Source organism: Tamandua tetradactyla, chromosome 2 (genome assembly GCF_023851605.1).
Source record: "Tamandua tetradactyla isolate mTamTet1 chromosome 2, mTamTet1.pri, whole genome shotgun sequence".
NCBI classification, from domain to species: domain Eukaryota; kingdom Metazoa; phylum Chordata; class Mammalia; order Pilosa; family Myrmecophagidae; genus Tamandua; species Tamandua tetradactyla.
In genome coordinates, this window is record NC_135328.1 from 195,102,319 (window position 1) to 195,172,098 (window position 69,780).

General features: G+C 51.3%; 1 protein-coding gene and 1 long non-coding RNA gene across 2 annotated transcripts; one reads left to right on the forward strand and one right to left on the reverse strand.

The window, feature by feature from the left end:
* Nucleotides 1-33,002: 33,002 nt before the first annotated feature.
* On the forward strand, nucleotides 33,003-57,826 carry LAPTM5 (lysosomal protein transmembrane 5). Its single transcript, XM_077150539.1, has 8 exons — nucleotides 33,003-33,212; nucleotides 48,365-48,458; nucleotides 49,263-49,339; nucleotides 51,104-51,232; nucleotides 51,698-51,820; nucleotides 52,948-53,043; nucleotides 54,889-54,981; nucleotides 56,375-57,826. The coding sequence occupies exons 1-8, from the start codon at nucleotides 33,126-33,128 to the stop codon at nucleotides 56,462-56,464; spliced, it is 789 nt and encodes a 262-aa protein (XP_077006654.1). The 5' UTR covers nucleotides 33,003-33,125; the 3' UTR covers nucleotides 56,465-57,826.
* On the reverse strand, nucleotides 53,888-58,116 carry LOC143674606 (uncharacterized). The gene is made up of 4 exons (XR_013171126.1): nucleotides 58,036-58,116; nucleotides 55,356-55,481; nucleotides 54,699-54,776; nucleotides 53,888-54,588 (listed from the first exon to the last, which is right to left on the reverse strand). It is a non-coding gene; the product is annotated as an uncharacterized LOC143674606 (long non-coding RNA).
* Nucleotides 58,117-69,780: the final 11,664 nt, after the last annotated feature.

The following is a 69,780-nucleotide window of genomic DNA, read 5'->3' on the forward strand; positions in this document are numbered from 1 at the left end:
TTTAACCCTCAAAATAACCCCATGCAGTGGGTAGTCCTGTCATGCCCATTTTACAGATAAAGAAATGGAGGCTTTGAGAACACAAAGCCATTTGCTCAAGATCACACATCTACTAATCCATAGGCTAAGATTTTTAACTTGAAGACGGTAGTCTTAATTTCTACTCAGTGCTGCTTCTGTATCAGATGAAAATGCATTTGGCTGCAGTTAATCAGGAACTTGGTTCAAGGCGTTTTAAAGAATTAGGGTTTTATCATTATTACATAATGAGAAATCTAGGGCTGATGCAGCAGTTCAGTCACATGGTTAGAGACCACGCACTCTCTGTCTGCTGTCCCTAATGTATGTGGCTTCTGTCCTCATAGTTCCAAAATTACTGCTGTACCTCCAGCAGTTACATCTTCATTCCAGGAAGAAAGGCAGTGGAAGATCTCCACCTTGGGAGGTTTTGTCTTTTTATTTGGGAAGTGAAGCCCTTCCTAGTGGACTCCCACTTAGATCTCCTTGGCCAAAATGTGTACCAGACTACCCCTTGCTGGAAGGAGATTAGGAAAATGAGACATGAGTGTTGAGGGAGGCAATGGCAGGGTGGCTGAGAAAGGAGCCAATCCATGTTTCTGCCTAGACATCTGACATGATCTCTCTGTGGTCTCTTCCAAGGCACTTGACCTTAACAGTGGCCTCCATGGCTCCCACAGAGGCTTGACTTTAATCTGCAGAGCTGAGGGACTTCTTTTAGGTATCTTCACCTTCTGAGGTCTGGGCAGTGGTAAGGAGCTCAGAGAACTTGAACATCAGGACGTTCTGCTTTCTGGGCCTCATTTTCCTCATCTGTAAAATGGGGCCTTAAACCTACCTGTCTGGAAAAGTTGCCACGAGGATGCAGTGAGATGTCACGTACAAAGTGCCATAGTGGCTGTATGGTAGGAAGGTGGCACATGGCATTTTCCTTGGAGTCCTGTCACTGAGCAACTCACCATTCTCCTCCAGGCATCAGTTTCCCTAGCTGTAAAACGAGGGTAGACTAATTCTATCTATGCAACAGGACAGGATTGTTTTGGGGATTAAATGAGTCGATGCGTCATTGGGCTTCGATAATCATCTCCATCTGTTCTGATGATTTCCTTTTCCTAGAAGAGCAGAGCCCCTCTGAAGCCTCTTACTCTATAGGGAGGTCGCACTGTTCACAGCGGCAGTTGGAGGAGGCAGAGAGGGCCTGCAGAGGCCCATGGCATCCCCGGACTCCTCCTCCCCAGGTCCCAGCAACCTGATAGATAACCTGGAGAGAAAGCTCCAGAGACCATCAGATGGCCAGCCCTCCAAGGGGCCGGAACGACTTGACCCCAGCACCCTCCTGTTGCAGCCTTTATCGATGGCTCCCTGCTGGGCTTTGAGCCAGAGACAGTGGCCTGGCCTGCCTGGCCAGCCATAGCCCTTGACCCCAGTACATCTCCTGGAGAAGCAGAGGAGCCTCACTGGGGGTGGGGGGCGGGGGGCAGGCAGCCTCAGAAACCCGAGCTGCTCAGCAGGGTTGCACATGATTTCCAACTCTTCCCTCTGTGCCTCATTATCCTGGGGGAACAGCCTGTCTGTGAAGGGGAGGCTGGGAATACTGTAGCCTCCTCTGCACAATTCCCTGTCGCCTCGACCCCTGACCTCTATCTGGGCCAAGCTCTCCAGGCATCTGGACAGAAGGCGCAGGTGTGGGTGTGCTGGGGGGTGGGCCAGCCGGACTCCATGCCCTGTTCTGCCCTCTGGGGAACACTGGGGTCACCTAACACTGCTGGGTGACCTGGGCCCGTGCTCTGGGCCTCGCTTCTATTACACAGTCCCCATTCTGAGCCCCTTCTAACTCGGAATTTCTCTGTGGCTGTGATTCTGTGACTTAGGATGTCCCCCACCCAGGGGCAGCTTTCAACACTACCTTGGAGACCCTTGTCCATAAGGTGCCTCCTGGGGGAGTTGTCACCTCCTTCCAGAATGAGAGGCACGAGGCACGGTGGGTTCATGGGCTTAGCCTGCCCCCTGGTGGCAGCCTGGGAACACTGCTCCATCCAAGGCCTGGTCACTAAGTCCTCAGCTGCAGGGGAAGCTGCTTTCTTTCCTTTTTGAGGGATGGGTGTAGGTGAGGTTGCTATAGTTCCCTGGAAGCTTTTTGGCTCCCAAATATAAATCTGCTGCCAACATCCCTACCTCAGAAAAGCTGAGGCCGTGCCTGGGATTTATTTTCTTGCTTTGCTTGTCTCCATGAGGTGAGTGGCATGCTCTCCTATGGTAGATGAGGAGAACGTGTGTCAGTGGACCTCAGCGGTCAGGCCGCTGCTGACCCCTCGGGACTCGGCCCCCAGCCCTCTGGGGACATCTCGGGTTTCTGGCCTCCACTGGCTGTGCTCACGCTGTGTCCTTTGCCCTCCCCCAGCCCAAGTCTCAGCTCAAGTGCTGTTCTATTTTTTTAAACTTTTTTTTTGGTGAAACATAACATATATACAAAAAAAGCAATAAATTTCCAAGTACATTTTAACAAGTAGTTATACAACAGAGTTTAAAGTTTGGTATGGGTTACTGACCCATGGTTTTTCATTTTTTCTTCTAGCTGCTCCAAGGTACTGGAGACCAAAAGAAATATCAATATATTTCATCAGTCATATTTGTCAAATCCTATCTTCTGTATTATACTCCTTCTCTTTTTTTCCTTTTTTTGTGAAAAACAACACACATACAAAAGAGGAATAAATTTCAAAGTACACTGCAACAATTAGTTGTAGAACAGATTTCAGAGTTTGCTATGGTTACAATTCCACAATTTTAGGTTTTTTGCTTCTAACTGCTCTAAGGTACTGGAGACTAAAAGAAATATCAATGTACTGATTCAACACTCATACTCATTTGTTAAACTCTTCCTTCTCTGTGTAACTCCACCATCACCCTTGATCTTTCTCTCATTCTTTTGGGATATCTGGCTATGCCCATTCTAACTTTTTCATGTTGGAAGGGGTGTCAATAGGGAATAGGGGGATGGAACTAGCTGATGTTCTGGAGAGGCTGGCCCCTCGGCATTTCAAGACTTATCAGGCCCAGGGACCCATCTGGAGGTTGTAGGTTTCTGAAAATTTACCTTAGTGCACGGAACCTTTGTAAAATCTTATATATATTGCTCTAGGTGTCCTTTAGAATTGGCAGGAATGGTTTTGGTTGGCGTTCAGTAAGCTATGTGAGGTAGCAAGGTCTAACTGAAGCTTCCATTAAGAGTGATCTCCAGAGTAGCCTCTTGACTTTATTTAAACTCTCTCAGCCACTGACACATTATTTGTTACATTTCTTTCCCCGCTTTTGGCCAGGATGGAATTGTTGATCTCCTGGTGCCAGGGCCAGACTCATCCCTGGGAGTCATCTCCCATGCTGACAGGGAGACTTTCATTCCTGGATGTCATGTCACGTGTAGCAGAGCGGGTAATGGTTTCACTTGCAGAGTTGGGCTTAGAGAGAGTAAGGTCACATCTGAGCAACCAAAGAGGTCCTCTGGAGGTGACTCTTAGGCATAACTACAGGTAGGCTAAGCTTCTCTGCTACATACAGAAGCTTCCCAAGAGCAAGCCTCAAGATCCAGGACTTGGCTTGGCCTATTGATTTGGGTGTCCCTAATATCTAACACAGTATCCGGGGTCTCCTGGTGGTAAAATTTGATAGTTTCATATTGTTTTTCCCATCTCTCAAGGAACTTTGCCAATACGTTTTGATTATCTGCTTAATATACGTTCTATTTTTTTAAACTAACATTTATTGAACACTTTCTAAATTCCGGGTCAGTGATTCTTAAAGTGTGGTCCCCGGATCCGCTGCTTCAGCAGCATCTGGGAACTTGTTAGAAATGCCAGTTCTAAGGCTCTGCTCAGGACCTGTTGAGATGAAAGCTCCCGGCTCCTATCTTGCCTCTGCAGTACCTTCCCTGGGTTTACCAGGGACCTGGAGATGGAGTTCCCTGTGTGGCCAGCAGGGGGAGGCCTTGGCCCACAGCCCAGAGTCCAGGCTGGGGTTGGACGGAGTGGGGAGGGCACACCTGGAGAGCCCCTGGAACCTGGGGCTCACCTCCCGCCACAAACTTCCCCACCGGACCCACCCACGCCCCTCACCCTCATCTTCCTCCCAGGACGCCCAGCCCCTGACTGTGAAGAGCTCGGGCAGGGACTCGAGACAACATGGTAGAAGTTTGAAAGGTCCCATTAACAATCTGTGTGATCTTGGGCGCGTTGCAGAACCACTCTGAGCTCCATCTCCCATCTCTAAGGGCGGTTATCATCCCTGCCTTGAGGATCCACTGAGAACATTCTCTAGAAAGGCTCTTTTGGGTCAAAAAATAGGATACTTTCCATTGGGGAATGGAAAAGTGAATATTTACTGGGTGCTAAATATGTGCTAGGTGCTTTCCATATGTCATTTTATTTTGTGCCAACACAGTGAAGTAAGGAATAGTCTTCCCATTTTACAGATGAGAAAACCTGGCTCAGAGAAGACAAGTGAGTTGCTCAAGTTTGCACAGCTGGGAAATAGTGGAGCCGGGCTTCAAACCCACGTGTCTTCTTCTTCCAGACAGCTGTACAAATAAGTGGCCAAAGTGTGGTCCAGGAGGGGTCCCTTCCTCACTCCTCTGAACTCTGGGGCCAGGCTGCTGAGTTCAGCTCGTGCTCTACCACCAGTTAGCTTTGCCACCTTGGGCTGGTCACGTCACCTCTCTGGGCCTCCATTTCCTCATGTGTACAAGAGAGATACTAAACTTGGCTTAGTCAGGAATTTAGCAATGGAAGGGGTGCTCTGGCCCACAATTTGAGCCCTGCAGGGATGACCACTGGTCTCAGGGGTGGAAATGAAGAGGGCAGCCTCCTCTGCTACTCTCTGCATCTCATGGATTCTCAGTCTGCCTTTCACTGTCTTTTGGCTCTGCTTGTCTCTAGGTGGTCTCACTCTCTCCTGCTGCAGTCGGGCCTCTCAGGGTGATGCCCAGGGACAGGGGGCTGGGGCACAAGCAGCTCTGGGTTACGGCTTTCCAGTTCAGCCTCCCCAGGGAAATACATATATATACACATATATATATTATCCTGGGGGAGAGTCTAATTGGTCAGGTTTGTGTGTTGCTGGATCAACCACTGAGGCTAAGCAGGTGGGACCTTCCAGGTGGCTGGGTCTGGATCACACACCTACACTTGGCAGGGGATTGGGGGCCTGTGATTCGTGGCCTCACCTGAACCACAGGGAGGGGGCTCAAGGCATCAGCACAGCAAACCCATCACACACATGCCATGTGCCAGCGCTGTTCTAAGTGCCTTAAATGCACTAATATTTAATTCTTAAATGCACTAACATTTAGTTCTCACAATAAGCCAAAGAGGCAGGTGCCACCATTTTCCGATTTTACAGGTAAAGGGACTGAAGCCGAGAAGCACACACCTGGCGCGTGGTGGGGCTGGGATTTGACCTTAGGCAGTCTGGGTCCAGAGTTCATACTTTTACTTGACCTGGAGGAAGGATGCAGAGTCAGCAGTAGCAGGAGGGAAGGACCCCTGGATGCAGCGTGTGGGTGTGTGAGCGCACGCAGAAGGCACCAGGGCCTGGGCCTAGCCCACGCGGGAGGAATTCTGGAGTGGAGGTTCCTCCTCACTTTTCTTGGGCTATCAGGGCAGACCAAGGAGCTGGGTGGTGCTGCCCAGCTGAAAGGTCTCTGTGGCCGCAGCTCCAGCCTGAGAAGCTCTGAAGCACCACTGCTCCCTGGTTGGGGAAACTGGAAGAGACCATTTCTTCCATCCCCCTGCATCCCCCACCACCTTGGAGACAGGTCTCTCTCGGTGCAAGGGAGTCCTGGTGAGGGGTAGGGGGTGGGATGAGGGCCAGGAGCTTGGGGCACCGTGCTCCGCTGGGCCCTGGCCCCTCCTGAGGCCCAAACTCCTCTCCTCTCTGTTATCCTTGGAACCGGGCTGGGGAGCTGGGGGTGGGTGGGCTCACCGGAGGCTGGAGGGGGCTCTGCTGGGTACACAAGCGCCAATCCGCCGTCCACCACCTGGTGAACAAGGCGAGCCCTCAGCAGAGCTCGCTAAGGTTTCCAAAAAAAAGACTGGGCCCTCAGAATGCTGCATTCCTCCTTCCTGCTGGCAGTTGCTAATTTATGCTAATCAGATGCATGAAACCGCCAAGTCCCCCATGGGTCCCCAGGGACAGGGAGGGTCCAGCTGGCTAAGCAGAAGGATGAAGGAACCTGTGTTTCTGTGGCTTCCCCGTCCCTGCCCTTAGCTGGGTCCCCGGAGTGGCCTCTGTTCTCCGGATCCCTGCAGTTCTCGGCCAGAGGGGCTAGGGGCCTTGTCCACAGTGCCAGGGACCCTGGGCAAGGTTAAGGGGTGGGGGCTTAGGTGCCAGTCTGCTGCCTGGCTGGGAAGTAGCAGGGTGGCAGACTCTGTGCCATCAGCTGGGCAGGTCCTTGATAGGCATTTTTCGTTAACTCCTTCCTCAAGCTCCCCAGGTAGGAGTCTCTGTGGCTGGGCCAAACTGAGGCTTGACATGGTTCAGTGTCTTGCTCAAGGTCAGCCTGTGGCCTTAGGTGGCCTGGGGCTGGGCTCCTGGCTTGAGATCTTAATTGCTGTGTGAGCTTGGGCAGGGTGCTGTCGTCTCTGCCTCCCAGTCCCCCCACGTGGACAATGGGGTGATGCTGGAACTTTCTTCTTCAGATGGTTGGGATGAAAGGAGATGATGGAAAGGTCCCACCATGACCCTTAGCCAACTCAGCAGAGTCCACTGTGACCCTTAGCCAAAGGTGGAGCTGGGAGTCTGGCTCCCTCTGTCTGACCCTGAAGCCTGAGTTTTGTCAAAGACCCCTGGTTTTTTCCTTCAGGAGGAGTTCTGGGAACAAGACAACTACCAAGGCCCAAACCCCTTGCCTTATCCCACTGATCCGGTACTGATAGGGTCTGGTGGGAGTCCTGGCCCTCTCATGGGGCAGCCTCAGGTCATGGAAAGGGATTAGGTACCTGGGCTCAAGCCCGGGCTCTGCCCCTTCCCCACTGCGTGGCCCGGGGGTGGCTGTCTGTTTGCTGGGACACGAGCGGCCCTGCGTCGAGCCCTCTGGGTCTACCGAGCAGGGCTAAGGCAGGATCACTGGCACATCTTGACCCTCACCTATGCTGTTTCCTCCACCGGAAGTGCTGTTCTCACGCTTCTCTCCTAGGCCCCAACCGCACCTGCCCAGGTCCTGCTCAGACCGAGCTGGGTTGTTAAGTCCCCTGGCTGCTCCAGCCCAAGCTCAGATTCCCTCACTTTGGCTTTCTGCAGCTGCCCTCATTCTGTCTTCTTATCCATTCACTCATTCATTCACTCATTCACTCATTCATTCATTCACTCATTCACTTACTCTGTCGCTCATTCACTCATTCACTCACCCTCTTTCGCACTCGTCATTCATTCACTCACTCGCTGTCTTCATTATTAACTGCAGCCTCTCCAGTCATGCCGGGGATGGTGGGGCGGCCTGGTGGTTAGGCACACAGGCCACCACCTGTTTGTGTCCCAGCCCCAGAAGATAATGGCTGAGCCTCAGCGTCCTCAGATGCACGATGGGGGTGGCGGTCACGATAGCGCATAGACAGAGCTGTTTGAGGTATTAAGTGAAAGCCGTGGAAAGTATTTTGTACGGTGCCCAACATCTACAAGGATGGGATAACCTTTCGTTCTGCTCTTGTAGTTTCAATCTTTTCTGCTCTGGCCTCAGTCCCCCTATCCTGAGGGTCTGAGGAATCGGTGGCTGCGTTGTGAGGTAACCCGGAGGCAGGGGGATGGCTTCCTTGGGCTTCTGGAGCTTCTTGCCCATCAGCATGGCGATCAGGCAGTTCTGGGTGGCCCCTCTGGGGGCCTGGGGAATTAATGTAAATTTTCCACTGAGGGAGCCTTTCCCAGGCCTGGCCATGTGCTTTATTTTGGGTCACCCTGGCTCATGCTCTCTGCCCTCGTCCAGATACACTAACCCAGCAAGTGGGGCCTGGAAACCCCTAGCCCGCTGGTGTTTACAGCCCCACTGGGCTCCGTGACTGGGCAGTGCCCAGAGTTCTGGGCTGGGCGGAGTGGCTGCAGCACTGTTGAACAGCCAGACCTGTTAATGGTGTTGTGGTTCCCGGGCTGGGCAGGGAGCATCCAGAGTCAAATAAAATAAAACAAGAACAAATAAGGCCAGTATCACCCCTCTGGGAGGCCTACACAGCGTGTGATGAGGAATGAGATGGGGCTTGGGGTCTGGAAGCAAACCATTTTCCTGACAGCTGATCACAGACACACACAGAGCCCACGGCATGGGGCAAAGCAGCTCTGTGATTTTTCCACTGGGAAGTGCTTCAACCCGGCTGAGTTGGCTACGTGCAGTTTTGGGTCCAGGGGTCCAGGGGTCCAGGGGTCTCCCCCTCTCTTTCCCACCACTTTGTCCCTACAACCAGAGGCCCATCCTCTGCCTCAGAGACTGATGCTCCTGGAGGGGTCAGGAAGGATCCCGCCATCATCTTCGGCGCACATCTGGGTCTTTCCAGATCCCAAGTGAAGCACCTGCAAGACGAGCCTTCTTGGGCCCTGGGATGTCTTTCACGTAGGACAGGTTTTGGGGCTGAAGGGCCCCACCCCTGACCCCACTGGCTGTGAGGAGGGGAAAGGACAAGGCCCTCTCCTCCTGCTAGGGCAGCAGCAGCAGCCGCCACTGTTTACTGAGCACCTATTATGTGCCAGCTGGATGCCAAGCGTGCTCCATGCCACATTCAATGCCCATGACAATGCTATGGGGCAGGTTCTGTCCAGCAGTGATCTGGCAAATGGGCTCTTGGGAAAACAACAACAACCAAAAATCTACCACCCTGATTTGTATTATTTGCCAATTTCCACTTCTAATGTGACGTCACTGACATGCATGCACTTGGCTCTCGTGAGCCGGCAGTTGCTGGCTGGTCCGCTGGTGCTTTTCTCATCCCGGTTTAACCATGGTGGGTGGAAATCTCAATTTGCAAACTCAGTTGTGTGAGGAGAGAACCGTCTCTCTATCTCCTGAACGGACCTTGATTTCTGGTTTATACCGTGATTCCATTCAGTGGTAGAAACATCACCTTTGCCCGCTCTCGTTGCTCCCGGCCCCTGCCCTAGGGCTGTGTCCAAGGTCTGGGGTTTAGGTTGTGCGGAGCGAGGCAGTGGTGGTGAGGGGCACGTCAGCCCCTTAGTGCTGTCATCTCTCCACTCTGACTTCCTCCGTGTGTTCCCCATTCTTGTGTGGTCCTGGCACTGCCTGTCTGAGCCCCCACCCCCCCTTAATACTGATCACAGTGTCCCTTCAGGCTCAGGAGCACCCAAGGCCATGCCTGTACCGTGTCTGTGCTGCATCTGTACCACTGTGGGTGCAGGGGGGCATTTGAGTGCACCTGCCCCTCTGAGGGGGGAGTTCTCGGGGCCCCTCTTTGGCAGCCGCTCACTGGGCACCTCCTGTATCTTGACGTGGGGTGGGCTCTGGCTACTGTGTCTGGCCAATGTGAGGGCCACGTCCCTGGCTCCTGTACCAGATTCTGCTTTTGCCACATCCTGGGTGTCTCCCCAGGGAGGAAAGCTGAGGTCTCCTCTGTCTTGGTTCTCCAGAGTCACCTGGGAGTGTAACCAGAGCTCTGCTGACACTAGAGCTGAGCCCCGCTCCAGGCTTGGTGTCTCAGCATGACCAAGAATTCAGGGACGAGAAAGCAGGTAGCAGTAAGCACTAAAGCTTATTGAAAGGTTAGTACAAGCTGGAGAAATTAGCATAGGTGTGCTCAAGAAAGAGACATGCCCTGAGTGGCACAGGTCGGTTTGTTTTATAGGGAGGTTCTGCTAGCAGTGATTCTCCATTTCATCTTTTGAATGCCAGGTGTCTTCTTTGTTTCAGGAAGAGATAACTGTCTGCACTTGTGGTCTCCTGTCACGTGCTTAAAGTTTTTTTCTGAGCACAGAGTTTAAGAATCTTTGTGGACCCAGGCTTTCCGTTATTAACTAAGGGTTCATTTTGGGCCCATGACTTACAAGCTTTATGGTTTACAAGGGTTTCGGGGAAATTCTTGTTCTAGGAAGTTTGCAGTTATGCATCAACACCTTTGGAGCTGGATAGGAAACCAGGGACCAAAGCCTCGATGCCCTAGTCTATCCTGCCTCAACTCCTTCAAAAGAGTTAACCACCCTAAATCTTAAGCGGAGGTTGAGGGGTGAAGGTCAGACTTCTGGAATTTCTTCCTACTATTTAATGGGTGGTGGGCCCTACCTGCCAGAGTATAAAACTCTCATTCTAGCAAGGGTAGAAACATGCTGGTCCCAGTCCAGAAAAGCTTGGTATTCGCGGGTGAGCAGGAGCAGAGGGTGGAATGCTCTCAGTCTGTTGGAAACAAATTTAACAAACGAATGTAAATGTACATGGGCCAAATATAAGAATGAGAAGAAAAGGAATTAAAAGTCCTAGAAAAGGGAGGCTCCAAGTTGTTAGATTAGGCAGATGTGGAAAAGGATTCCAGTTGCTTCCAGCATTGTTTTTAATTCACTGGGATTGCTCTCAAAGGCTCCATGTATATATATTTTTTGAGCTCCATCTGAGTGGCTGACATAAAAGCAGCACTCTTATAAGAAGAGGCAAGTTCTCCCTTGGGCTGCTGTGAGTGCATCCAAGGCTCACCTGTTTTGGAGCACCACCTCTGCTAGGGACTCTGTTTGGGTCTGGAGGAGGTCTAGAGTTTGTGAGGTGGATTCTGCACAATGTGTGAGTTCTCAGGAGAGATTGTGGTGGGATTGGTGGCTGGTAACAAAGTCTCTGGACCAAGTCCAGCGGCTATGAGCATGGTGCCCACCGAAAGAGGGATTAGGAAAGGAAATGTACATTTGGTTGGGTGAGTGCCCTGAAAGAGGGGAGAGGATCTGGGTTGAGAGTCTGGTAAATAGGATAGTTCTGGGCTAGCATAGGCTAAAGAGCAAGAGCCAATCTGATTGCTGGGTAAAGTTAGGTAGCTATTAGTCCACAGAAAAAGAAAAATCCTTCCTCAGCTTTGAGGGTGACCTCAAAGTTTAGGGTAGCGAGATGCCCATAGATTGATGTAATACAGTCTGCTGTTCATCCACCTGGCCCTGAGGTTACTCTACAGGTATTTTTGCCCTTATCTGCCGCTGGGGTATGGAGGTATATTTTGGAAAGACTCATTCGAATGGTAGTTATGGGTGAAAGAGAGGGTGATGGTGCCTCAGGGTGCTCATAGAAAGAATGCCAGGCTACCTTTTATTTTGCTAGGGTCATATTAATGAAAGGGACTGTCACTTTGGGGTCGACTTTACAGCACTCTTCCTGTTGAGTAGTAGTTTTTAGGAAAAATTTGGGGTTTGTCCATTTTGGCAGAATTGGATTCTGTCTTGACAGTTAATTAAGGGTTAGTTTAAGAAAATAGCTTCTGAGTGGGCCACGGTGGCTCAGCAGGCAGAGTTCTTGCTTGCCATGCCGGAGACCGAGGTTCGATTCCCGGTGCCTGCCCATGATAAAAAAAGAAAGAAAGAAAGAAAATAGCTTCTTCATCTAACTTAGCAGTGGGGAGAAAGTTGGGGTTTTTGCAGGAAGCAAGGCTTCCTGCTACGAAGTTCCCTTGGGCTTGGTGTTTGGGGCATGTGGCTGCTACTTCAAGGTCCCCAGTTTGTACATTTGGGCGGACATAATTTATTGCTTAGCACAAATTAGGGGGTATTTCTCTCAAGTATAGACCTTTGGTGGAGTTTGATGATGCAAAAAGGAAAAGTGGTGCTGGAAGCTATTGTTACTTTGGAGTTTATAGTGCCTGTAATAGGAGGTGTTGTAGGTTGGTGAACTTTAAATTGGTTTAAAAGGGAGGTGAGTGTCCCTGGGAAGGAATCTAGGGGGTCTCGAGGATAATGAGACCGAGGTTCTGTGTGCTGCAAGTTAGAGAGATGGAAAGGCTTGCAGTTCCCCAATATGTGTCACTGACTGGCCGAGCTACCGTGGATCCAGAATCCTTTGGGAACAGTGTAGCTTCAGAGGCCTTTTAAGGGATATTTGGATAAGATGAGCGGTGTAAGGAATAGTCGAGCACAAAGGAGAAGGACAAAGCTTATCACACTTAGCGCTCGGTTTTTCAGTAGGCGCTTTAATCTTTCTACTGGTGGACAGCTGGAGGTTCTTTCTGGTGGGGAGGGTCTGCAGGGTTCTGGCTGGAGACCTGATCCTGGACAGGGAAATCCAAGGGGAGGTTCTCCTGGCTTTGACTGCTGTGGGAGTAACAAGAATTACCGAGTAAGGTCTTCTCCATTTGGGCTCCAGCTCAGATCCAGGTGTGCTGCTTTTGCCAGGTTTTGTTTAAGACTGGGCCTCCAGGTTTTACCTAAGAAGGGCCATCCCTAGGAAAGCTTTTAGATGTTTTGAAAAAGAGCGCTCCCCTGGGAAGAGGACAAACCCAAGGTAAAGAACCTTTTGTAAGGCAATTTAGAAGCTGGCACTCAGTATCTTCATTCTGCTGAGAAATTAAGGGTGGCAATGGTGTTCCTGAAGGGAGCTTCCCTTGTAGCTTCTTATGCTGTATATTAATAAATATGAAGGAAGCTTCTTATGTTGCATATTAATAAATCCTCCCCATACGGAGGAAGGGAGCTGGAGTCTAAATGCAGGAGGGCTAGGTCTCGTGGTAGTGCATTTCCAAAAAGATGAGGACTGTCCCTGTGTCCCTGAACCCTTGGGGTGGGACTGTTAGTGAGCTGGGTTGGGGAAGCATCTCTAGCCCCTTGCCGCTCAAAGACAAAGAGAATTTGGGGAGTCTGGGTTTAAAGGTATGCAGAGAGCATGTCTTAAATCAAGAGCTGAATACCACATGGCGAAGCCCAGGATTTTATTGAGTAAGGAATGAGGACTAGCTACGATAGGGTCCTATAGGGTGGAAGGGAATGACAAATTGGTTTATGGTCCTTAACTCTTGTACTAACTGGTAGGACATGTTTGGCTTTTTAATGGGCAGAATGGAGAAGTTACGGGAGGACTGGCAGGGGATGAGAAGCCCTGCCGTTGAGAATTTTTGGATAAGAGGTTGGATACCTTTAAGGTCCTTGTGCTTAAGGCGATATTGTCTTTTTCTGCAAAATAGTAAAACCTTTGTGTGCTGGATTACCACAGGAGGGATGAGAATTGCCTTCTCAGGCCATTCTGTTTCCCAGACTTTGGGGTCCACTGGACTTTTAAACTCTGAGGGGAGAGACCCTAGAGTGTTTTCAATCGTAGTTAAAACCAGATTTAATGCCACAATATTTTCAGTGGGGCTTTAAGGCAATCTTGTTTTGGCAGACCACCTGTTGTGCGGATTCGGGCACCTAAGGCCTTTAGTATATCTCTTCCTAGGAGTGAGGGGGTCACTCTGGTATTGAAAACTGACGACTCAGAAGAATATTACAGATTTGGCAGGGGAAAGATGGGGCAAAGGCGCGAACCTGAGACTTCTCATCTACCTAGTGTGAGACAGGTCCTTGAGGAGAGAGCCAGAGGGAGAGGTTAAGACAGAATACGTGGCTCCTGTATCAATTAAAAACTTAAGGGTCTCTCCTGCCGCGTCCCAGGTCACCCAGGGCCCATTGAGATTGATGTGCTTTGGCGAGGTCCAGGGAGCCACGGCCCCATCCCCCTCGGGCCTGAGCAGGGGCGGCCAACAGGGCTCTCGGGGAGGCCGTCTCCCCCTTGGGGGCTTGATGCACTCCGGGACAGGCGTCTGGCATTCCCACACATGAGGCAGGGCCTGGGGGCTTTCCTTGTCCTCAGGTCTCCTTCCATCCTCCTCGGGGGCATCCTGCTCTGACTTCCCACAACAATGGCAGGGTCTGAGAGGCTTCCGTCCTGGGGGGCCCTGAGTGCCTGCTTACTGTGTACAGCTTCACAGCTATGAGCCTTGCCTTATTCCAGTCTCTCCTTGCTTTCTCCTCCTCAGTCCTGTCTCAGTCATTAAAGATTTAAAAAAACAAAACAAAACAGGACTCATAATGTCGTTCATAGGTGTTTGGAGCCCTGAGGATATCTTTTATTGTTTTCTTCTTATGCTGAGGTTGACTGGCTTATAAAGTATATTTTTAACATGATTTGTCCCTTCTCAGAGTCTGGGACTACATCGGCATACTTTTTCATAGCTTCCACTAGTGTCCCCTGAAACTGAACAGGATTCTATTGTCTTTCTGTGTTCTGCTCTGCAGCATATTGTAATTCACAGTTTTGACAGTACATCTTTTCATACCTTCTATTAAGCAAGTAATCATATGGTGCCTTGCATTGCCATCCCACTGTCCCCTCTGGTAGTTTCAGCTGGGCTCTGTGTTTGGGACAGCCTTGGCCTCCACCCTGTATCACGTTGGCTGGTGCCCTAGTAGCTTGTCCGTGTGTCCTTGGGTTTCTGCTCAGATACTTCATGTTTCCTCAGGAGTGCGGCAAGGGGAGAGAGTAACCTGTATGACCCCCCAGGTAAGTTCATGAGTCAAGACCAGATTTTTGAACTCTTCCAAAAACTTGGAGGAATCCTCAGAATACTTTTCTAATTGCTTCGTACATTGCACTAGGTTGGTCACAGAAAATGGGCCATCCTTATAGTTACCATATCTCCACTGGCCACTTCTTGGAGAGGATACATTCTGTTTTCCTCTGAGTTTTCCTTTCTTTTCTGGAGCATGGTAGGGTAGGGGGCCCCACTGCAAGTAAACCCTGCTGGACTCAAATAAAGAGGTGGTGTGCTGGGCATGGGAGAGTGCCCACTTTCCTTTAGAGGAAGGGGACTAAGAGGCTTCTGGGTCGGTGATAGATTACTTCAGGGACCCTGGAGTGGATCATTCTGTGGAGGACTAATTAGCAATGGATCGTCTAATATATCAGTTTATTTTCTCGCCCAATTACAGAGAGACTCATCTTTTAATTCCTTTGAAGATAAAGTTTACAGGTCCCCACTATGGCTTTGTCCTGGTATAGAGCCATGTAGAGCTGGATATGGAGTTTCAGATCACTTCCCTTCCCTTTTGCAAAAAAGATCTAATTAGAGAAGGTGTCAAAGCCAAGGGTGCCATTTTGTGGCCACTGTTCTCTACATTCCAGTTTATACTGGGGCCAAGCAACATTACAATAAAAGATGAGCTTTTTCTTCTTCAACTTGGGGGTCAGTAGGTTATTTCAGTTTTTCAGGATACATCCCGGAGGGCTGTCAATCGGGATGCTGAATGCACTGCCCATACCCTGAAAGCAGAGAGACGTCACTGAGGTCTGGTGTCCCATGTGTCCCTCAGCTGAGGGAATCCCTTGTATTACCTTCTCATCCCTGGGCATCCCCATGGGGGAGAAGACCTGAGAGTCAGGAGACGGGTGGTCTGGGTGCATCCCTTGACTCCCAAGCAGGACTTAGAGGGCTGGTGAGCCAGACTTCTCACCCCAGTGGATCTGAGCTGAACCTCTGCTCCTTTTCCAACCATGAGGGCAGGGAGACTTTTGGTCAGCCTCGTGATGACACCATCTAAAACCTACCACAAACAGAGGACTTGAAGGAGTGGGAGTCCTGCTTGATGAAGCTTAAGGCTTATCTTTTCCCTTGGGAAGAAACATTCAATGTCTTTGAGAGACTAGGTGTTCTTCCAAGATTCATACAAAAGCCATGTGCAAAGGAGAAGACGGGCGAGAATATCCTAGAGAATTTCCTTTGGGGAAAGGGGATGAAATAGGAGGGGACAGGAATTAATATTTCATGGAGGGCAATAAAGATGTTCCCCTGGGAAATCCAAAACCTCTGCACCACAGGAAGTCTCCCCATGAAAAATCTTGACATAAACCCAACACTGAGAGTGCATAAGGAATGAAGAGTGACAGAGAAGATGAAGGAACAAATGCCTAGACTTAGCAGTCAGAAGCACAGGAAAGCAAAAGGGGCAGAAAGAAGAGAGAATGCATCTAAAGCTGGGAAGGAAGGGGAAGGAGCTAGGTGAGGAATTCATGGTGTGTAGCCCACCCAGATGGGAGAAAGACAGAGGCCTATGAGTCTACAAGAGTAAGGACAATGGTAGCCCACAAAAGGTAGATAAGGAGAAAGGGCCAGGTGAAGCAACAAGAATCAGTGTCAAGGGGCATGACTTATAAAGTGCAGATTCCATTGACCAGTGCTTTACGTGGAAGATGCTGCTCTCCTGGCTGGCTCACCAAAAAGATGCAGCTGCAGCTCTGCCAATACCAGAGCCAAGTCCTGCTCCAGGCTCAGAGTCTTGCAGTGAGAAAGAATTTAGGGACGAGAAAGCAAGTAGCAGTAAACAGTGAAATTTATTGAAAGGTTAGTATACATGCCAGAGAAATTAGCATGGATGTGCTCAAGAGAGAGACATGCGCCGCGTGGAAGGGGTTAGTTTGTTTTATAGGGAAGTTCTGCTAGCAGTGATTTTCCATTTCAACCTTTGAATGCCAGGTGTCTTCTTTGTTTCAGGAAGAGATAACCATCAACCATCAGTGCTTGTGGCCTCCAGTTTTGTGCTTAAAATTTGTTTTGGGCACAGAGTTTAACAATCTTTATGACCCCAGGCTTTCTGTTATTAACTAAGAGCTCATTTTGGGCCTATGATTTTACAAGCTTTATGGTTTTGTGGGGGGTGTGCCAGTCGGAATCTGTGGTGGACCTCAGAAAAGCCATGCCCTTTGATCCTCATTCAATATTGCTGGGTGGAACATTTTGATTGTTTCCATGAAGATGTGGCCCACACAATTTGTGGGTGGTAACTTTTGATTAGATGATTTCCATGGAGGTATGTCTCCACCCACTGAAGGGGGAGTTGCTTGCTGGAATCCTTTAAAAGAGGAAACATTTTGGAGAGAGTCCCTTTTTTGGTAGAGCCACGAGAAAGCCAGCAGACGCTGCCATGTTCGCCGTGTGCCCTCCCAACTGAGAGAGAAACGTTGAACATCGTTGGCCTTCTTGAACCAAGGTATCTTTCCCTGGATGCCTTAAATTGGACATTTCTATAGTCTTGTTTTAATTGGAGCATTTTCTCGGCCTTAGAACTGTAAACTAGCAACTTATTAAATCCCCCTGATAAAAGCCATTCCGTTTCTGGTATGTTGCATTCCAGCAGCTAGCAAACTAGAACAGGGGGTTTTAGAGCTTTAGAGGAAATACTTGTTCTAGGGAGTTTGCAGTTGTGCATTAACTCCTTTGGAGCTGGATAGGGAGCCAGGGACCAAGCCTCGATGCCTTATTCTATCCTGCCTCAGGAGAGCTCTCACCTTCAGTCAGGATCTGGGGACCCCCAGCTCCCAGTCATCCACTGCCCCTTGGACTCCTCTTCCCATGTTCTCAGAATCAATCTCATAGATAGGCATGATTTTCTGTAGTTTATCATGTAAGCTTCCAAGTTTTCTATCTTACAGCAGAATCTGGACGTTTTGAACCCAAAAGTCCGTGTATTTGTCTTCTCTGTTATCTACATCCTTCTGTGTCATTCCTTACGACAGCAGCACGCCCAGCTGTCTGGATGTGGGGGCTGGGGAGCAGGAGGGGGTGAGGAGGGGATGGAGGAGAACAGGAAATTTTGAGGAATGATGTATTGGTGGTTATTTCAAAATATTATCTTGCCATGTGCTGAAAAAGAAAGTAAATGGAGTGAGTCAGAAGCAGCTGAACCCAAGTCACCTGACTCTAGGTCTGTGGAAAGCAGCTAGTAAGACAGTCAGAGGGGCTCAGTTAGTTTCTTTTGATCAGACAGAAGACAGAGGTGCAGAGAGGGGAAGAAACTTACCTAAGTGGGCACAGCAATTCGGGGCAGAGTGAAGACTGGAATTCAGGGTTCCCAGCTCTGTCCAGGGTTAGTCCCATGAGGCCAGTTGCCATCCAAAATACCTGTAGGCCTCAGAAAGCCCAGTGGAAAGAGGCAAGGAAGTGGGTTCCCCTAGCCCGGCCCCTCCACCTGCTGTGTGGCCTCAGGAAAGGACTTGCCCTCTCTGGATATCCATTTCTCACCTCCCTGGCAGGGGTTGAAAGAAAAAGGAGACCGGGAAGGGGCAGGTGGTGGCTCCAGTCTACTTCAAGTCAGCCTCTTTCTCTTCCTTGCCTCTTGTCTGTGTATCTTAGATTCATGATGCTCCTCCCCCCTGTTTTATTTTTCTTTTGAATAATCTCAAACATATAGGAAACTTGGAACTACAGTACCAAGGAGACAATTTTTTCTGCTGAACCATTTGTAAGTTGCTGACATGGTACATCATCGACCCTGAATATGTTAGCATCTATTTCCTAGCAAAAAGGATGTTCTCCTACATCAACACCAGGCAACATGAAAATCAGGACACTACAATGATTTGTGACTCACACATCTTCAAACTCCTTCCAAGTCCGGCTGCTGACCCAGTATAGCCTTTATAACAAAGGTTCTCAAAAGCTGTCCCATCTCTTCATCTCCTCCAGCATGAACCAGTGCCCCATCTCTTCTTAACTTGCATGACCTTGACACTGTTGAAGATCCCAGGCCAGTTATTCTGTAGAATGCTCTGCATTTTGGGTTGTTGCCTCTGGATTGGATTCAGGTTCTCTGTCTTTGGCTGGATGATCACAGAAGCGGGGCTGGAGGCTCCTTGCCACATCCCATCAGGTGGCATGCGATTTTGATTTGTCCCATCACAGATACCCACTTGGGTCTCTTGACTGGGCTCAGGTCTGTAGCCTTCTCCACTGTGAAGTTACTCCCTTCCCAGTTATGATTACAAGGTATTTTGTGGGGAGGAATGTTGAGATTGTAAATCGCCCATTCCTCATCAAACTTTCCATTTATTTGTTCTTTGATTTATTTCAGGATGGACTTACACTTCCTGTTTTATTTGATGGGTTATAATCCGTTACTATCCTAGTTTATTTTGTTGCTTAAGAGGGGCTGGAGGGACTTCCTTCTTCAGCTCCTGTGATCTTTTGCTATGTCCCTATTGTCCTTTGAAAACTTCCTTTTCCCCTTCATTTCTTTTATTGTGATAAAATGTACGTGTAAAATAATTTTAACTATTAATTTTTTATTGTGGCACAATATAAGTAGCATAAAGATAATTTTAATTATTTTAAGTGAACAAGTTTGTGCCATTACGTACATCAGCAATACTGTGTAAGTTTCACCACTATTTCCAGAACATTTTCATCATTCCAAACAGATACTCATACCTATTAAGCAAGAACTCCACATTCCCCTCTCCCCTGACCCCTGGTGACCACTATTCTGCTTTCTGTCTCTATGAATTTGTTCATTCTGAGTATTTCCTAGAAGAGAAATCATACAATTATTTGTCCTTTTGTGTCTGGCTGTAATGAAAAATGCTGCAGTGAACACTGGTGTCTGAATATCTGTTTGAATCCCTGCTTTCATTCTTTTGGATAGATATCTAGAAGTAGAATTGCTCGTTCATATGGCAATTCTATGTTTTACTTTCTGAGAAACCGCCAAACTGTTTTCCACAGGGACCACACCCCCAGCAATGTATGAGGCAATTTCTTTGCTCTCTTAACCCTTATTTTTTGCTTTTCTTTTTTAAAAGAACAGTCATCCTAGTGGGTGTGAAGTGGTGGCTCATTGTAGTTTGGGTTTGGGTTTCTCTAATGGCTAATGATATTGAGCGTCTTTTCATATGCTTATTGACCATTTGTATATCTTCTTTGGAGAAATGTCTGTCAAATCCTTTGCCCATTTTTCAATTGGGTTGCTTGTCTTTTTATTGTTGATATATAGGAGTTCTTTATATTTTATTGTTATTAAAGCACTTATCAGATATATAGTTTCCAAATATTTTCTCCCCTTCCATAGGTTATTATTTTACTCCCTTGATAATATCCTTTGATGCACAAAACTTTAATTTTGATGAAGTCCAACCTTATCTATTTTTTCTTTTGCTGTTCATGCTTTTGTTGGAAAATCTGAACAGACTTTGCCTAATAGAAGGGCCTGAAGATATTTCTCAACGTTTTCTTGTAAGAGTTTTATAGTATTTGCTCCTATGCTTAGGTTCTTGATCCATTTTGAATTAATTTTTGTATATGGTGAGAGGTAGGGGTCGAAATTAATTCTTTTGCATGTGGACTAAAGGTGTTTGACAAGATTTATCATCTTTCCATGATAGGGATGGTCAGAAAACTAGGGATAGAAGGGAACTTTCTCGACATGACAAAGGGCACTTATGAAAACACACGGCACACGTCATACTCAGTGGTGTGAGACGGAGCACTTTCCCCTACAGATGACACTTACTGTCATCACTGTTACCCAACATTGCTCTGGAAGTTCTAGCCCGAAAAATCAGGCAAGAAAAAGAAAGAAAAGTCATCCTAGTTAGAAAGAAGGGGTCAAACTATCCCTATTCACAGACGACATGATCCTTTAAATAGAAAGTCCCAAAGAATCCACAGGAAAGTTATTAGAACTAATAAATGACTTCAGCAGAGTGGCAGAAAACACACAAAACACACAAAAATCGGTTAGGTTTCGAGGCAGCTATAATGAACATCTTCACAGGGAAATCAAGGCAACAATTCCATTTACAACAGCATCTGAAAATAAAATACATGTAAGGAGGGGAAAGACTTATACACTGAAAACTTATAAAACACTTCTGAAAGAAATTAAAAGAAGGCCGAAATAAATGGCAAGAAACCTGTGTTTCGGGGTTGGAAGACTTAATATTGCTAAGACATCAATGCTACCTTAAGTGATCTACAAATTCAATGCAATCCCTACCAAAATCCCAGCAGCTTTTTTTTTTTTGATGGAAACTTCCTTACTCTCTGGCACAAAAGGATGTTCAAGGCTTACTTCGTTCTTTCCCTGTCCCAGCCTTGGAATTGACTGTTTCTCTGAGGAAGAGCATCATTTTGAGCTTTTCAAGTGATGCTCTAAAGGGGTGGGCCTTCCGTACACTTCTTGTCTTATATGTGTGTGTGTGTGTGCGCGTGTGTATGCATGTTAATTCATTTATGAAACACAAACATGTTTTGAAAGAGGCCAGAAGTTTTATAACCACGTTTGGATGGTTTTTCTTTTCAAAAAATAAACTCGAAGCTTTAAAAAGGGAGGGAGGGGTCACAGACTTGTGTCCTGGGCCTCTTGCGGTTGCCAAGAGGCCAGGCCTCCTCTCGCCCAGCCGAGGAAGCGCGGGTCCCCAGCTGGGCCTCTCCCGCCTTGGGCAGCACAGCTGGAGCCCAGAGGGACGCAGGCCAGGCTGGAGGCCCCGGGCCAGAGCAAACAGAGCCCCTGAGCCCGGCCAAAGGAAACAGCCCTGGGTCAATACTACCCCGTGTGGAACAGGCAAGGAGAATGTGCGGTTTGTCCCCTGTAGCCCTCGGAGGGACAGGGAGAGGTGGACTCAGGAGCTCATGTGAGCCTTCAGTGTGGTTGGTCCAGCCTCCTTCTATGTGGATGGGGAAACTGAGGTATGGAAGTGGCACGGGCTCCCGTCTGGCCAGCCCTCGGAAGAACGCTCTTTTGTGTCCTCCGTTCTTTTCCTTTGGATGTTTCTGTTCTTCCCTCTGTGGACTGTGGGAGGCAGCAGAAGGCAGGTCAATGAGCACTGAATTGGGAGTCCTGGTTCTGTTCAGTTCTGCTGTGGAATAACGGAGATGTTACTCCTTTATCCTGGGCCTCCTTTACCCTTTGTCTCAAAGTTCCAACCCCTCTCTGAAAATGATGAACTCTGACCTGTGCATTTAATTCTGATCCTCAAACTCAAAAGTCTTTAAGGGTGAGGCAGAGAAGGTAAATATGTGATGTGATCAGCGTGAAGCAGTAGGGAGAGGTGAGGACTGTGGAGAACTGGAGAATGTGTGCCCTGTCTGTGCACACATTCAAAGTTAAACCACAACTAGATTGACATATCATGCAGGTCACAGGAAGCACGGGCCGTTAGCAGGGTCTGCTGATTGTTTTCATGTGTAGCTGACATGAGGTAGAAAGACAGAGCACCTGTTCTCTCTCCTTGTCTCCCTGTCTTCCACACCTGACCCTGGGAGAGGAAGAGGCCTGGCCAGGGCTGTTGCACCCAGGCCCAGGGAAGCATGCCTGTGGGTGCTGGAAGGCTGAGCTGTGAGATGTGGTGTGCAGGCAGTGGGCCCAGCTGGGCCTGGGAGCAGCATGGTCTGGGTTCTAGCAGACATGCCAAGATTTCATCTGCCGGATGTGCATGCTCTCACCTGCCTATCTCTGGCCCTATCTGTGAGCTATTTTGCCTTGGCCTCCTATCTCCAACTCCGGCTGCTTCCCCTACGCTGCCCTCTTACCGCAAGGAAGAGTCATTGGCTTCTGGCCACCATCCCCACTGGTGAGAACTGGCTTCTGCTCATTCCAGGCCTGTGTTTGGGTCCCAGCTCTACCACTTACCTGCTGCGGAAACTTGGCCGAATTATTCTACCTCTCAAAGCCTCGGTTTTCTCATCTGTAAAATGAGAGAAGTGAAGCAGTCTGTCTGGGTTGTTGTGAGGATTGAAACAGGAAGAGTTGGAGAGCGTGTACAGGGCATCTGCTTGATCCACTTGCTTCTCTCCTTTTGTCCTCAGTCCCAGACTGGGGCAGAGACTCAGGTCTTAATACATCACGATCTGGCTGGAAGCCTGCTTCCTCCTGGTAGCCTTCCCTGATTGCCATAGCCCAAGCTAACCTCCACCCTCAAGAGTCAAAGAGTAAATGGCTCAACAGAGGGAGAGAGATGGAGGAGTAAGGAAGGGGCCTTGACAAGGATCTAACATAACCTCCTAGAAGTTCAGGGACAGCAGAGGACTTGACCAAGGCCACACCGTAACCGAGGAACAGAACTGGCTCTACAACTCCCTTTCTTCCCTCCTCCTATTATCTCCCTGATCTGCCTGGTCAATGTGCTTCCAAATGATACTGACACTGAATACCCACGAGACACAGAGAAGTAAGGATGGATACAAACTGAACTGATTGCCAACACGCTGTTCCTCCCAGCAACACACCTGCCTCTCTGTGGTCTGCACTCCTTCCCTTCCAGGAACCCAGGCCAGCTTGTGACGCCTCAGGTGAGAAACACTGTGGACACCCACTCTGTGCTCAGCCTTGCCCCCGCCTGCTAGAGCCTCCACTTCAGACTAACGCACAGGATGACGATGCCAAATAATTAGGCCTGAAAAATGGTACAGACTAGGACACACAAGGAACTCACAAGAGTGTATGAAACAAAAACAACAGCATAAAAGCACTGGGAAAAACATAGAGGGATGCTTTTATGAGGTACTTTCACAGACACGGTAACTTAAAATATTGATAAATTCAACTACCTTTTAAAAATGGCAGAAACAATGGGCGGGTCACGGTGGCTCAGCAGGTAAGAGTGCTTGCCTGCCATGCCAGAGGACCCGGGTTCGATTCCCGGTGCCTGCCCATGTTAAAAAAAAAAAAAAAATGGCAGAAACAAAACAGAAACAAAACCCCACAAACTAATCAAAAGACAAACTGGGTAAAAATACTTGCAACAATAGGTTAACTTCCTTCATACATAAAGAGTATTTTCAAGTCAATAGAAAATAGACCAACAACCAGCAAGAAAAATGGGCAAAGGATCTGGACAGTTGATAGAAAAGAAATACAAATGGCACCTAAATGTAAAGAGAATTAAACTGTAATGAAAAATCATTTATCTGTCATATTGGCAAAGATAAAAAATTTGATAACTCAGTGTGTTGATGAAGCTGTGGGAAACAGGAATTCTTTTACATTGCTGGGGGACGTGGGGTATAAATTGGTACAACCTCTAAGAGGAACAATTTGATAAAAAAATTTGGAATGCTTGTACCCTTTATCCTAGTAGTTCCAGTTTTAGGAATTTATCTTACATTTGTACTCAAACATGTGAAAACGATGCACATAGAATGATATTTATTGCTGTAGTTTTGTAATTGCAAAAGATTGGAAACAACTGAATATTCTTTACTTTAAATGTTATTTAATTATGAGATGGCTGCTCAAAGGAATACTATGCAGCTGTAAGAAAGAATGGGAAAATTTTAAAATAGAACAATCTCTAAAACATTGTTAAGAGAAGAAAATATAGTTTAGATATATAAGATATGCTACCATTGTAATAAAGAGAGAAGAACACATATATTCACATGTGCTTGTATATGCATAGAAATCTCTGGGAGGAAATACAAGAAAATACTTAATAGTGTTTCCCCCAGGAGAGAGTAATGAAGTAGCTGTTGGACAGGACAGGATGGATATATATTTTTCACTGTTTATCCTTTTTGTATATTTTCAACTTTATACCATGTGCTTGTTATCCGTTCAAAAATTAGGTTTTAAAGAGGGAATGAATGGCAAGGCTGTCTCTTCCCCTTTGGGGAGCAAGTCTAGTAGGGGTTAATCTCAGGGGTCACTAAGCGGGGATGGAGAGGCAGGAAAGGCAGAGACCACCTTCTGGAACACATCTCAGAATTCCTTTCCAGTCTTGAGCGGTGCCAGGGGGCTAGGGGGCGTGGTGAAAAGTATACAGGATTTCAAGACCAAACCCCAATTCTAAACGTGCCCCCAGCAAGCCGATTCACTGCTGCAACCCCAGCTTCTTCGTCTGTGAAGTGGGATAAGAACAGCATCTCCGTCACAAGGTTAAAATAAGTCGGCGTGCGCCGATGGCCGGCCTGCAGGAGACCTTGCTCCTGCCCCTTGGGTCTCCCTGGACACAGGCCCACCCTCTGCCATCCCTGGCAGGAGAACATGAGTACGTTACTTAGCAAAGCAGCTGAGGGGCAGAATGGAAAATGTTAGCCTCACACAGCTCTGATGGGAAATGGCTCACTTCTCCAACCACAAACACCCCCACATTTCCCCCCCAGGCTAAGGCGGCTTTGAGGAATGGGTGGGGCTGAAGCCAGTGACATCTTTCGTCAGTGATACCTCCAGGCCTGCACGCCCCAGCCCAGGGGTGCTTGGGGTTGGAGAGTGCACCTGCAGAGGGCCCTGGATCTCGTGGCTGTCCCACTTTGTGGGACCCCAGGATGCTGGGTCTGGGCTCTGCTCCAGAGAAGGTCCTGGTTCCCTTGGAAGCCGCAGACACAACGGTAGCACCTGATTGGTCCCCAAGAAGTCAGTCATTTGTCCAACTGTGGAAGAACGGATCCTGTAGGCCACAGGCAGTCACCGCAAGTTCTTGAGCCAGGCAGGGCTTGCTCAGAATCAGCCGTTAAGAAGTATAACTGGGCTGGGGGAGGGCGACGAGTTGGGAGACAGAAAGGGGCTTTGAAGGCCACGTGTCCAGTCCAACTTCCTCCTCGTGTTAACCTTCACAGTAATTCTGCAAGAAGGGCCGAGCTACTGTTACGCCCATTTAACAGATGAGGAAGCCAGGGCCCCAGAGAAGCTGGGGCCACAAAGCTTGCAAGGGGCAAAGCTGGAATATGAACCCTGGTGTGTCCGCCTCCAGGGCCTGTGGACTTCCCCCACACCTGATGCCTCTCTAGCGGAGGGACCGGCTATTTTGAGGTCCCTGGTGTCATCTCGATTGTGCCTTTTACTAAGAGGTGGTATTGCCGCCCGCCCCATCTGACACTATTACTAATGTGGTGACTTGTATTAACCTCTGCCTTCCCCAGCTGGGGTCACTGTGGCTGTCACCTGCGGCCCCAGCCTCGCCCATCCTTGAGCCAGCGCTGACTCTGCAGGGCGAGCAGTGGGAGGTGCCCCACCCTGGCTTCTGTGAAGGGGGGCCGGGCCCCGGTGGGCACCCTGGGGTCTGGCAGCCCCTTGCAAGCAGGGGCTTTGTCCTGTTTGCGGCGTTGTTCCCGAGGCCTAGCGCAGTGCCCGGCACCTGGTTGGTAAATGAATCAGTGAATGATGCAGCCACCCGTGAGATCCGGGCAGCACGCTGACCCCTGGAGGAGGGACCCTGGCGTCCACTCAAGTTCCCTTGATGCTGTGACCAGTGTGTTGGAGCCACAGAGTCTGAACTCGTGCGTCTTCGTGAGGGCACCCTCCTAAGCACATTGGCAGATTCCGTGGGGAGATGGCATGGCCTTCTGGTCAGGCATGTGTCCTAATTGGCCTCCCCCTTTATCAAATGTTATTGTTTTAAAAAAATGTATATGCATGTATATATATATATATATATAGATAGATAGATAGATAGAGAGAGAGAGAGAGATAGATAGTACATATCCATATCCATATACCCATACATATGTTACATATATATATTTTAAATATTTCATATGTTGCATTTATATGTATATTCTTTCTGAATTTTTGGCCTAGACACTTGTTGGGGGATAGAGGGCCCAAGGCCCAGGTCGGATGGTAGATCCTGGCCCTCCAAGCTCCTGGGCCAGAGAAATGCCTTCTTCTCTTGGAGGTGCAGGCAGGGGCTGGGCTCAGGCAGCAGCCTCTGGAGCCTGCTGGTTCCAGGGCCCCCTCTCCATCTGCCCCCAGCCTTGCTCTGCAGTGGAGATTGGAGGAAGGCTCGCCTTTGGAGAGGCCAGCTAAGACCAGGTAGGAGATGGTGGTGGCTGGACCCTGTGGAGGGATGGAGAAAGGCAGGGAGATTTTGGAGCGAGCGGGAGGTGGCATCCACACGGCTTGGTGACTGGTAGGAGGAGGTGAGAGGGAGGAGAGGGTGGAGGCTGAGGCTTCGGACTCTGGCCCAGTAACAGCGAGGCCAGAGGCACCCACACCAGACAGGTCAGTTAGAGATGTGTGGAGTGCAGGGTGGATAGGTGTTTGTGTGCGTGTACATGTGTTATGGGCAGAGAGCTAGCAGCAGCTGGGACACCCAAAGCAGGGACAGCGGCCAGGGTGTATGAAGAGAACAGCATGACCCCTCCTTGGTCCGACATCCCAACCCACCTAGAGGCCACAGCCAGTGCCGGCCCAGGGAGGCCTTCTCGGCCATAATTAAGCTCTTCGGTCCACAGGCAGCAGGAGACAGATCTTTCATCTCAGTTGCTTGAGACTTATTGGCAGCCCTGAAAGTGTTGCAGTCAGAGCCCTGGGCCTGTGACTGGGGCCTCCCAGCTGTTTACCCAGGGCCAAGGGATTAGAGGGCAGCAACAGCCTGGACAGGCTGGAGGGGGGCCAGACACTGGGTGCAGCTGCTCAGAGTAACCTGCCTGGCCTCAGGGCCTGGCTGGGAGTGGTAGGCCTCAGAAAGCTTTGATTAGGATCCTTCCGTGATGGTGCAGATAGGGAAGCAGAAGTTAGAGGAGGGAAGTGGTCATCTGAAAGTCTTGCAGCAAATCCTGAAGCCAGGCTGGGGCACACAGGGGAACGAAGTGATTGAGAATTATCACTCATTGAAATCATCCTGTTGATGTGTTTCCTTGCTTACCATCTCCCCCACTAGAATGTCTGCTCAGTGAGAGCAGGAGCCATGCCTGTTTTGTTCATTGCTGTGCCCCCAGGAACCTAAGATTGGCCTCTTGTTGATCGGATGAATGGAGTCAGAGGACCTGGGTAGGGTTTCTCTTTCCTGCATTGCAAGATATCCAGAGGTAGGGGGTCCAGGTCTGGCACAGAGACTCCATAATGCTGCTAAGTGCCTGGGCTCTTCTGTCTGTCTGTTCCAGCATCCTTAGGGCTTTTGTCCTCATGCTCCCAAGATGGCTGCTGCTCCTCTGGGCATTGCACCTGCATTCCTGGCAGAAAGAAAGGGTTAGGACAGAAAGCATGTGCTTGTAGAGTCTGTCCCTTTTTAGTCAGGACAAAAGTAGTTTTCCTTTAGAAGTGTATTAATAGAGCACTGGCTAGAACTATAAATGGTAGTTCTTTGCCTTCCTTTTTTTTTTTTTAACTTCTCCCTGGTCCTGACCTCAGAATTGGCTCTTAGCAGGGCCTATTGTTTTTGTTTGGTTGTCTGCATGTTTGGAATTGATTGACTCAAAATCCCCTATCTGGGGGGAATGCCCTAATGAAGTCATTCTTGCTGTGTCGTTAATGGCAGGTGTGCCACCTGAGCCACCAACTTCTGTGGGGTTGGGTCTGCGAGGTTCTTTCCCGAGGGTGGGGCTAATTGCTAGGAGGTAGGGAGAGTGGCCAGAGATGGAAGTTTAACAGGAACTACCCTGCAATCCCACAATGAGCCTGGACACAGAAGGACAATTCCCATCAATGGCCTTGCAGGGAGATGTGGCCGGTGGAGATCAGATCAGGAGGGGATCTGAGAGCTGTCCCATGGACGGCACGGTCAGCGCCCATGAGCCAAATGCCGGACCCAGACTGCCCAGAGTTGACGTTGATGGCACGGGCATGGCCATTTGGGCTGTTCATGGCCAGCGCTCCTCCCGACGGCCGGCCCCACCACCCTGGAGCCTCTCGCCCATGGAGACTCTTCCGGCAGAGGCCGCGGCAGCAGCTGCAGACCAGTATGTCGTGTGACTGTGCACCTGGGTGTGGCTGGTGGCCGCAGGGTGGCCTGGCTGATGGCGGCCCCCGTGATGGACCGAGTGTCCAATGGACAGTCTCAGGGGCCCCCTGCCTGCTGCGCGACTGGTGACTGGTCACTGGATTGCCAGGCCGAGCCCCTGAGGCCAGGGCCCAGCTCCCCACTGCAAGGTGAAGCCGCCATGGCTCTCCGGGCTGGGGCGGGTGTTGCGGGAGGCTCAGCTGAGTCCCTAGCTGGGAAAGGGCCTAGCCAAGGGCGGAAATGAGAGCAGTAATCATCACAATCAGAACAGCCCCCACTGTGGAGTCCTTACTAGGAGCCAGGGCCTGCCAAGTGCCTTACCCGAGTTACTGAACTCACTCAAGACCCCCAAACACTGTTTAGTATGAAATCTGGCAGAGTCATGCATTTTATTTTTACCTCCAGGCATGTGGGGGAAGAGGGAAGTTCCAGTGAGGAGCCTCTGACTTAACAAAGACAGATTCACAAGTAGTTCTGCCTTTGAGGAAACAGAGATGTCTGTTTAAATATTAATATACCATGGCAGCAAAGTATTAAGCAAGACAACTAATCAGAATCACAGACATTTTGAGGATTAAAGATAACGTTCTAGGATGCAGGAATTATCCCTGAAGCCAGGGAGTCTTATAAGGCTCTCTTGTGGGGAATGTCAGTTACAAGGACAGTTTCTGAAGTGGATTTGTGACTCCCTTGCTGGGGCTGTGGGGGAAGGGAGAACGCATCCTCCTTTTTATCTTGATGAGTTTCAGGGTGTGACATCTTCAAGGGTTTTGCCTGTTAGCAAAAAGGGTATAAACGGAAGTCTGGAGAAGCCCAGACCTTATCATATTAACAGAAAAGAGAAGAGGAAAAGGGTTTTTCTTATTTAATGCAATTTCTTATTTAACTCCCACAAACCAGAACATGGTGCTATCATTATCCCCACTTTATGCAGGAGGAAATGGTGACTCAGAGAGGTTCAAAACTTGCCCAAAGTCACACAGCAAGGAAGCTGGAGGCTGTACTTGTGTGTGGAGACTGAGGTCTCTGCGGAGTGTATGAGCAGAGGGTGGGGGACAAGTAAGGGTTTGGGCTTCAGTGCCAGGGGGACCTGGGTTCTACTGGGGATTCCACTGGGTGGCCGTGTCAGTATCCCCCTGCTGCTGTAAGAAATTAGCACACACTCTGTATTTAAACAACACACATCAGCCTATAGCTTTGGAGGTCGGTTGTCTGAAATGGGCTTCACTGGGCTGAAATTAAGGTGTGGACAGGGCTGCATTCCTTCTGGAGGCTCTCCAGAGAACCCATTACCTTGCTTGTTGCAGCTTCTAGAAGCTGCCTGCATTCCTTGGCTCAAAACCCCTTCATTCATCTTCTAGGCTGGCAGGATAGCATCTTCCAATTTCTGACTCTGATCTTCCTGCCTCCCTTTTTTCACTTATAAGGACCCCTGGGTTCCTTACGGTTTTCCTGGATAATCCAGGACCATTTCCCCATCTCAGGACCCTGAACTTGATCACATCTGCAAAGTCCCTTTTGCTATGTGAGGTGACATCGTCACAGGGTCTATGGATTAGGATGTGGGCGTCGTTGGTTATTCTGCCTACACGGCAACCTTGACCAAGGGGCCCAGTATTAGGAGGTTTGGCGGGAATGAAGATACAGGAGGTCAGGCTTCCATTCCAGCAGGGTATGACTGAGGCCCCTGCGAAGGGGCCAGCGACCTGGAGGTCAGTGACCCGGCGGGGAACTAAAGACTCCTTCCAAACTCCGGGAGGAAGACAGTGCCCTGGGGAGGTGCCACTAGCCCTTGAAGGGACTGTCCTCTCTCTACGGGCCTCTCCTGGAGGTGTAACCGAGGACCCAGGGTCCCTAGACACGTAGGGGTTCAAATCCTCCTCCCCAGCAGTGTGAATGTGCTTGAGGCAGGGGAGCAGGGTGGGGCGGGGAAGAGAGGAAATAAACTGTTATGTGCTTGCACGTGACCTCATTTTGTCCTCGCTGCAGCCCTGCCCCGCAGAACTTCTGTTCTCATGCTGCTCTCTGTTTTGCAGGCATGTAAACAACAGCTCAGAGAGCTCACCGGCCTTATCCAAGATGACACAGCTGCTAAGTGGGAGCTGGGGTTTCCCACGCACCAGGATTCCCGAACCTGTGGCCCCCACCTCCTTGGCTGCATGCCCTCCAGGCTGTGGCTTTCTTAGTATTTTTCTTTAAATTGACTTACTGCTTTCTTATTTAAATGCATCTGCTGTAAAATGAAACTATATTACTCCCATAAATGGAAAAATCACAGAATTCATGGGCTAGTTACGTGTATTTTTATAATGTACATGAAACTAAATTTATCACTATAAAAATGAAAAAACGTTCATCCATATGCCATGTAAAATGATCTCATACACCATCAGCGGGTTGCTTCCTTCTCTTTCGGGAATGGCTGCCCACGTGCTCTGGTTTCACCATATCGTAAAGTGATGAATGGCCGCCATTTATTGTGACATTCAGTTTTCAAATAGTTCCCCAGGACACCCCCAGCCAAATAGGGACTCCCCAGTGTGGCTTCGGGGTGCTGTTGACTCTTGCTCTCTTCTTTAGACACCCCTGGCCTGGCTGCTCCTGGACAGTGTCAAGTTCTTTCCTTTCTCGGGGCCTTTGGTCTTGCTGTCTTAGTTTCCCAGCTGTTAAAACAGATACCACGCCATGGGTTGTCTTTATCCATGGGAATTCGTTGGGTCATGGTTTTGAGGCTGAGACGTGGTTGGCAAGGTGATGCTTTCACCAGAAGACCGTGGCATTCGGGGGCTGGCTGCTGGTGATCCTTGGCCCTTGGCTTTTCTGTCACATGGCAATGCACATGGCAGTGTCTTCTCTTTTCTCCTCTGAGTTCCACTGACTTCCCGTTTCTTGCTCTTCCCATGGCTTCTCTTTCCATGCTCAATTTCCTTTACTTATAAGGACTTTGACCATGCTGGATGAAGGCCCACCCTCATTTAGTTTGTGCACACCTTAACTAAAATCCTATTTACAAAGGGGTGCACACCCACAGGACCAAGGGTTGGGACCTGCACATGCCTTTTATAGGGTCATGATTCCATCCCCAACACTCATCTATCTGCCTGGGCCCCCTTCCCAGAGAGACCCACTTGTAGGGCAGGGGTGGGGGGCAGAATTCATTTAGGTTTCCATGCACACGTCACCACCTTAGAGAGTCTTCCCTGACCATCTAAATGGCCAATCCCTTCCTTACTTCCTCCCCAAGCCTTATTAATCTCTCTTCGCAGGCCTTGTTGCTGCCTGGTGCAGTGCAGTGGTTAAGAGTGTGGCAGCCTGGGTTCAAATCCTGGCACCTTGTGGCTGCCCAGTTCTGGAGCTCCAGCCTGGCAGGCTCCCCTTGGTCTCGTTGGCAAACAGAGAAGGGTTTCATCAAGCCCTCCAGTCAAGTTTTATGGGTCCAATGGAGCAATGCTTGCCAGAAAGAGTTGCTTTGGGACCTTTTATAACCTCTCCTGATGCAGAAATGCTGGGCGGTGGTAATGTTCAATCCCAACTCCATCATCTATCTTGAGGGTGGGACTTCACGACTCAACCTGCTCTGTTCTCCACTAGAAGCTTCACATGGTAAGTGAGTTCAGCTTCTGGACAAAGCAGGACTTCTTACAGGAATTTTGCAAGCGCTCCATGATCCCTTTCTTTATTACAATATGGATAATTTATCACCTGAGAATAGAGTATAAATCCCTTTGAACCTTGCATAGTAGTTATGGTTTATGAATTCCGACAGTTTTCAGGAGCGAGGGGAAGAATTCCTGATTGCATGTGAGTGTCAGGGGTTCTTGAGGCCTACAAAGGGTTTTGATCTAGAGTTTCCCAGATTGCTATGAGGATGTGTTGGCCCAGACAGGGGAAGGACCCAGCCCAGTGCCTGGCACATGGTTGATGTTTACTAGAGGACTTGCTTAGTAATTATTCTTCCGTCTTGATTTGAAGCCCTTGACATTTCTTCAGCATGCAGGAGGGATATGCTTCTCTCTGAAGCTGGGTTGTAGAGGGGTGGCTTCTGGAACCAGGCATACTGGGCTCAAATCCCTGTACCTCCTCAGACTGGCTGTGTGATCTTGGATGAGTTGATTTCCCTTTCTATGTCTCAGTTTCTTCACCTGGGTAGGAGGATAAGAATATACATCTCTCAGAGGGTGATGGTAAGGACTGAGGCAGTTAATCCAGGAGCAAACTTAGAAGGGCTCTTGACACGTGGGAAACACAAGGCAGTAGTTACCTTTGCAGCCAGACAGATCTCGGTTTGCCTCCTGCTACCAGCACACTGGGGAATGATTTTGGGTGAGTGCCCCCATGGCTTCTCTGGATCACTGTTTCTTTATCTGGAGATGGGTTTGCTGACAGTTCTTGTGTCTGAGAGTGTCGGCATGTGACAGTGAGCAGGGCAGGTGAAAGTGCTTAACCCCAGGCCTGGCGCAGAGGGCGCTTACAGGGTGAGGGTCTGTCCTCCCTGGGGGAACCCCTCCCCCCGGCGGAGGGCCAGGCTGTGGCCCTTCCCCAGTTCCTTCTCTGCCCCGCCCCAGGCGTGACGACCTTGCCCCTGCCTGTTTAAGGGGCAGGCAGGAAGGAGGGCAGCTGGCAGCTTCCCTTTTTCTGTCCCACTCCAGGCACTCAGCTTCTTCCCTTTCAGTGCCGCAGAGAAGGGGACTGAAACACCATGGCCCCCCGCACGGCCGCTGTCCGCCAGACCTGCTGCTGCTTCAATGTCCGCATTGCCACCACCTCCCTGGCCATTTACCATGTGGTGAGTGTCGGGGCAGGCCCAGGGAGACTGTGCGCGTGTGTGCGTGTGTGCCACGGGCCCTGACCTGCTGGACTCCTCAAACGGGTGCAGCCCTGCTCACCTCTCTGGGGGGCCTTGGACACATCCCTTCCCTGCTTGGGCCTCAGTTTCCCTCTATGTAAACGGGGGGTGGGGGGGTGGGGATGGACACTGAAGCTGCCCCAGGAACAGAGCAGTGGTGGGACTAGAAGTTCTGCTTCCAAGTGAATGTGATTTTTTGGCCTCTGTTCAATGGGGCAAAATAGCAGCCACGAGGCTACCCGAGTGCAAACGGAAGAGCAGGCACCGGAGTGCTTTGGGAAGCTGGGAATCTTGGGAGAAGTATGGGGCTGGAGTTGTAGGGAAGACCCGGGGTTGGGCCACAGGCACAGCCCCCACCCGTCCTGTGGGGCCTGGGCGGCTGGCGGGGAAGAGCAGTGGGAGTCTCTCCTTTGGGCTTCCAGTGCGGACAGAGGGGCCCGAGTCATCTTAGCTGTCAGCTCCGCCAACCCCCTACCTTCTCCCCACCCAAGAAATACGGGGACCCTGGGATTGTTAGTGGGTACCCTGCCTGGGGGGCAAGGCCAAGGGGGATGACGGCTCTCGGCAGTTCCTCTTTGGAGGGCGGTGTGCACTGCCTGGGTGTGAAGCCTTTGTCTTCTGGTAACTCATGTGTGACTCTGGGCCAGTTGCCTGTCCCCAGGGGCCAGAGGCTCCCCCTCAGTCTGGGGTGGCTGAAGATCGGGGTCTCTGTTCTGTCCTGTCCAGACCTCCCCCAACTCCTGACCACTCCCAGACGTCCCAGGCCCCAGAGCCTTCCTTCTTGGGTGACTTAGGGCCTGTGGTTGACAGCTCCTTACCAACCTGGAAGGGCTTCCTTAAAACCAGCCTAAAGGCAGCCTGCTGTGGTCAGCTGCTGTAAACTGTTGGGCGCTGGCTGCATCTGCTTCCTGTTGCAGGCAGAGAGAGCAGGGCTGTGACAAGAGTTCAGCCTTCGGAGGGGTGGTGCTGCCCAGGCTAGCACACAGCCCCTGGATCCAGACTTCTGCATGCAAATCCTGGCCTTCCCACTTCCTAGCTGGGTGCCCTTGCACAAGTTACTTAACCTCTCTGAGCCTCAGTTTCCTTGTCTGAAAAATGGGAATGAGAAAATTACCTATCTTTTAGGGTGATTGTGAGGATCAAGAGAGCTGAAATCTATATAAAGCAACACTAGCCGAAACCAACCGAGCCCCATTTGATTTAACAGAAGGAGAATCAGAACTAGTATCAGGGTTCCATGCATGATGCATACATAGTAAGTGCTTTGCTATTTGGAACTGGAGAAGTCTGGGTTTGACCCTGGGTTCTGTTACTTTCTAGTTGTTTGAGCCTGGATGGTCACTTCTCTCTATCTCAGTCCCTGTGGAAGGGGGATGCTTTCTCTGCCTCTGGGTGTTTAGGAGAATGAGGGGTTGAAGTTACTGACACATAGTAGCTGCTCAGCCAGTGCGATGGAATGCCCTTTCCCTTTTAGGAGCTCACAGTGCTGGCACGTGCTAGGAATTCCGTATTTGTTGACAGATGGCTAAGTGACTTCGGGAGTTTGTTGCTTGGGGTTCCTGATGCTGTGATAGAGGTTGGTGCGTGAGGTCTGGTCCTGGAAGGAGCATCAGCGCTTTGGGGAGAGAGGACCCGAGCTGCACACCAGGGAGTGGTCAAATTGGCAGTGACTCCCTGAGCACTGACAGTGCCTTGGCCTTGCCCTGTCCCGAGTGTGAGGCCTCTCTCCGGGCCTGAGACAGGAGAAGAGGTGAGAGGATCAATTGCTCCGATGTGGGGGTTTCTCTTACCCCCGTTCTCAGTTGTACTGTCCATGGGCACCTCCCAGGCCTCAGACCACAGGAGTGGGGAGAGCCAGGAGAGAAATGAGCCAGGGCTGGTTCCTGCCCACAAGGCACCTGTACTGGGGTGTGTGTGTGTGCATATGTGCATGATGTGTGTTGTGCATGTGGTGCACCAAGCATGTGTCATGTGTTGTGTATGTCTGGTCACGTGTTTGTATTGTATGCAATGTTTGTGTCATGTATATGTGTGTGTTGCATGTCTGTATGTGTGATGTTTTATATGTGGCGTGTATATTTGTGTGTTGTGTACCAAGTGTGTGATAATGTATTGTATATATCATAGGCATTTGTGTTGTATGTGATGTACTATAAGGGCGCAAGGACAGAGACTTGCATCTGGTTGCCATGGCAACCCTGGGACATGGGTATGATCCGGGGGCTCAGAGAAGTGCGAGGATGTGGTCGAGGGCACACGGCTGGTCAGAGGGCTGGCTGCCTCTCCCCCGGGCCGGGAGGGTCGCCTCCATGCTGCTCCCTTCGTGGGGGCCCAGCAGGTGTCAGACCCAGCGCCTGCTGCTGGCACACCTGGAGCAAAGTGCTCAGATCCAAGGATGTTGGTTTTGGAGGAGTTCAGAGGTTGCACTGCCCAGCTCCTGTCAACATAAGAGTGACCCTGAGGCCGTGGCCTTCCCTAAGCCTTTGGGTCTCTGAGATGGTGCAACAGTCTCAGAAAGTGTGCACGGCATGGTGTGCAGGGGGTGTGACCGGATCAGAGGTCTCAAGCTCGAAGGCCTCCCGGGGCCGGGCAGGTCATGTAAATGAGGGTAGTGCTCCCATGGGCCTATGGGGACAGGGAGCCTGTGCTCAGTCTACCCTGGCAACTGCTTTCATTTCCTCTGACTTTTGCCATGAAAGCGTGTGGGCCCGGGGCAGCGCTCTTCTGGCTTTTAGAGACGCAGGAAATTAAGGCTTTTATGTCACATCTTCTGATGTTTCAATGCTGGTGACTGATTTGAGTTAAAATAAGGGTCCCAGTGTAGGCCAGGCTGAATGTATTTGTAAGCTGCCTGGGTCTGGATGTGTCCCCTGCAAGCTTCAGACTGGAAGGCTCTTGAGATTTCTTCTTGATCAGAACACCTGAGGTCCAAGCCTATAAATGGTCAAGTGAAATGGAGTCTCTGCCCACAATGCTGGAGAACACATGGGTCCGAGTGATCAAGGAAGCCTTCTTGGAGGAGGTGTACCTTGGCAGGAGGAGTCCGTCTGGTTGTGGGGACCATGGGCAGTGGGGAGTGCAAAGATGCAGAAACTGAATGATGGTGGCTTGTGCAGGGGGCACTACAGAGGCCAGCCTGAAGTACTATTGACATTGTGGGCAGGATAATTCTTTGCTGTAGGGGAGTGTCCTGTGCGTTGTACGATGTCCAGTGACATCCCTGACCTCTACCCATCAGATGCCATCAGTATTACCCTCCGTCTTCACCCCCGCCCCTCCAGGTTGTGATAACCTAAAATTTTCTCCAGATATTGTCAAATGTCCCTGGGTGGGGGACAAAATGCCTCCAGTGGAGAACAATTGCTTATAATGCAAGACATAGGGAGTCACGGGATGTTCTAGAGAAGGCTAAGGCGTAAGAACAGAAGAGAGGCCTGGCAGCTGTGTAACTGGCCCAGGCGGTCATCTCTGGGCTGAGCTCCTGGGTTGATTCCAGTAGGGGATTGTTGTCCTGCTCCTTCAGGTGAGAGGCCTGTGCCCCTTCCCAGAAATGGCAGGGCTTGGGGGCTTTCCTGGAGCTCCGCAGCCGAGTGACAGGTGTGCCGACAGGGCCACGAACATCTGGGTGGAAAAAAAGAAGGTGACACCCAGATGTGTTGCTGGCCATGGTGGTGCGTCATCTGGAGCTGGCCATGGGCGACGGCCTTGTGCGTCGCGAACTATTTGTGGACCCAGCCTCCCTGGGGAGGGCTAAATCGGGCTCCTGGGTGTCCTGCCATGGTGCCATGCTTTACTGAGCCATCAGGGGCGTTACTGAGGGAGACGTGCGCGTGTCCAGCTGGGGCAGCTGGGGTCCTCGGCCTCTGGCTGAAGGGTGCCCCTCGGGATGCTGCTGGGTTTCTGCAGAGGATTCTCTGGGCCATGAAAGACTTCTCCCCTAAGCTTACCCGTGGAGGGGAGTCAAAGACTTTCCTTAAATGGGCTTCTTTGGTCCTAGGCTTGTCTTCCGCTGAAAGCAAGTCCCAAGTCGATGACATGGCAGGAGGTGGGGACCACCTAAAGGTCTTAAGCCTGGAAACAGCCTCCCTCCCTGACCTCGCCTCCCTGAATTCCACTCTTAGAAACCCCCACCCAGATGAAAAGCTTACACCTTCTAAGATTTCAACTTTGTAGAAACAGGATATGTCAAAACAAGGCGGGGAGGAGATGCGGCAGATGCCTACCGCACTTATCTCTGGTTTACAGGGTTGTGGGAGCTCAATTTTTTTTCTACTTTTCTGTACTTTCCACACTTGGAACAATGGGCGTGTACGACTTTCTAGAGAAATAAACTCAATTCTAGAATAGTTTTAGATGTACAGAAAAATCGTGAAGGTAGTACAGAGTCCCATGACCCCATGCCCAGCTTCCCCTATAGTTAACATCCTGCATTTCTACGTTCATTTGTGGCAATTAACAAACCTGCCTTGATACTTTATTATTAACTGAAATCTACACCTTATTCAGACTTCCTCATTGTTCCCCTAATGTCCTCTTTCTGTTCCAGAATCCCCCTCGCCCCAGGATGTCCCATTACATTTCGTTGTCACACTTCCTTACGCTCTTCTCGGCTGAAACGGTTTCTCAGACTGGCCTTGTTTTTGATGACCTTGACAGTTTTCAAGAGTGCTGGCTAGAGTATCCCGCAGTCGGGATTCGCTGATGTTCTCTCATGACGGGGCTGGGGTTATGGGTTTTGGGGTGAAAGACCAGAGCAGTGAGCTGTCCGTGTCATATTGTGTCGGGGAACTTACCATCGAAGGACTTACCGTGGACGTTGACTTGGTCAGGGTTCTCCACCCTAAAGCAAATCTTTCTCCCCCTCTCCATACTCTATGCACACTTTGGACGAAAGTGGCTCTGCCCAGCCCCCACGGAAGGAGAGGGGAGCTGAGCTCCTGGAGGGCGGAGGATCTACATAAATTATTTGGAATTCTTGGGAGGTTTGTCTCCCACCCTCCTTTAGTTAAGTAATTAAATCGTTTCTTTATATCAATATTGACTCCTGCATATTTATTTTCTAATATACCATTTTATTTTGTTGCTCACATGCATTACTATTGAAATTGTACAAAAATGTAAAGCCGCTTTTATTACTTAAAAAGGCGCCTTGATGGAAAAAAATAAAAAAGGAGCCTCGATTGCCCTCAAATGCAGGTAGATAAGCTCTCTCATGGGTGCTTACGTGCCCAGCCCCTGGGGAGCTCCAGGCTGCGCCCAGGAAAAACTGCGGTAGTGACTGTGAGAGATGACAGTGCTGGCTTCTATGGCGACACAAGAGGGGCCCTAGCCCAGCCCAGGGGTGGGGGGCATTTGGGAAAGGCTTCTCGAGGGAGGCCTGGGTCCTAAGGATGAGTAAGGACTTCACTTGGCTAAGCTGGGAAACAAGAGCTCATCAGGCAGAGGGAGAAACTCCAGCATCGGCCTGGAGGTGGGAAAGCCCACGTGGACTTGGGGAGGGATGGGCGCGAGGTGTGGGGTGCTGGCAGGGGTGAGTGCAGTGGGGCGAGACTGGATGGAGTCCCTGGACTCTTTCAGGTAACTGAAGGATGTCTGAGGACTGCTGCTTGGCCCAATCCTTTCGTTGTACAGATGAGGAAACAGAGGCCCAGGGAGGACCCCTGACTTGTTCCAGGTCACACAGGGAAGTGGGGTAGGGACTTGGAATGAGCCAGCAGGTGAACAAGTGAGTTCCTTGCCTACCGCCTGGGGCTGGGTGGTCTGGGAGGCCCTTCTCCTCACTAGCCTTCCATATTCCTTTCTTCTTAATGCACCAGCTCACAGGAAGCTTCCTGCTGCAGGAAGCCCCCTTGGTCTGGCCTCCAAATTCTTGAAGCTCCTCTCTGCTTTGGGGGCAGTGACTTGTGATTGGAAAATCGCAGACCCATCTCCGCTTATTCACGGTGGACCTGAGACTTTGCTGTCTGGGCCTTTGCTTCCTCATCTGTTAAATGGGTCCGGTGATCCCTGCCTCAAGGGTGCCTGATACTAAACTTAAGTAGTGCTGCTGGAATGAGGGGCTGGCAGGCGAGTGCCTGGAGGGGACTGTGGGAACACACTGCCCTGCAGGCCTTATGCATTTGAAAGGGCCTATTTTTAGGCTCCAACTGCTGTGTAGGGGAAGCCCCCAACGGGCTGAGAGTCTGCAAGAATCTGCACCTTCACGCCTGGTGCCCCCGTGTGGTTTAGAGGCTTTGTTCTCTGCTACAGCTGCTCTGTGCCAGTCCTGGAGGGGTGGGGGCAGGCGGGGGTAGGGTAGGAGTCATGGCTCCTTTCCCCAGGGGCCATGACTGCGGGGCCCTGGCGGGGCCTGAGTTGTACTCCTTACTTCTAGGGTATGCAGGGGGTCAGGGGCAGAACTCAGTTCCTCCTGCTGCACCCGGACTGTGGGGCGGGTGGTGCCGGGCAGTTACCTGTGTGGGTGGCTGGATAGGACCGGCCCCAGGCTGGCCCTCATCCCCTCCCCACCTCCTGGTTCTCAGACCCCAGGAAGGGGCTTCTGGGAAGGGGAGGTGGTGGTGGTCCTGGCTGTCAGGGGTCACCTTGGTTGGAGGGGTCTACTGCTCTCAGGGTAGCCTTTGATGCAGAGGGACGTAGCTGGGGGAGGTGCCTGTCCAGGGTGGAGGGGGATTTTTCTTCGTGAGGGTGCTGGGGCCCCACCTAGACTGGGTCCTGGGGCTGGAGGATAGGGCTGGTCTGGGCCGAGGCCCCACCCTTGCCAACTGGCCTGAGCCCCCCAGAAGCAAGGCCTTTATTGTGAGCAACGGCCCAGAACCAGGGGTTGGCTCTGAGCTCACTGTGGGGCTGCTACTGGTCTCCCAGGGGACCCCACCCGGCCCGGGAGAAAGGAGGAGACAGAACTCCCACTGAGGCAGGAAGCAGAGCTGGGAGGCACACACCTCAAGCCCATGCCCGGGGTCGAGGCACCCATCCCCCAGCCTCAGTTTCCTCACCTGCCAAATGAGAATCAATGAGCCTGACCTGAAGGGTCACTCAGAGTCTCAAAGGAAACCCGGTGTACCTGGCATACAGTGAGTGCCCCACAAAATGCCACTGCCACTGGAGCCCCTGCTTTGCAGAAGAGGAAACTGAGGTTCAGAGAAGCCAAGCCACCCTGCAGCCTGAGGAGGATGGAGAACGTGGGCCCAGGCTCCCCGGCTGCTCCATACAGAGGCGGGGAAGGGGCAGGTTTCTTGGGAGCAAAGGGGTGGCGGTCGCCTGTAATGGGGGGTCCTTGTCCTTGGAAACACAGAGCCCACGTGCATAAAGACTCCATCTCAATTTTTTCATGTGCAATTGGGGTGGGGGGTGGGGCTGGGAGAAAGAATGGAGCCCTCCTCTCAAGGCTGGGGAGGAGGGAGTGGGAAGGTGTGTGTGTGTGTGTGTGTGTGTGTGTGTGTGTGTGTGTGCGCGCAGGGGCCGCCTGCCAACCCCCAGTCCCAGTCCTCGGTAGTGGAAACAGCAACCTAATCGGCATTGTGGATCTGGGCTCTCGAGAGAAATAGAGAAGAGATGTTTATGGGACTGGTGTGAGGGCTGAGGGTGCTTCTCCATCCTGATATTTGGGGGAAGTGGAGGGGATGGGGGTGTGGACCCAGCTTGCGGGCCCACTCCAAGCTCCTAACTGCCTGGATATGGAGGGAGATTTGATGAGCTCCTGTCCTCTGCAAAACATCACTGCTGCTGGGAGTCCTGGGGCCAGGAGTGTCCCTCTTAGCGCCCTGTTCCTCCTGGCACTGGGGCAGGTCTGGGAGGGCTGACCTGGGAGGCAGACCTGGCTGGGGAGAGCTCGGCGGAGGGTGCTCTGTCTTCCCAGGCTGGGGACCGGGGTTAGCTGCTCCCTGTGCAGTGCTCCCCTGGCACCGTGCTGCTTTGTGTTCTTCCTGCACTGCCTGGCGATAAGCCACCAAGAGCACCAGCTGAACATGTTCCCTCTGCTCCCCCGGCCTTTGTATAATCCGTCCCTTCTACCTGCAATGCTCTTTTTCCCTTCTCTGCCAGCCCCTGTAACCTAGCATATTCATGAGTCCCCCAGGATCTTAAGCACCCCCCCCCAAGTGGGCATGCAGTAGGCCCATTTCCTGAGGGCCACCACCTGCCGGACACAGAGGTGGCTCCAAGTCACAGCTCACTAACAGAAATTTCTTGCAGTTGCCTGAATATGGCTCATCCATTCTCGCCTTAGCTCATACCATGCCCTCTGCCTGGAGCCCCGTGCCCTCTGTGCTCTGGGAGCAATTCTCTTCTAAGTCTTACCTCCTCTGAGAAGCCTTCCTTGGGCCCCTACTCACAGTTCCTGAGCTCCAGGGTTTACCCCATGTCCCAGGGCAGTTCCTGACACTGGGTCCCTGCACCTCGTACTCTCTGGCCTGGAGGCTCATGCAGGGCTTGGTCCAGCCTGATTCCCCTCTGTAATTTCCAAGGCCTGACACAAAGCAGGTGCCATATAGTATCTATTTTATTTTTGTAAACCTTTATCAATATTTATATATGGAAAAGCACAAAAGAGTACACATATGATGCATTTTTGCCAAGTGAACACACCCATGTCACCTCCACCCTGATCAACGAATAGACCAGCACCTGCACCCAGGGGCCCCCTCATCGCTACTCCCCCCCACCTGATTTCTAGCAACACACATTTGCTTCACCTGTTCTAGAACTTCCTATGAATGAAATCAGACAGCACTTGTTCTTTTGCTGCTTCTCTCAGCATGACGTTTGCAAGCTTCATCCACATTGGTGTGTGCGGCAGTAACGCATCCTTTTTCACCGCTGTATAATATTCAACTATGGGAATATATCCAGAGCATTTATGCATTCTACCGTGGGTGGCCATCTGGGTTATTTCCAGTCTGGGCTATTTCAGACAGAACAGCCATGTGGGCACCGGTATCTGGGTTTTGGTGCCACACCCCAGGCACTTCTGCTGGCCAGCCCATCTTTCTGAGTCTCTGGCTCCTGGTAACCGCCCTCTCCTTTACTCCTCACAAGCACTCTCTGAGGTAGATGGATTCTTCTCGTGATTCTACAGACAAGGAAACAGAAGTACAGGGCCCTCTGTGTCTGCCTGGTTCTTACAGGTCCCAGCCGAGAGGAGGTGGGGAGGAGGGTGGGCCTTTGCCTGCAGGAGGATGGGGTTGAAGAGAGCAGGAGGGGGAGGGCAGTAGTCTCAGGGGGGAAGTCCGAGCTGTGGCAGCCAGGCTGGGGCTGCGAGTGCTTGGCCTCGCGATGGTATCGGGGCTGGCTGGGAAGGTGGCTGGGGAGATAGTGCTTTGGGGGCAACTGGTCCCTTCCCCTGCCCACCTCGTGATCAGTCCAAACAGGAAGTTCAGGGCGGGGGAAGCTTCCTCATGATGCTGACGCATCTCGTTTTCCTATCCTCCTCCCAGACTGGGGCCGGAGGTGGGCGGCTCTGGGGTCGGGGGCCGGTGGCGGTGCTGCGGGAACACAGGCTGGGCAGGTGAAGAGGAGGGGACTGAGCTTGGGGGCAGGGGGTGAGAATAATAACTCCTACGTGTGAAGGAGGCCTCGAGTCCCCAGGCCCCTGAGCAGCAGGACCCAGGGACCCAGGGGGAGGGACAAAGGGTGGGAGAAGGACAGGTAGGGGTGTGGCACTCGGAACACATTGCAAACTGCATGTTGTCGTTGGGTCGGTCCGGGCTGACTGCTTGTGCGGTCCGGGCTGACTGCTTGTGCGTTGCCTGCAAGCAGAGCCCTGGCTTCCTCGTGTCAGGTCGGGGCATGTCCTGGCCTCGCGTGTTTGCTTTGCGGAGCAAATGATGTTAATGGGCGAGAACAGGCTCAGGCAGCCACTGGCATGTTAGGTGCTTCCTGAGGGCAGGAGGCTCGCTCTGTAATTGCACCCCCATAAATCTCAGAGGGTGCTTCTCTGCCTGCCTGCTTCCTGAGCCTCGTGGAGGGCCGAGAGGGTGGGCCCACCTTCCTGGGGTGGGTGCTGGCCTCCAAACCCCACACTCAGGCATCTGGTGTCACCACCACCTCAGTGTCATCAGCATCGTCGTTCTGTGCCCACTGCTGTCCCTGCTGTGTAAACTACCCCTCCCAGCACAATTGCTGCTGTCACCACCGTCGCCACTGCCCCAGCACGCCCAGGGGCCCCTCCGCTGTCACCACTCTTAACACCAGCACAGGTTCGTTGCCCTCCCCCCCCCATCACCTCACGGAGCTCCCGCACAAGATGAGGCCACCCCCTCCCAGTCTGAGCCCCCCTCCTTGGCCGACATGTCCACTATAACCAGTCTAACCGCAACGGCCCCCAGCGACACTGCCATTGTCGCTACCGCTATATTCAATAGCACCCCCGTTGTCCCCACCTGTGGTTGTCCCCTCCGCCTACAGCCCCTGCACCCTTTCTCTCTGATCAAGCTGCTGGCTGTTTCTCAGAGCCACCAGGGGAAAGAAAAAAGTTTCTTCTGCCCTCTTGGTAACTTCCTCCATAGCTCAGCTTAGGGCAGTTGTGCCTGTAATTAAGAAAGAAGGGAGAGGCTAGGGTGGAGAAGGGGACCGAAACCAGGGGGAAGCAGAGGGAAGAGGTGGAAAGGGGGAACAGAGAGGTTGTGGGCGGCAATGGGGCCAGTTGGGCGGTGCCAGGACCGAGGTGGCCTCACAGCTTGAGCCCTGGGTTGGTGTCAGGAGGCCCAAGGCTACATTCTGGCTTTGCAACAGTCTTGCTGTGTGACCCATGGCCAGTCACTGTCTCTCTCTGGGCCTCACTTCCCCACTGGTGATAAGGGATAACGTTCCTGTCTCAGAGAAGAGGCACCCCTGCTCCTCTGAGTTTTCCTGGGGGGATCTGAACCCACTGCAAATGCTGTTCCCTCTTCCCGGAATGCTTTCCCCTACTGTCCAGCGGGAAATTATTCCTCCCTTAAGGCCACACAGGCCTTTCTCTTTGGAAACTCTCCTTGACAGCCTTGGCCTTTCCTTCCATGGGTACCCCAAACCCTGTGCATGTCCCCCGTGGGGCTCACATCGAGCAGTGTAAGGAAATGCTCAGCCATCGGCCTCCCCTGGAGACCGTGACACCTGCAGGCCAGGGTTGGTGACTCATCTAATCAGGGCCTGGAGGTGGCAGGTGCTCTGAAAGCGTTCATGGGACCAATAAATGAGGGAGCGAGTGAACGCCACACAGATAAAGGAACACTGCCCCACGGGGCGCACTTACTGAGTGTTTACCCTGTGCCAGGCTTGGGCGCAGCATGTCACAGCCTGTCACTGAGTGGTTGCCCTGTGCCGGGCTCTTGCACAGCATGTCATTGGAGCCTCACACAGCCCTGTGAGGCAGTCTGGTTTGTCCCCACTTCTCAGATGAAGGGACTGAGGCCCAGGGCCCTCTGTGGCTTGATCAAAGGCACAGAGCTGGGGTTGGAGTTCAGGGAGAGGACAGCCTTGTGTCTGGGTGGAGACTAGGAGGGTGGGGAAAGGTGAGGCCCAGGGGAGCCAGGAAGTCTAGACTCTTGGGGTTTCCCGGCCTCTCTCTGCCTTGCATTGGCCCTCCAGGTACTTTCTGGGAACTATAAAAAGCCCTTGGTCAGGTACGCAGGTGGAGCCATGGGGAACTTCTAATGAGCGGGGCACAGGCCTTGGGTGGCTGGCCGGTCAGGGGATCTAGGGTGGCCTGGGGGCCATGTGCTGCGGTTTTCAGTTCTGCTCCCCTGACTTTCCTACTTTATCCTCCCAATGGCCCTCTCCTCAAGTACTGGAGAAGGAAACTGAGGTCAGGGAGAAGTCAAGACCTGGCCAGTGTCACAGAGCAGTGAGGCAGTGGAGGAGGGCACCTAGGCCCCAGCTGCTGTCTCCTGGGCTCCGAGGGCCCGGGGCTGTGGCTTGGCTGCTGGAAGGGAGGGTGGGCAGGTAGCTGGTGAGACCAGGAGCCAGGCCCCAGAGCAAGAGGCTCGGCCCTAGGCAGAGCCCTGGTCACTGGGAGCAGAGGCCACAGGGTTCAAGTCCCAGCCCCGCCACTTACCAGCTGTGTGACAGCAGATGTGTGAGTTCTCCTCTCTGAGTCTTGATTTCCTCATCTGCAAAATGGGGGCAATGCTCCCTCCTTTGTAGTGTTTTGAGAGCTTGCAGGGCAAACCTGTGTGTACAGGGCTTAACACACAGTAGGTGCTCAATAAGTGTTAGTTCCTGTCCACCATCTCTTAGGGAATTGCTCAGGAACAGTTTGCTGACCCTCCTGCCTTCTCCCAGAGCCGGGGTGTGGTGCCTTCAGAAAAAGGTTGGGGACCAGGCAGAGGGTCTGAATCAAGTTGTGAGGCTGCCTTGCTGTGTGACCTTGGGCTGGTCCCTGTCCTCTCTGAGCTTTAGCATTCTCATCTGGAAAACAGGTCATTTCCTCATTTCCTTTCTGGCAGGGTTGTTGAGAAGATAAAATGGGATGAAGGGTGGTCCTGGTTTTTAAACATGTGTAGTTCTTTACAAAAGTGAAGAAGCTTCTGGTGCCTGCTGCTGCTCCTACAAGCTTAGATTTCCTTGTGGGGACAGAGAGGAGACTGCACAGGTTAGAGATGGATGCCCCTTTCATCCATGAGGGCTTGATATGGGAGTGAAAAGGTGGGCAGGGCTCAGGCAGTGCCAGGAAGTGGGCAGATGCTGGCCAGGCAGTGGAGAGGGTAGAGAAATGGATCTAGGACCCATGGGCTGGGTTCGAATTCCGGCTCTACAGAGAACCAGCTGAGAGGCTTTGGACATGTTCCTGGACCTCTCTGAGCCTCACTTTCCTCATCTGTGAAATGGAGGTGGGAGGATTAAGGGTATTTACATCCCTGGGTTAGGGAGGGTCACTGAGATGGTGTAGGTGACACACCTGACATTGGGTGAGGCTGGGGAAATGTCTCATCCCTTCCCTTCCTGGCCCCCCCAGTCATCTGGAACGGATGCTACTGGTGGGATTTCAGGCATGGTGGCAGGCCCGTGAGGGCAGGGAGGGGTTGCGGGGTTTTGGGGGTGAGCCGTGCTCTCCGAAGTGGAGTGATGCTGAAGGAATGAACCAGGGATATGGGAAGACAATGTTAGAATTTTAAAATTTTATTACTTTTAGAGAAATTTTTTTTCTGGGTATGTTTTATGAATGTTCATGACAAATCAGGGCAGTAGTACATGCATATGATTTAGAAATAAAGAAATACAGAGGGTTGTGTTCAAAAGGTTTTACTGACATAGGTACGGGATCTGAGCCCTATGGGGTTGGGGCTAGCAGGGGCTAAGGAGTTTCAAGGGGTGGGGGACAGGGAAGGCACCGGAATAACACTGGGAAACCTGGAGTCCAATCCCCACGGTGCCCCCAATTCACTGTGTGTCCTTGGGCAACCTAACTTGCCTCTCTGAATTTGTAAACCAAGCACAGGGGATGGAGGTCCTTTCCAGCTCGTGGATGTTGGGATAGCCTGACGCTGAGGCTCTTTCCAGATCTCAGGCAATTCTGGATTCTTGAGACTTTAAAAATCTTCTTATGCCACATGTCGTAGATGCTCATGTACTCTAAGCCCAGCCGTGTCTCATCTGAGCCCCGTTTGCCTGCTCCCCAGGACAGGGAGCTCACTATCTCACAGAGTGCCCTGTTCTGGTGTGGACTGAGCTGCCATCGGCCTCTCTTTCGTTAAAGGAGACACTGGGAGGGAAATTGCCAGGTCCAGTCTCTAGGAGCTAATGAAGCAGCTCTTCTCTCTCAGGGCTGCTTCCTGGGGCTGCCAACCACAGCCCTTGCCACCCCAGCCTTCTGCTCTGGGTAGCTTTCTCCCTTCCTGGTGAAACAAAGTCTTTTTGGTTCACCCCACACCTGGTGGATGCAGCAGGCAGAACAAGCTCGCCTGTTAGCCCCCTGGCACTCTGCCCCTGGTGCCACTTGGACACCCTGTGTAAGCTGCACCAGCTAAGACCAGATTCTGTTTGCTGAGCGCCCATTTTATGCCAGGCCCTGAGCTCAGTGCTTTGCAAACATGAAGTGATTTATTTCTCATTAAATCCAGTGATTGCCATATTTCCAGATGAGAAAATAGGCTCAAAGAGGTGAGGTGACTTACCCGATGTCACATAGCATGGACCTAAGCCTGGATTGAAATCCAGCTCTGTCTGCCTCCAAAGCCTTGTTCTTCTTCTTTTTAGTGTGTGTGATCATGTCACTCTTTTATTTAAAATCTTTCAATGATTCCCCTGCTGCCTAGAACAGGGCTCTCAGACTTTGTGGTGTCAGGCTCCCCTTTTCACGCTTTCTTTTTTTTTTTAAACATTTTTTATTGCCAATATAATATTTGTGTACAAAAGCAATACATTGTAACAAGCAATTACAGAACACACTTCAAAGTATGGTATGGGTTAAAGTTCCACAGTTTCAAGTATTTCCTTTTAGCTGCTCTAAGACACTGGAGACTAAAAAGAAATATCAATATAATGATCCAGTAGATATACTCACTTGTTAAATCCTATCTTCTCTGTTATAACGTCTTCTCCTTTGATCCTTCTCCAAGTCTATAGGGATATTTGGGCAATGACCTTTCTGACTTCTTCTTGTTGAAAATGTGTTGACATTATGGGGTAAGGGGACTCTGATATGCTGTCACCCTCCTGTGCTGTCTTTTCCCCCGTCCCAAGCAGGATGTAACAACAGGGAGACGGGTTGAGAGAACTGTGTGTCTGAGCTCGGAAGCTACAAAGGTCACAGGAAGGAAACAGATGGTCACCTGTCAGCTGGGCTTCAGTTTTCAGGGCAGGGCTGTCTGGAGACCAGTGCTAACTTAGGCCAAGTAAAATGGGGTAGGGCTCCCACCACAAGGGAGGGGATGGTCTTGCTATTCTGTGTGGGGAGATGGCGCCTGGAGAACTGGGGCTGTGTAGGGGAGGTGGGGACCCAGGGTTATGAGCTGGAGCTGTTTGTCTGTAAAGGTCACACTTTCACCCAGGCCGCCCCAGGGCCCGGGCATGCCATCTCCTCCATGGCTGCCCGTGGGCCCCAAAGGCACACCGCTGGTGTGGGAGGGGAGGCGGTGGCTCTGTGCGGCCAGGCTGACCGCTCTGTGTTCCTTCCCCAGATCATGAGTGTCCTGTTGTTCATTGAGCATGCAGTGGAGGTGGCCCACGGCAAGGCCACCTGCAAGTTGTCGCAGATGGGCTATCTCAGGATCGGTAGGTCCAGGGGAGGCCACGGGGCGGGTGGGGAGGGAGGGACCCCAGCGAGGGGCAGACAGGCTGAGGTTTGAGGCTCTCCCCCTTTCCAGCTGGACCACCCTGGGCCTGTCCCTTCCCCTCTTTGAGCCTCAAGTTTTTCATCTGCAAACGAAGATGCTCCGGGTCAGTGCCTTCCCCTCTTTGAGCCTCAGGTTTTTCATCTGCAAATGGAAATGCTCCATTTATTTCCACCCAAGTCTCAAGGTGATGAGAGCAGCCAGCTCATAAGGGTGACAGCGGGCCTCCCCTGCCTAAACCCGGCCAGGGCTACCTCACACTGGAGTGAAACTGAAACTCCCCATCGTGGGCTCCGTCGTGCTGATCTGACAGCATCTTCCCCCATGCTGCCCCCGCTCACCACACTCCAGCCACACCGACGACGCCTAGCCCGCCCCCATCTCACTTGGGACCCCTGCCTGGAGCACACTCTCTCCGTGGTTCATGGCCGGCTCCTTGTCACTCAGCTCCTAGCACCTCCTCGGACTCACCCTGGTTACAGCATGCCCACTCGCCCTCCCACCCGCCACCCTCTGTAATATCCTTCCGTGTTGTTTTCTTTAAACACTTACCATCACCCCAAGTGTTCTGTTTATGGTCATTGCTACCCCCTCAAGACTGAAAACTGCACTAGGACGGGACCTGGGCTCTGTTGTTCACTTACGTATCCCCTACACCAGCAGTTCTCAAAGTGCGGTCCTTGGAGCCCAGGTGGGGTGCCCAGCGGCACCCCCGGGCCCCTCACTGCTCTCCCCTGTGTTCCAGCCGACCTGCTCTCCAGCTTCCTGCTCATCGCCATGCTTTTCGTCATCAGCCTGAGCCTGCTGATCGGCGTGATCAAGGTAAGGGCCTGGGTGGGGGGCTGGAGAGGGGACGAGGAGCGAGGGGGCAGGTAAAGGCCCAGCTGTCCCCTTGCTTTTCCTGCCCTTTTCCCTCTTCATACCCTCTGGGCAGGCAGCGCTGGCTGCTGAGGGGTGGGGAGTTGGGAAGCCCTCCTGCCTGCTACAGATCTTCCCACATAGCTTTGGTAACTCGATTCCACCCAGGGATGTGGTTCCTGGGCCTGGAGTCCTGGGTTCCGTGTTAGGAGTCACAGCTGTCACTGATCACCGACACTTCCGTGAGAGCTGGTTGGTGACCTTTCTTGTTTGAAGCTGCAAATGGAGGCAGGGAATTTTAATAGAGCAAAGAGGAGGCGCCACATTGCAGTGTGGACAGAGCGTAGAATGCACTGAATTTTGCAGTGGGTGAGAGGATGCCTGGCAATGCAGAGAGTGGACTTGCCCAGCTTGATTCCATCCACTGATCATCTGCTGTGTCCAGAGGGAGACCCATGCTCCGGAAAGTCCTGGAGGAGCTCATGGTCCGATTGGGGAAGACAGACCTCAGAGAGGCAGGGACAGCCCAGTGCGACAAGGACCACCTCCCAAGGGGCTCAAACCACTGGGTAGAAGTGGGGAGTGTGCATTGGCCCAGAGAAGGGAGTGGTTTGCACACCACTACCCAGACACCCACAGGGCTCCTTGACTCAAGGGGAAGCTGCTGGGAGAGTCAAGACGGGCTGTGCCTCCACATCCTGCAAAAGAGGAACCCACCTGCCTCTTGGCAACCCAGAGAGGCAGAAAGCCAGGGCCTGGCCTCAGCTTGAAAGCAAGACCAGAACGAGGGTCCTTTGGTGCAGCCAGGTGGCCTTGCTCTCACAGGGTGCACAGAGTAAGACATATTGGTGCTGGTTTGGAAGGTCCTTGCCTTGCCTGAAGTGCCACCCTTTACTCCCCTGGCTGACCACTCTCTGCACCCCGGGGAAGCCCCTGCACCCCGGGGGAAGTATCTCATCCTGTGCGGTTTGGCTGCCGGGCGCTTGTGCAGTAACTCAAATGGTCCAGCGCAGAAAATGGATCAGGTGGTCCCAACCTGAAGGGTCCAGGCTTCGGTCTGGCTTGTTTTGGCTGGAATGATTTTAGACAAGCCACGTGAAACCCAGGAAACCACCTTCCCGTGATTTTGTCCCCATCGCGGGAGCAGCGCAGGAATTACAGCTCCCGGTGGTCACTTGCTTTCAGTTAGAGGAGAGGGACTTCAGCCTTGGTCTCCAGGGACTCTCACCACAACTACCACATCCAGGGCAGACCCGCCCTGAGGAAGGGCTGATTGTTTTGGCAGAGCCTTTGCCTCAGATATCCTCCCCCCTTCCTTCCTGCTTGCTCCTAATTCCTTCCCAGTTCTGGCCCCCTCCTCCAGGAAGCCTTCGCTGATTCCTTCTCATCTGTAGAAAGGACATGAAGCCCTTCCTTGTCGGGTTTTTGTGAGTGCGGAGAGTCAGTTCTGCTCCTTGAGCCCCTGGAGCAAGTGAGGGACAGTTACTTTACAGTGCTGCCTCCATGACCCCTAGGCTTCTCACAACTGGGGCTGGGCCTTACCCTCTCCCTGTCCCTCTGGTGTCACCCGAGGCAGGCAGGTGGATCCATGTGGGGTGATCTGAGCTTATCCTAGGGTGGATGATTTGGGGGAGGGCTGGTTTTCCAGAGCAAGGGGGAGTTGCTGGCAAGGGGCATGTGGGGACATCTGGTCGGGCAGGGGAGTTTCAGAACAGGCTTGCTTTTCAGAACCGGGAGAAGTACCTCCTGCCTTTCCTGTCCCTGCAAATCATGGACTTCCTCTTGTGCCTGCTCACGCTGCTGGGCTCCTACATCGAGCTGCCAGCCTACCTCAAGTTTGCCTCCCGGACCAGGGCTGTGAGTACTCTGCTGCTGCCCCTCCCCCGGCTAGCAGAGCCTGGGGCCAGCCTGGGTGGCAGGAGGGGATGGAGCATGGGCTCTGGACTCTCAGGCATCAAGGCTAGGATCCCCCTTGGCCTCTTCTCAGTGAGTGACCTTGAGCAAATCCCTGAGCCCCTCCAATGACCCCAAGTTTCTTCCTCTATAAAATATATCTGCAGTGGCAGCTCCTGGGACTAAGAGAGGGACATGTGCATGGAGAGAGCTCAGTGTAAGCCCTCAGTAAATGCTGGTGACGTGTCTACGTCCTCTGGGCTTCCGTTTCTCTCTGTGCACAGTCATGGGTGGGACGAGAGAGTCCTTGGTGTGCCCTCCAGCTGAGACAGCCTCTTAAGCCAAAGGCCTGCCAGGAACCCTGCCTGTGCTTCTTGGTTGAAGTCTAATGGCCGATTTTCCTTCTTCTTCCTCATTTGTCCTCCAAAGGGCCCCTCCAAGGTCCCGCTGATGACCCTGCAGCTGCTGGACTTCTGCCTGAGCGTCCTGACCCTCTGCAGCTCCTACATGGAAGTGCCCGCCTATCTCAACTTCAAGTCCATGAACCACATGGTGAGTGAGGCTGGGAAACGCCCACTCACCGGCAGTGTGGCCCCGGGGCGAGGTCCTCGGTCTCAGCGTTTTAGGTCAGGTTCTCTGGAAGCAGCGCCTGGGAGGAGGATTCTTGTGCAAGAGATTTCTCAGGAAGAAACTGTAAGGGAGTGAGGGAGGCAAGTTATAGAAAGGAGGAAGCTAAGCAAAGAAGTGACTTCAGCAGCGGCCCCGCTGGATCCCCGAGGGAGCCCCGGAGTGTGAAATGCATCACAGAAGCGATACTAGTTTTTACTGCAGTGTAGCAACCTGTCCGAAACTTAGTGGCTTAAAACAGTAGGCACTGATGAGCCCGCACAGTTGCTGAGGCTCAGGGGTGCGGGAGTGGCTTCGCTGGGCTCTTGGGGCTCAGAGTTTCTTGTGCGGTGCAGTAGGAGGTCGGCTGGGGCAGGAGGACCCGCTTCCAACGTGGCTCCTGCATGCGGCTGTGGCTCTTTGTCTCGATTCTTCAGCACGTGGCCCTTTACCAGGGCTGCTTGAGTGTCCTCGGGACACGGCTCTGGCTCCCTCCCTCCTGAGTGCCCCCAGAGAGGGAGGAGCAAGGAGGAAGCCACAAGGCCTTTTATGACCTCGTGTCAGGTTGCACAATGGCTTCCAGTCCACATCCAAGGTGGCGGAAGTGGGGGGTGCATAAGCTTCACGTTTTGGAGGGGGGAGTGTCAAAGAATGTGTATTTTGAGAGTGAGGGCCTGGGTGCTGGGCCCTGAGTTGGGTAGTCACTGGCTGCAAGCTGCCCCTAGGGCAGGGGTGCAACCTCCTGGGGACTTTAGGGTGGCTCTAAGAGCCAAGACCATCTTCTACAGACAGGCACTGGGGTGCCTACTGTCAGCTGATAGCCATGCAGCTGGGAGATGGGTGCACCAGCTGGGGGAAGGGGATTAGGGTGGGGGCACCCACTGCATCTGCTTCACCTGGTTTTCTCACCTGTCAAATGGGGCTAATGACAGCACCTGCCTCCTTAGGCCATAAGTGTGTCTCCCCACGCCCCCGGGTGTGCGGAGAGAGGGCTGGGTATTCCTGGAAGCGTGGGCCCTATTGGAGCTCCTTGTGGCTGGATGCTCTGATGTGGCCCCTTCAATCTGTTGCAGAATTACCTCCCCAGTCAGGAGGGCATGGCTCACCACCAGTTCATCAAGGTGATGATCATTTTCTCCATCGCCTTCATCACCGTCCTCTTCCTAAAGGTGAGCTACCCTGGCCTGCCCCCCGCCTCTGGGAGACCATGTCAGCCAGTTAGAAGGTGATGTTTCCTCCCCTGCCTCCCTCCTTGCTTTCAGCTCCTTTCTCCAGCCCTCCTCTGACCCCACTTGGGACCCTTGGGGACCATCTTTCTAGAGGAAATGGCTCTGTGAAAGCCATCTGCACTCAGGCCTCAGGTTACCCTGATCCAGGGGCAGGGAAAGCTGCTCTGTCTGGAATTAGAATCAGCAGACCTCGGTTTGAATCCTAGCTCTACCCTCACCAGCTGTGTGGTTGGGTCTTCTGGAAGACACTTCTCTTGGGTCTCTTGTCTCTTCTGTAACATGGGCCTAATAAGTCTTGCTTTGCCCATGTCATAGCTTTATGTAACTCTGACACCAAAATGTAGATGGAACCTGGGGTCATATTAATAGATGCTAATAGTTTGGTGATGAGAAGAAGGGAGGGGAGGGGTCTCATTCTTCTCTTAAGGTGCTCAGGCCCAGAAGAGAGTCCAGTTTTAGGCCCCAGAGTTTAGAGAGATGATGACAGACAGGAGCGTGTCCACAGCAGTCAGACAGGAGGGCAAAGTGGCAAGAAAGCTGTCATCTGAGGAGGTCAAGGAAACTAGGACTCTTCAGCTTGGAAAAGAGGTGGCTGAAGGCGGATGTGATCGCTGTCTCCAAATACCCAAGGGACACTCCCGGAGAAGAGGTTTAAGGGAGTTCTGTGGGATTCCAGAGATCAGAAGCCATACGGAGGCCAATGTCAACTCAACAGAAGGGAAGTCTTTTAAAAAGTGTTCTTTCTTCTCTGATTATTAAAGTAATATATCATCATTGAGGAAATTTAGAAGGAAGACAATAGGTCCATTCACAACCACTCAGAGGCCATGACTGCTGACTTTTGGGTGTATTTCTTTTCAGTCTGTCCTCTATGCTCAGGGCAGGGGGGATGTAAACAGCTGCCTCCTTTCATCTAAAGCCCTGAGCAGTCTCTGCTCTCACCCAGTACTAAACTGGAAATAGAACTTCACTCCTTTTTAAGTTCCCCTAAGAACCAACCTAGCACAAATGCGCTAGTGAGTGTGCAATGAGAACTTTCCCGAAGGCTTCATGGGGAGACAAATATAGGGTTCACATGGCATGCTCTACTGGAGAACAGCTCCCCAATTCCCAGCACACAACCTTACCTTCCTAGTACCTCTTCTAGTCTGTGATCCTCTGGTATGGGGGGTATCCTCTCTCTGCCCCCTCACTCTGCCTCACTGGTACCCATTGCTCCCGGCTTGGTTTTCCTGGGAACTTCATATCTCATTCCTCTATAATTCATTATCTCTGCAAATCTTTATCTCTGCCCCATCTTATATAACTAAGTTCCCATCGTGAGATGCCATAAAACAAGGGTCCCACTGGATGTCAGGAAGCAGCTTGGGGGCTGTCTGTTCTCCCTTGAGCCTGCTCCCTGGGACCTCATCCTCATGCTGGAAATCTTATCAGTGTGTTTCTTCCAACCAAGCACAGTCCTCTCCCCAGTTCTCACACCAACTGCTGAGAGAAAAGAAAGAAGAGCCTCGTCTTGTCAGGTAGATGCATCTGTTTCGTCATCTGCTTTTCAAAAACAACACATCCTAAGCAATTTTGAAGAAAACTTTTCCTACCATTAGAGCTGTCTCAAGCTGGGCAGGGCCATCTCAGGAGGTAGCGAGCTCCCAGTCCCCAAGGTGAGCAAGCAACACCTGCAGGAACATTGCCAGTGAGTTGGGGCAGGGCAGGAGTCCTGAAAAGCACTGAGCTGCGCCGAGAGTCTGTGGCGTGGGGCAACGAATAGAGAGGTGCTTCTTTTTTCAGGTCTACATGTTCAAGTGTGTATGGAGGTGCTACAAATTCGTGAAGCACATGAACTCAGCCAAGGAGAGGAGTAACTCCAAGATGCTCCAGAAGGTGAGCCTGGCCAGGGAGCAAGTCCCAGTACTGCTACTCACTCATTATGTGATGTGGAGAAAGTCCCTTCTCCTCTCTGTGCCCTAGTTTCTTTACTTGTAAGATAAGGGTTGGGCCATCAGAAATCTGAAGATCCCTTTCAGTTCTGATAGTCTTAGGATTCTATTCCTTCCTTCCTTCCTTCCTTCCTTCCTTCCTTCCTTCCTTCCTTCCTTCCTTCCTTCCTTCCTTCCTTCCTTCCTCCCTCCCTCCCTCCCTCCCTCCCTCCCTCCTTCCTTCCTTCCTTCCTTCCTTTGGCATTTACTGTCTCCAACTCTTTGTTGGTCTCATATCCAGCCCTGGATGTGCAGAGAAAACTAAGATGCCATACCAACCTAGAGGAGTGCACAGTCCAGAGCGAAGACAGACACAGATACCCAATTCAATTTGGTGTGAAGCATAGGGGCTCTGGAAGCTCAGGGGAGGCACCTGGGCTCATCTGAAGTATCAAGGAAGGCTTCCTAGAGGAGGTGACATTTGACCGAATCTTAGATAGTCAGTCAGGGCAAGTTAGCTGAGAAAGCAGAAAGGGTCTTTCTAGGTAGATGAGTTTCACTTAGTAGCAGTTGATTGGAGAAGTGATGGAAAAAACACAGTTGGCTTAAATAGTTGGTGGCTCACTTTACTGTTCTGTGAAACAGGAATAGCACTAGTTAAGACTTTTGGTTACAAGTGACAGAAATTCAACTCAATCTGACATAAGCAAAAAAATGGAATTTGTTAGCTCATGGAACTTTAAAGTCTGAAGTAGTTCTGATTTTAGGACTGGCTGAGTCCTAATAAAAGATGGTCTTATACTCTCCATCTCTTGACTCTGTTTTCATCAGTGATGGTTCCATATTCAGGCAGCCCTTCCCTTGTGGTAGCAAATTGGCTGCCCAAATTGCCAGGCTGAACATCTTTCCCTCTTAGCAAACCCAGAAGGAAAACCAAAGTCCTAGGAGTGTGTCTGGTGGGACCAGCTTGGGTCACATGCCCACCCCCAAACCAATAACGTTAGCCAGGGGGATGAAATTCTGCTCTGGGTGGCCAGGCCCAGGTCACATGTCCATTCCTGGTCTGAGGGATGGGACCAGTTATTGTGAAACCGCATGGACTGAGAATGCTTTTCCAAGGAGAACAGGACCTTGTAGTCAAAACAAGAGGAACTTGATGTTGAATAGGCAAAAGCAAGCGTACCCTCTACAGTGACAGAGACTGTGCCTATCTCATGCATGCAATGCCTGGTACATAGTAAGTTTCCAATATATGCTAGACATTCTCATCATCACTTTTTTGCTAGAGGTGGGAGTCGAGGTTCCTTGATTCCAAGTTGGGATCGTAATCCTTCTTGCCAATCCTTTCTCTCTCTCAGGTGGTCCTGCCATCCTACGAGGAAGCCCTGTCTCTGCCGACCAAGATTCCCGAGGAGGACTCAGCACCACCCCCATACTCAGCTGTGTGACCTTTGCCAGGCCCCAGCCCTGGTGCTGGGAGGGACGGAGCTGCCTGGTAATCCGCTTCTTTGCTTTGGTGGCTCCTGTGGCCTGGGTGGACCACCTGGCTGACTTCAGGACAACCTATTTGTGTCCCCCTTGCTGGCCTGCTTCTCCCATGGGGCCTGTAAGATGCTCACAATTGGGTCAACTTTTAGGCTGAATGATGACTTGGGTCTCTCAAAAATTCAGTCCAACAACACTTGGTTTATTTTGATCAGCTAGTTTAAATGCTTGGTCACTCCAAATTCAGCAAGTTTGGTAAAATAACTAACAACTTGACCAGTTTACCTAAACAATTGACAAATCAAAAACACACTTGTCAATCCAGTAAAAGAATTTGGCCAAACAACAGTCCATTGCATTGGTTTATACATGCTTGTCAGTTCACACAGCAATTTAGTCAAGTAACCATCTATTTGCCCCACTCTCCTCCAATATGCAAATATGTAGTCAAGTTTTTCAAATAGCTGCTTATACAGTTATTGTTACAACAAACCATCAGTCAATTTAGACTATTAATACAATTCAATAAAAAAGTCAAATTCAACCCCAAACCATTCAATTAATCCAGTCCAAGGACAAACAGCCCGCTCTAGGCAATTCAGTACTTACCTCTAAGTGACTGCATAATTGTTACTTCAAAGGAAAATGCAAACAGTTGACAATCTGTCATACAGCAGTTAGTTCCAGGAAATACCTGGATTTGTCTCAAATTTGTCTCAATCATGGAACAGTTGCTTCAAACACACAATTGCTTTGCTAAAGAGCTGTCATCATCAACAAATTATTGCCTATTCATTTTCCCCTGGTCAGTGCAGTCAAATGGCAGTGGATTTGGTGAAGGAGTCAGCTCCATCACCAGCTGTCTTTAGTAACAAGCTGTCAGTCCAACCCTCAGGCTAGGCCATTGATTGCTAATTCAGTTGTAGGTGAGTCAATTCTGCCCAACGGCACTGGCGGTGAAGCAGAAATTCAGCCCTGAAATCAGTCAGATTCACTTGTTGGAATAAATCCACAGGTCAGGTCAGAACAAGCAAATCTTTTGTGGGCACAGACCCTGCCATAGGAGCCCATGCTTGGTGGTGGGAGCAGAGAAAATTTTGTCCCAGCACTCCTTCTTTTGCCTGCTTCCCTGGAGGCCAGGGGTCCCTGAGGGAGCGGACCTAGAGTGGAGATAGGACCACAGATGTAGGCTCTCTGGAGTCTGTGTGAAGGAGTACGGAGGGAGAAGTTCGCGCGAGGGGCTCCCCACCAACAGCCCCTTGTATAATTGCTTTGTATGTGTTGGGGAAAAAGTTTCAATAAAGCAGCAACAAGCTTCTCTCTAACAGGTGTGGTTCCTGAAATGCAGAATAAGCAGGCTGGGGACCACTTTCTACCTCCATCCTTCCCCAACACACACATGCATGCACGCGTGTGCAGGCACTCACACTGACACCCACACATACACCGCCTTGTTTGGTCGAGGCCATGCCCAGGTAGTGAACGTCAGGACCTGATGCTGCTTCTGATCGTGGATCATGTGCCACATTCTCACCTGATGTCTGGGCACTGAGGATGACTGCAACGGGTCCGGCTTGCTCCAGGTACTCATGGTCTGGTGTCAGGGACAGAGCCATAAACAATTGTGACAGCCCATAGCCAACATCACAATAGCAAAAGTCTGGAGGAGGACCGGCTGACTGGCCAGTAGAGGCCTATTAGAGTACATTTGATCAAGTTGAGTTTGCAATATGAGAAGGCAGTAGGTAGTGGCGTGGAGTACAATATTCTAGGCCACAGGTACACGATGGGTAAGACCTCCACAGAGGCAGGAGAGAGGAGCTGGTGCAGGTAGCTCACTGGTGCAGCAAGTGGGAAGGGGTAAAAGGGGAGGCTGGCAAGGTTTGGGGGGCCTGGGTCATGAAAGGGCTTTGCAGACATTGGGCTTCTTTGGCCACAAGACCAACCTGTCTAACTTGAGCCAAGAAGGGCATTTATAGAAAGGAAATGGTTGCAAGAAACAGAAACCTTAGTTAGTGAACCAAGTCTTTTAAGGGAAGAAAAAGTAGTTGTGCTGTATCTTGGCTCCCACAAATGAAAAGTCCGGGGATTACTGACTTCAGGCATGGCTGGATCCAGGAATCAAATACTGTCAGCTTGTTTTAGGGATGGCAGATTTCTTCATGGATTTTGTCAGTTCTTTATCATATCCCCAAGCGATTGATAAAGTCTGACTTTAACAGAGGTGGAAAGAGATCTCTCAATCCCTCTATTCACACAGGAGGGGATTGAGACCCAGAGACATCAAGTGACTTTCCTGAGGCCATATAGTGGTCAGGGATTAAACCAAATGCCTTTTCATCTATTCTAAGTGGAGGTTATTGAGAAGGGATGGGGCTCCAGGCTGTGTGAGCTCTTGATTCTTTATATGAAATGGGACTGTCCACTCCCCCAACCCCCCAGGCCTTCACCAAGTATGGATAGGGAGCAGAGGTCATGGGAAGAGGGGAATTAGCCTTGTCATCACCAAGAGGGGTCCAGGGGGCTGTGTGTCCCGAGGACTAGGAGACCCTCAGCACACTGATGTGATTCCCCCTCCCTTCTCCCCCATGCCCCTCGCCTGGCCCAGAGCCAAGGACCTCTCTGAGATGTATAGCAGGATTGTGCCCTGCGGCCAGGCGGTCTGGGAGGGGGCCGGCCGAGGAACAGGAAATAGCTGGGTTTGGGGAAGCCCGTGTGGCCCGGCCAAGCCAAGCGAGCCAGCGACCGACCGGCTGGGCAGCCCTTGCCACGGCCCTATCAATGCCCCATTTGAGGCTCAGACAGGGGCCCTTTGACAGGCATCAGGATGGTTTGGGTCCCCTGAGAGGGCCTGTTTGAGTCAAATGCCCGGAAAGGAGCTGGCCCCAGGAAAGAGGGGGCTGAGCAGGGGACCGGCCAGGCAAGGGGCCGGGATGGGAAGGCTGCCTCTGCGAGGGGAAGGGGTTAGGGTAAAACCAAACCAGGGTCGCCCCGTGGAGAACCTCCCGTTTCTTTGGGGCCATGATGCTGCCACTTCGGCAGCTCATCTCCACGTGTCCACTGCCCGTCCCGGCCTGGGTGCAGGTGCCTCGCTTTGGTTCTTCCCGACATAGGGAAGGGAGGCACTTCCGAACTCCCCCATCGCTGGAGGGGCAGAGCCGCGTCGACTCCAATTCACCAGGCTGGAGCCTCGTCCCTCCTGTTTGTTCTGGCCAACCTCCCCTTTACCCTCCGGACCCTCACTTATCTTCCATTCCAGGCTTCTGGCATGTGCTGGGGATAGGCCTGGGGGTACCGCAGGAAGCTTCTGGGTGTCACAGGCCGGGGGGGTCTGGCGCAGAGCTGCAGGATCTGGGACCAGAAAGGGCCACCCTTCTGGGCGCAGCTTCCTGGAGGCCCTCCTGCCCTGCTGACACGGGGCTCCTTGCTTTAAGGTTGTTCCCTCCACCCATGAGCAAGACCTTTCTCCTACCAAGCTGAGGCCTTTTTTGTTTTTAAATGGGACTTTGCCCTCTGATCTTAATTTCTGGCCTTAAGGGCTCCAAAGGGCACATCTACTTCTTGTGCCCCAGGGTGGCCTCCTGAGAAGGTGACAGTGGCCCCTCCCCATGCCCTAGGCCTGCCCTACACAGAAGAGCCCTCTGCCACCTTTCCTCCCCACACCCACCATGTCTTCAGTTCTTTTAGTTATGTGACATCAAGTTTGGGCCTCTGGCATGATCCCTATTCATTTGTATGCTCCTCCATTTATTCCAGAAATTCCCAGAGGCCTACCCTGTGCCAGGCCCTGAGTTTGGGCTGCCAGGACTCTAGAGAGGAACAAATCTTGGGCCTGTCCTGGCCCTCCTCGGGCTCCAGTGTGACAAGGGAAAGAGATTGGAGCAATGAGAACACGGTGGGCCTGATGGTGTGAGAAGAGGCCTGGGGAAGGGGAGAACTGCTGACCCTCTGCAGGGCCAGGGCAGACATCGCAGAGGAGGGAGCCCTGAATTGAAGTGGAAGCTGAGTGAAGGAAGGGGAAGGGTTCCAGGTGAGGGTCCTACTCTGCAGAGGAATGGACGGCCATCAGGAGTTTGGGTGGGATCAAACGGAGCAGTGGTGGTTCAGCGTGTGGACTTGGGAGCTACCCTACTTGGCTTTGAATCCCAATTCCACCTGTAATGGGTCATGTGATCTTGTGTAAGTGGCGTCACTTTGAACCTCAGTTTCCTCGTCGGTAACATGGGGTTAATGATGCTCTCCACTTCACAGGAATGTTGAGAAGCAAATGAGTTAAACATGTGAAGTGCTTGGGGTCATGTGTCAGTGAGGAGTGAGTTTGGCCATAGGAAACAGAAAACTCAACTTCAGTGGCTGAGACAATTAAAGTTTATTTTTCACATATAATAAAAAAGCCAGATAAAGGCAGGTGTTGGTGCTGTCTCAGCAGCTTAAGAAAATTAAGGCGGAAGTCCCTTAATGTTATGTTATCTTTGTTTTCCCTCATGGTCATAAGATGGCTGCCACACCTCCTGGCATCACATTGGTCTTCAAGGCAGGAAGGGAAAATCCTTCCAAGAAGTGGCATTCTTCTCCTTAGCAGAAATTCACTCACATCTCTCTGGTCAGAACTAGTCACATAGCTGCCCCTAGCTTCAAGGGAGTTTGGGAAAGTGAGTGTTTTGTAAGGGAATTAGGAACAATCTACCCAGCAATGCCTTCCACAAACCTTGAACAGCACTTGGTCAATGGCCAGGAAAAGGAAGCTGATTTTTATTTAGTCCATGAAGCTCAGCTGAGGATGCATTCAGGGAGGAGGTGAGAGGTGAGTTTGGGTGCAGATACTGCTGGATCTTCACTGCCAGGCTAGAGAGTTTGTATAAGAACCCAAAAGCCATGGGGGTCTCTGAGGAGCTAAGTAGTGCCATGATTTTAGAACCTTGCTATGCTTCTTGAAGGCAGGTCCTGAGACATGATGATCATTGTATCCCTGGTCCCGAAGTCAGGCTGACTGAATAAATGCACAGAGGAGAGTGGGTGAGTGGGTGATGGCTCAAAAGTGCACCTTGGATGCACTGAGATGCAGAATGAACTGGAGAGAGTAAGAGTGGGTATGTGCATCCCAGACAGAGGGGCTGGCTGATGAGGAAGAGGTGCAGGTGAGTGATGGTGGGGCTTAAGCTCAGATAGTGGCCACAGGGCTGGGGAGATTCAAGAGGTGTTTGGAAGGTAGGACCCACAGGGCTTGGACAGGAAAACAAGGAAGAGGGAGAGTCAGGGCTGGTGCTCTGGGTTCAAGAGCATTGGGGATGGTGGTGGCTCTCTCTGAGCTGAGGATGCAGAGTGAGTGATGGAAGAGGCTGTGTTGAGTTTTGGTGGTGCTGGATTTGAGAAGCGCTGGGGGACATAGGGGAGGATGCACCGAGGAGGCAGCTGCACCTATAGGTCTGCAGTTCAGGAGACAGAAGAGAGAGGATGTTGAGATGTGAGTGTTACCCGTGGACAGAGGTGGGGGCACATCATGGGGTGTCACCCAGACTCACAGAGCTGTCAACCCATCTGTGGGACATGACGTTAACTTGTGGCCTTCCCTGACATGCCGCAGATGCCCTGCCTCAGCCCCTGGCCTCCAACCACTTGGTCACTCTTAGGACCTGAGGCCAAGACACCACGTGTGATGTGTCACAAACCACATGTGACACATTGCACTGCAGAGGCTGTGCCAGAAGAGGGGCCACCAGCTCCACCTCCAACAGTCCAGGCTGGGGTGATGAGTGTATCCCCTGACAGACGCGGAAACCTTGCCCTGTGATTCTGAGCAGGTTACTCCATGTTGCTGAGTCTCGGTGCCTGACTTTTGTGGAGACCAGAGATTCATATCCAAGCAGGCACCCCGGGAATGTCTGCAGCTTATAATGAAATATTTCCAAGAGTCAAGAGAAACAGCCCTCAGGCTAAAGGCAGTCAGGGGAGGACCCACCCCTGGGCCCAGCTTGGGTCTCTGGGTGGCATCAAACCCTTTGTAGTGGGTATTAGCTATTGGGTGTCTCTGTGACCGCAGGTCCCTGCCCACTACACAGCTGATGGGCTCTCATTCCAGTCCCTCCTGGGATTCCAGGAGGAAGCCTCCCTAACCAGCCTCCAAGAGCATTCCACAGGCTGCAGATGCAGCAGCGAAGGAACCGGCACAAAGGAGCCAAGGTGAGGAGGCGCTGTTCCTGGCCAGAGAAACAGGGCCCACCTGGGAAATGGCTTTGCTGCCATCTCAGTGGCCCAGATGGTCAAAGAGAACTTTCATCTCACAGTGTCCCCTGCTCCATGTGCCGGGAAGGACACTGCAGGCCAGGAAAGAGCCTGGAGACATAGCTGCAGGTCCAAGGGTGTCTGCAGCCTGGAAGCTGCCCAATCTCACCAATAACTCATGACACCACATGCACTTCCAGCCCTGACCTAGACAGGATCGAGGTGCTGAAGTTTTACACATCCATGGGTTAAACACTCACTGGGAAAAGGACACGGTATTCTAAAGCACCTTAGGTGGGACAGTGGAAAGAACAAGGAAACCAGCAGGAAAGTCATGGTGTGAGCTTCCCTGCACAGGTGTGGAGAATGGGGGAAGGATGGATTTAAACTTTTATGAAGACTGAAGTAGAACGGCCTTGATGCTATGACCTACTCACTTCTAGTGAGTCGGACGCCGGTCTGGGCCTTGCTCCCAGGTTGCTGAACTCCACAGGAGGGTTTTTCCCTGCCGCCTTGCAGCACTGAAGGCCCTGCAGGTGAAGGTACTGGGGGCATGCCTTTCCAGGATGCCCTGGGAGATAAACCCTAAGGGTAACACTTAGCCTGCATCTTTAGTAATTTGATTAGTGCCTAGCCCTTCCCATGCTGACCCTGAAGCAACTTTCCCCAAACTGAAAAATACTGTATTTCCTTGTCAGTGCTCTGCCTGTCTTCCCCCTTTCCCAAACTCTCTATATAACCCCATGTGCAAGGCAGACTTTTAAAATGACCCTCAATGACAGGCTTTTGTATAACTCTCTCTCCTTGAGTGCCGGTGGAACCTGTGAATCTGATGGGGCAGACACTCCTGTGATTAAATATTATTATTCAGCACAGTTGGCTTTAAGAAAGGAAGATTATCCTGGGTGAGCCTGACCTAATCAGGGGGCATATGGCAAAGAACTGTGTCCAACCTCTAGGGATCGGGAGTGGCCTCTGATGGACAGCCAGTAAGTAAACAAACCCCAGCCCGACAACCATAAGGAACTGAATTCTGCCGCCCGTCGTTTGAGCTTAGAAGAGGACTCTGAGCTCCAGAAAGGAACACAACCCGTCTGACACTGTCATTTCAGCCTTGTGAGACTCCGGGCATAGAACCCAGCTCAGTCGTGAGTGGTATGCCGACCTCCAGAAGCTGAGATAATAAATTTGTGTTGTTTTTAAACTGCTAAATTTGTGATGATTTGTTACACTGAAGTTGGAAATGAATATACCACCCCTTCCCAGGGTGAAGGAAGTTTTCTTTTTCTCTCCTTAAACTTCTAAATGGCAAAAATTCCCTTCTGGGTGTCTGAAGTCTTGGTCAGAGAATGAAAAGAGGGTTTGAAACTGAAGGATGAAACAGGAGATCAAACCAGTGTTTGCACATTATTATGTGATTTGAGGCTAAAGGGAAAAGATCAGGGGCTTCAGGCAGCAGGAATAGAGGTTAGGGACCTCGGAAGACAGGGGCTGAAATATATTCTGTTCTGCTAGCTAGAAATTCTATTCAGTTCAGAGCTCAGATCTTTAAGAGGGTAAGAGACAGATTAAAATCCACTGGGACCAGGCACCTGGCTGGGAAAGGGAAGAAATCCATGCGTCACCCAGGATAGTGGTAGGGAATGAGGATGTTTTCATTAGACAAGAATCGACCCAGCGAGGGTGTGACCATGGCCTTCAGGTCACTGACCATGGCACACAGGAGGACTCACTTTCGGAGCTGGATAAAGACAAGAGGCAGTACTTGGAGGGGTAGTGAGCTCCCCGTCTAGGAGACGTTCTACAATAGGCTGGATAAGGGCTTTCCAGAGGCAGAGAGAGAATTCACGCTTCATTTGGGAGGCTGGATGAGCATGACGGTTTAGTTACATCAGAACCACCTGTAGGTAGTGAGCTTAGAAATATAGAGTCACTTGATACGGGATGGAGCCTGGGAGTCTATTTTTCTTTTGAAAAAACTTATTCAAATTTTCTTGACAGCTTGGGGCTAACAGAAGGAAGTACAAACCAGAATAACTTGCAAGTTATTCTAACTTGCATCTAGGTGAAGATTCTGCTGGGAGTCCCCCAGACCCAGTTCTTCAGGACTTCCCTTCTTTGCCTTTAGCCTACCCCATCTGTTGGGGGGTTAGTCCTCCACCCCCCCTCTTCCTCAGCGCGCCCTTGGGCCATCTTGACTACCAACAGAGAGTCAAGGAAATTCTGTCTTGGTTTGATTTTCTCCAAAAGCAGGTCCTGCGACAAGGACTTGAGGCAGGTGGTTTATGGAGAGGTGATTCCAGGAAACAGAAGTAAGAAGGCAAGGGAGGGGAAGTGAGGCAGGGATGGAAGAAAGCCAATGAAAAAGGCATCGGATTAGCAGGTCACTGCTCTGGGTAACAGGGCTCACTTCTGCTGGGGAACCTCTGAGGGACTGTGAGGGCACATCTCAGAACTGCCCAGTGGGGGATGGAGCAGCTGGGCATTTATCCACATTTATCCCTCAGTGTTTGAGGGCTGCCCCTGGGGATGTTAAATCCCAGGCTACCTGGCTTGCAGTCAGCATGTGGGGGAACTGTCCATTGCTGCAGGTAAACTCAAAGGTGGGCTGAAGGGCCACGGGACGGGGCCTCAATGGTGTCTGCTACAGTGCTCAGTCCTAAGTCTCAGCCCTTTCCTCCAAATGCTCATATTTTGTTCCCAAAGCTGCCTCTAGGGCTATGGGCTAACTCTCTAGCCCCCCAAAGGCATTCAACGTGGGTAGAATCTGTGTTTTTAACTTCCCCAGGTGGGTCTGATGCATGCCCAGGCTTGGACACAGCTGTCTAGGTGACATTTGAGATGATTTTGTATTTCCCCCAAAAGAAAACTCCCCATTTTTTCAGCACTAACTCTGATGATGCTAGGGCAAAGGGTAGACTCTCCGTCTTTGAGGCCCCCACAGTCTTGTGGGGTGAGTCACAGAAATCAGTAAGTAAATCCAATGTGAAACCTGCTGCAAAGGAGGAAAGAAAATGTGCAATGAGGAGGGAATGGCTGAGGGTGGGGACCAGGAGCTGGCATTTGAGTTGATGCTTATAGGATGTGCAGGCGTCTGGTGGTCAGATAAGGGGGAGGAGGGCAGTCAGGGGGAGGGGAAAGCATATGCAAAGCTCAGAGGGGAGAAGCTTGCTGTGACTGAAGTGTGTACGTGTGTGTGTGTGAGAGAGAGAGAGAGAGACAGAGAGACAGACAGAGACAGAGAGAAAGAGAGAGAGAGAGATAGTTGGCAATGGATGGGCTGTAAAGATGGTAGGAAACAGATTGCAAAGAGGCTTAAGTGCCCAGCTAAGTTTGAACTTTGATCTGGAGGTGGTACAGGGCCGAAGGAAGCTCTTTCCACCTGGGAAGTGTGGCAGAGACCGTTACTGCTCATTAAACATCCACGTGCTACCCCTGGGCGTCCTCGTGGAGTCGCTCCATGTGTGCCCCTTGTGTGAGGCTCCACATGGCAGGAACAAAGGTCGTGGTGATGCTGGGATAGAAAGATGGAGGCAACTTTGGAGAAGGCCTGTGCAGGAGAGAGAAACACACCCTGGCGTCAAGCCATTGGGATTTGGAGGCTCATGTCTTGCTGCAACGCTGCCTACCCTATCTGGGCTATTCCTAGAAGGTACAGTAAAAACAGGGCACACTGGGGCAGCGTGCCTACCCATCTGTATGTTTTCTACCCATCTCTCTCACCCACTCTGGGATCCTGGCGTTACGATCCCAACTTTACAGACACGAAACAGAAGAGCAGAGAAGCGAAGGGATTTACCCAAAGCTGCCACGGCTGGCACTTTGATAGACCAGGGGGTCAGACCCAGCTGTGTGTGATTCCAAAGTCCTTTCGCTGCACAGGTTCCTTAGAGTTCCATAATTTTTGTTGATATGTGGATGAAAAATTAAATTTAATTAGTTTTGAACTTATTTGAATGTGTGTTGGAAGTAAATACATAGACTCCACGTCAAACCAGTGATTTTGTGGCTATGACTTGTTAGCAGGGAGAAGAGCTAAGGAAAAAAGTAACTTTAAAGCAAATTAAAGAGAAAGTTTACTATTCATAGAGGAATATGTGGCTCCAGAAAAAAACATGACAGCGGCAAGTGGAGGACCAAGAAAGGGGCAGTTCTCTTATAGCATGCTGATTTCTCATCATAGGAGAGTGAGATGATCCGGATGACTCTAGGAAAACAACTGAGCTTTGGGAGCACTGCACAAGGAGTCCAGTGCACTTTCCTCTGAATCACACTCTGCCCAGGAAGCTTATCCCAAATACACTCGCTTGGATAAAACACTGAGGTTTCAAGTTTCTGGAAGCTGAGGGCTGTGAACCACAGGGGCAGGGAGGGTGGGGGGGTGGGGCTTCTTTGACCTGAGCACCCTGGAAGAGGCCTCTCACCATATTTTTTTCTCTGGCCAGCGCCGGACACACTGTTCCTGCTCGTGAGTCCTGGGGCAAATATTTCACATTTTGAAAACACAAATATTTATTTTCTTTCCTCAATATGTATGTTGAACTTCCAGATCTCCTCCCCCGAGCCCTTGCTCCCACTATGGAATGTTAAAACTGTTTTGATGATTATTTTTTTGAATCCGCTGCCACTGAAAAGTTACCTGTAGCATATTTCTGTGCCTCTGCTAACGAGCGGAGAAGTGACACAGAGAAGGGGCCTGTGTTCCTCCGAGGAGGCCACAGAACTGCCATTCAGAGACGGAGCTGAAAGGGCCGTTTCACAGGGCCTGTGGCTGCCTCGCCAAGAGAGCCCTGTACCCTGACCTCAGGACTCTGCCCTGTCCCCTGGGAAGGGGCTGGTCGGCGGGGCGACTCCAGCTCACGTTCTGCTCGCCCGGCTTCAGCAAGGCCACGGGGACGGCACTGAGCCTCTCTCACCCTCGGTCACCACTGCTGACCCCAGCCTGACCCTTGTCATTCTGTTAAGGAAATGGAACCAGCTTGTCGTTAGTTCCCTCATTTACTCCATCCCTTCATTTGTTGGCCAGCTACCCTGTGTCAGGCGTGGCACTGGGTCACAGGGCTTCAGTGGTGCTCGAAACAGGACATTTCTGCCAGGGTAGCAGGTAACATGTTTATAACACAATTTTGGGAAGGGTCCGTGCTTTGGTCCCCACATCCTGCAGCATCGCTGCAGAGAGAATGACCCTCAAAAGGTGCAGAAACAAAATAAATCAACTGCTGCAATTGGTGCTTGGAGTTGGCGAAGGACACAGATTGTGGGAAGAATCAAAGGGAAATGCTTTTGACCTGCCTGTTCTCCAAAAACTGTGCAGAGAGGGGATGAGGCTTGAGTTTCAGGCTGGGCTCTGCCTCTGGGCAAATCAATCAACCTCTCTGAGCCACCGTTTCTTCATCTGACAAATGGGCTAATATACTCGGGTCTACCGGCCTGACAGAGTCCTTGGGAGAACAAAGGCGGTACAGTGACAGAGGGAGGGACTGTAGAAGGGATGGTTATCATCGTTATTGCTGAGGGTTGTAAGAGCTGCTGGTTGGGTCTGCTGTACTAAAAAAAATAGTCAGTACCTTTCCTTTTATTGGGATACCATTTACAAAGAGTGAAAAGCACAGTTCTTAAGCTCAGCCATCTGCCCTTTGGAAATATGACAATCCTTTGACCTCACCTCTGCTTCTGCATCACCTCCTCCTACTGTCCCGGGAATGCAGGCAGGCTGGAGCTACTGTTCCCACTGTATGATGAAAGCTGGAGCTCAGAGAGGTTCAGTCACCTGCTGCAGGTCACACACTGGCCATAAGCAGAGGCGGGTTCAAACTTGGGTCTCTCTGGTGGCTGAGCCCATGTTTTCTGCTCTACCCCATAAAGTCCCAGACCAGCTATAGCAGTCCTTGTTGCTTATGTTTCTTTATTTATACAATTTTATCACTGTCTCCTCTATGCAGGTCCTGGGATAAGCCTGAGAGGCAGAGATGAATCCACCAAATACCTGCTGATTCATGGGGGAGAAAGAAAATGCGGGGAAGCATGGGGAGAGGGGCAATCCAGGAGGGGCTGGGATACAGATGGGTATGGAGCAAGTAAGGTGGCTTAGGGCACAGACTTGGGACCTTCTCCTGATAATGACACTTCTTAGCTGTGTGACCTTAGACAAGTTACTTCACTTCTCTGTTCTTCAGTTTCTCGTCTGGGAAATGGGTTTAGCAATAGTACCTGCTTCACAGGGTTGTCAGGAGGATTAAATGAGACAGCTCATGTATTCTTCTGTTTCTCATATCAACCCAGTGATGTAGGTGCTGTTATCATCCTGAATTTACAGATGAGGAATCTGGAGCACAGAGATGTGAAGCAACTTGCCCATGGTTGCCCAGCTAGTAGATAGCAAAGCCCTAGTGGGTGCTCATAACCACCTTCTCTTCTGCCTTGCATATACCAAGAGCTAATATGCAGGTTAGCACCAATTACTATCTTGAGGGATTCTGCCAGGCAGGAAATTTGCTGGAGGAAAGGGCATTCTGGGAAGATAGCCCTGCATGTGCAAAGGCCCTGAGGCCCCCTGAAGAAAACTCTAAGAATCTTGATACAGTTGAGAGCAGGGTGCATGTGGAAAGGCAGGGGACAGTGAGGCTGGAGAAGGGAAAGTGTGTTTAATGAGGAATTTGTGATTGGGGGATTACAAGTGAGGGAAGGATTTTGGCATGGGATGAGGGTGCAGTGTAGAGTTTGGCCTGAGCCCTTTGAACCCAGGAATCCCTAGCCTTGAGGGTGGCAGCTTTGGGCCAGTAAAAGCTCCAGCCCCTGGAGGTCCCCCCCCACCCCCCACCCCAAGATTTCCTGAATTCCATCTGCAGCTCAGATTGCTTCTGTAGGCAAAGGAGCCCTTGTGGTTGGAGGGGCCTCTTGAGTCCTGGCCAGGCGGCTCCCTCCCTCTCCCGGCACACACACCTCCATTCAGTGAGAACTCCACCCCTTGAGGGGGGGCTGGGGCCAGGGACAGGCTGCCCCCATGTAAGCGGGGGGCCGCCTGGCCTGGAGGCTGGGTGGGCGGTGAGGTTGATAA

Excerpts from the sequence above, each read along its gene's own strand:
- LAPTM5 (XM_077150539.1), top strand. The coding sequence starts at position 33,126 with ATGGCCCCCCGCACGGCCGCTGTCCGCCAGACCTGCTGCTGCTTCAAT. Across the intron at positions 51,821-52,947 it reads TCAAGTCCATGAACCACATG|AATTACCTCCCCAGTCAGGA; the intron begins GTGAGTGAGGCT and ends AATCTGTTGCAG. Across the intron at positions 54,982-56,374 it reads ACTCCAAGATGCTCCAGAAG|GTGGTCCTGCCATCCTACGA; the intron begins GTGAGCCTGGCC and ends TCTCTCTCTCAG.